Genomic DNA, 68,571 nt, shown 5'->3' with positions numbered 1-68,571 from the left:
ATTATTCGTCAACAAGAAATGGCTGCTCTTGTTAGTTAGTCGACTGTGGTTGATATGACTGTTGTTTTATTACCGCAGCAATGATCATCGCTACCAAACATGCCCATTTTCTAGAATCCTTCATGCGAAATCACATCCTTCTTACGTTGTGCGAACCGACCCGAGTGGCCTGCTCCCGGATCTATCCTGTGGACTTGAAGCGTTTCTCCTATGACCTACAGCGGTGTGCCTTTTCAATTCGCTTTTCAGCCCATAAAAGCGCCTCTAATTGTGACGTAACAGAGCGTGGTACTTTGGCACGCTGCGGAGTTCTGCAAATGACGGTAACAAAATTGTACTCCCCTGTGTATGACCCCGAAACCACTCGAAGGACCTTTGGCGAGGATTTCACGGCTTATGATCGTTTCGCAAGGATCGTTTTAATGGACCCACTGCGTTCGGGAGTACGTGAAAGTCATTAGCCAGGATCTCGCGAATCACGGCGGTTGAAGGCGAACTCGAGGCTAGCGAAACGAAAACCAACCTACGCACATTGCGTAACGTGAGTGTTTGCATGTGTGTGTGTGTGTGTGTGTTTAGCAACGTGTTGGAAAAGCAAATCAAATTTTCCCAGAACCACGTACGTGTGGATGTGAAAGCATCGAACCATTTTCTGAGCTTTACTAGTAGACTGTTGGAGAATAGGAAGCATCGTGGAAAACGTGGGAGGCTCTCGGTGCTTGAAAGATTCCAGGAAATGCTCGCAGAGCCTGGCGCACCCGCAGCCAGAGCGGAAAGATTAATCATCGTTAGTTGGCTCGTTGTTTTCGTCCTGGAACGTGAAATGGTGCGCGATGAGTTATAGTCCGGTGGAGGTACAACCATTCGGGCGGGCAGAAGAGGGAGGTATGATGTTCATTAGAGGATGCTTTGCACTTCAAGAATGTACCTTAAGAATGTCGCGGTGTAACCCTTGCTAACAAATGTCATCATTGATGTCAACGAGCGAAAAATTCTTTTAGTGAAACAGAAGAAAATACATTTACCAAGAAGTAAAAACCATTTCATTATTAGCCAAATGACACAAGGAAGTATTTCTTTATAAATTTCATGTTACAAGGTAAAGGCTTAATTTTATCTGGGTTTTTTTGTAACTGGCTTGTAACTAAAATATATTTCGAAAGACCCTACCGTAGCGCGATAACGGTGAACGGAGTACCCACTCAAGCGCTGAAACCAAAACAGTGTACTCAACAGTTTCTTTTTAGCATCCTTTCGACAACTTCCGATGACACTCGAGAAACAATGTAACAAGTGTGTGTTTGTACGCTGCTCGACTGTTCGGTCGTCCTTTTTAACATTCCCTCCCAAGTAGTAAGAAGCAGTAATTTTCCACGACTTTCCACTCTCGCCAGGTCCACTGTTTTTTTGTAGCAGCAACGATGAATAACATGAAGCATCAAGTGGGCTTAAGAAGGCAACGGTATCCTACAGCTCGGAGCCGTCTTGAAAGCTTCTGATGAACGATCCCTCCAAGAGCGAGGAAAGGACGGCACCCTTCCACGATGTCGTTCAAGAGCATCAGCGTGAAAAACCCCGCAAAGAAAAAGTGTGATACGGACGAACAATGAAAAGGACAATATGTTCGCTAAAATGGTGGCTTCTGTTTGAATGAAGCGGAGACGCTTCCGAATGGCCGCACTGGATGAAAGGATGCCTTGGTTAGGATGCTTGGCGGCTTTACATAATACTATGGATGGGTTTCGATATTTTTTTCGCTCCTGTTGCCTCTCTCTCTCGAGGATGTGAATAAAACATACGTAAGGTAGACAAGCGCCGGTGCCCGAATGTCGGATGGAGCGGCTTTAAAATGCCAAAGCATGATGTCAGCCACGGTGAAGTACATTATGCTTGTATAGTGTGTGTGGTTTGGGGGTATCTAAATAGCAAAGCGAAAAACACCGGAATCTACTTTCTTTCCGTCTGCCTGTCTGACTGATGGCCCCCAAATGGTAGGCCTTTCTCAGCTGTCAGTCAGACAGCTCTATCGACGCCGGGAGGCCGCCCTTAAGAGTCGTACCGTTCTCGGGATTGTATGAACATTTGAATTTATGCACAAACGCTCCCCGCATTCATTGGCTTTGGGATTGTCACCGAGAGACGTCTTTTGTGTAGAGCATTTGTGAAGAAACAATTGCTACCGTTTGATTCTTTGTTGCTACAGATCTGTCCAACGAAAGATGACCAAGCCTTTTTCTGACACATTCGTTAGAAGTTGTGGAAAAGCTGTTAATAAAAAGAAAACTTGAAAAAGAATGTTTCAAACCTTACAACAAAAGTGAAACAAGTCGCAAACGATGGTCCATTCGAGAATGAAATTGGGTTCCAGCGCCATGGAAATGAAGCGTCTGCATGTTCGCTCTGCAGCGAATAAGAGTTATCGTAACAGTTGGTGTATCGATAAATTTTTATATGTGCCACCTTCGGAAACTCTGGCAACGACCGTTTTAACGTGAGCATATACAGCAGGTTGACATTTTGTCCGGAGGCAGAATGGCGAAATGCCCACCAGCTTTCCCAATCCTTCGCTTCTTCTCCTGAGGTGGAAATGTACTGACAACAGTGGATGCAGCAGCGTTCGGAATGAATAAACTTTTATGGACCAGTTTTCTTCTTTTTGGTTGGTGCTCCTTTCCCCCACCACACGCACCCACACATTTTCCACCTTTTTCCACGAAACGGGTGGGACCGGCTCCGGACACGGGTTCGGTTGCCGAAAGAATGTTGGATGGTGTGAAAAATGTATTCATCACTTAGAGCCACGCCCGTGGCCACATTCTGCTCGGAACCGCACCGTAGTGAACCCTTTTTTTTTAATTTGGACCGGTTTGCGTTTCATTGGTTTTGCATGGAAGCGAGCGGAGCGTGGCGGTTTACCGACCACGATAATGAAGGCCCGGTTGATGGGGCGAAAAATAGGAACTTCAAATAAACTGCTTTCTCATGGGTGCCAAATAAGGAAAAATCCGTTCACGCGTCTATTGAACGGTTACTGCGTAATAATGCGTGTTCATAAAATCAGTCGGGTTACGAAGGACATGTTGAAAAAGATATGCAAAAAAATTAGGGAAAGCATGTATTGCTGATGCAGACGGGATGATTATTAGAGTCCTTATTATTTATGGAAGTACCACAAAACCATTCGATTTGATTATTTGATAGTTGAAAGTGATTCACTCTAGACAATATCTGCAAAATCTTCAAAATATTTTAAATCAACGAAGAATGAATCATTAATTTGTGTAATTTGTGTAAAATAATACTTTACAATTTTCACATCTTAAAAATTAATCTAAAAAAAAAATGTGATTTAAGTGTAAGATCAGTTTGATTTAAGTATATAAACGCAGTTTGTAGTCAAACAAAATACATAATTTCTTTAAGGATCTTTTGATGTTTCTCGAGTAAGGATGTTTTTGTAATCCTGTTTTCTCTTCATACGCCTTAAAAGTAATGAATTTTGAAAATCAATTTATTGAAATGCGATGTTGAGTCGGAGCTACTTTATATAGAAACCGCATGGTTAAACATCTCAATAACCGTATTTGGTAGCAAATCCCTTGGCTTTAAAACCTTATCACGAGACACAAGCTTAAAGCTGCTGAAACATGTTGATCGCTTTCGACGTGCAACAGGCATGCGAAACTAAGCGCCATTTTATAATTCACCGCAAGAAATGCGCACATGAACCGCAGATGTCGCCAGATGCAGCCGATTTCGTGTCGACTCAACTCATTCACAGATTCGCCGTAGTTGTGCCTTTTCGCGCGAACACATTTGTATCGTTTCACCACATCGTTGTCTCGAAGCCGGTGGCGTTAATTGAAAACAGGCGCGCCAAGCCCAGTGGGAGCTTATGGTGCCGGCATTTTCCGACCCTACTCCGTTGAATCCACGAAGCGGGATGTAAGAGTGAGCCTCCCACTTTTCGAATTGATCTAGATTTCCCGCCAAATTGAAAAGAAACAAATCTGTGGAAGGTGTTGGAAAAGGTGGACACAGCTGGCTCGTGGACGTCTCGGTTTCAGCATCCTTTGTTTAAAACGCGTGCGAACATTGCCATTGGAAAACAATTTCCATCCAGCCTTTGCCGCTACCGATGTCAACGGAACGTGCTGGCTTTGCTGCTACCAGCGTATGTGCTCAGCTTAGCTTATCTTGTTTATGCTGGCTGGCGGTGGGTTGGAAGCATTAGGCTTCTAGCGTTCCTCCCCCCCAACGTCCTTTTTCACGCCCTTATACGGGTAAACATAAATTTTGATGTAAACAAATAAAGTACGTAATCCATTTTGTACGCTTCACCCGTGTGCCCAACCTGTCGGAGTTTACGTGTTGTATGTGAGTGTATGTGTTCGAGAGTCTACCCAGAACCCCGATCGGAGCCCCATGCAAACACAATCACTCACGGCATCGTGGCCGACGATGCCATGCACATCCTGCGGATGCTCACACTCATCCGGTTAAGCTGCTCGCCATATTTCCATCCATTCCATCCCGTGGCCGACGCGCATTTCATCACCCTTTCCACGACGCGACGCCGTGGTTTGGGTGGTTGGATTTTTGGCGCATTGGAAGGCCACCCGAAAGCTAAGCCATCCCTCCCTCCCGCCCGCTCGCCCACCCGGGCCGAAGGTACTTGAGCCAATATTTACCACCGCATTTGGGGCACACCTTTTGCAAGTCCAGCAGCGCCCTCGACGGAACGGGCCTTTCAGCCGATAACGCCCGATGCTGAGTCTTCCGTGTTTATGGTCGCACTAACCTGCAGACGTTTACAGTTTCTCCGGTTGCGTGCGTGTGTGACTGTGAGTGGATGTTTGTATGTAGGCTCGTACGTGTGATGATGGGGCAACCGTCAGTCCGCTGTATCCTCAACTCGTACCCCAACTCCCCGACAGCAATAATAAGTCCCGCCTCGCTTGCGTGTCATTTCTCGTCTGTTTACGGCTTTACGCGGAAGTTTGGCAAACTTTTGCCCGATCAGTCACGCGTCACTGATCCGTTTCCGATTCTTTGCACGTGAATTTTATTTCCACCATCTCGTGCGAGGTGTAACATATTTTATCGTTCCCACTTACCCCACGTATCGTGCGAGGACGATTGTCTGTAAGGTCGACGACGGGAAATGTGAACCCAACGTGAAGGAAGGCCAAACGCCTCCGAATGCTCCGAAAGGAGCGCTTTTGTAATTCGTGTGTGTTTTTTTTGTCAAATAAAAACTCCACTTTCATTTTTTCGGTTCGAAAACTGTCTAACCAACCGTGACTAACTGCTCAGTGTATCGATTTCGGTTGGTATGTTTCTTTTCTTGTGTCACCAATTTCTTTGCCACATTCTAACCACAAACTGTTCCACGCCCGATTGAATGTTCGTATGGGCGGTATTTATGATCATTTCTTTTTTCTCTGCTAGATAAAAACCTATGGGTTGAGATTCATTTTCTGTTTGAGTTCAACTTTTCATACATCTGTGATAATGGTTTTCATTTGCCTCAAAATTTTCATTTAATTTTCATTCTCTTAGAAATATCATAATTTACTTAGCAATATCTCATCAACTAAGTTTAAGTGCAAATTTTAATAGCGCATGACTTATCATTTCTCTCTCTGCGATCCTGAGCCTTCATTGACTGATTGGGTTCATAATGAACGACGATATCCATCATCCACTCCCAATAAGAACCCAGCTCGCAAATTTTATCAATCATCAGAACAACCGTCGGCTCCTACTCATAGCCAAAGGCCATCGATCGTCGACGAGCTTTTCGAGTGGGCCTACAATCGACCCACTTCCGGCGAGTACCGGGTCATTTTTCGATACTTCAAACCACCCCCACCCCCTCCCAGTGAGCGCTACGATGGGGGAATCGTGGGGAAACATTTTCTTCGTATCGAACTGCGCGCCACCGGGAAAAGCCGCGCCGCCTCACGCCCAGTAACAGTTGGCATTTTCCCGGCCGTGACTCGGGCGGTAATAAAATGCCTCATAATGATGTCATAAATCTCCATAAAAGTTCAACTTCATAAAATTCAACTCATCCGCGCTCGTCTTGCCGAGGGCCAAAGGGCAGACCGGTTCGCGTGCCGGTCCGCCAGTTTGTTCTACAACAATCCACCCCGGCAGGGTTGTGGGGTGAAAGTGTGTGTGTGGAGGAAAAGCCGACGGAAAGAAAGAACTGTTACCGAGTTGTTCTTTGTTGTGCTCGAGCCCCCCCGTCGATCAAGGGATTTCGCTTTCCCTTGGTGTCATTTAATATTCAGTTGAGTGCAAATTTCGAAGCGAATTCAAAGTGGTCGACTAAAACAAAAAAAAGTTAAATTCTGTAAAGAAATTTTCAAGAAAGGACGTCCGATGAACGTCCGGCAGGAGATGAAAACGCTAGGCCAATAATGGAGGAAAAGGTTAAGCTGCACTGCAGGTTTGCAGTACGTTCATCGGACGCACATTCAACGGACAATGCACCGGAAGGCCAATTATTAGCCCCGGGTTGACACGTGCCACAAGCCTAGCGTTCGAAATCGGCGAACGGGCTGGTCGAAAACTCGCAGAAACATTAAATTGACACGTAAATGTGGTTCCGCAACGGTTGTCACGACCGGAACTGACACACTCCAGCCAGCTTCATCGGTTTGGATGAATGTGTCCCCTGGGACGGGGCGGAAGGGGCAAATGCGCATAAAATGATAGTGTTCATCATCCATGGGCTACGAGGCTGGTGGAGCTAATTTCACGCATGCCTTCTTGAAGCAACGTGACCAGACGTGAGCTATGCTAAACATACAATTTATGCCACTGTCTAGCGTTCGGATGGACGTTGTTCCTTTGTGTGACAAATGTTCACCGGTTTGGGATTGGGTTTATGCGCGCATCGGGCTCGAACGTGTTTGAATTAGGATTGGCCATGCCTAAGGTGACATTTGCCGGGAGGAGGAAATGTAGGCATATGTTTACCGGTGTACCGGCCCGAGGATAATGTGTTTTCCCACGAATTTTCCTTGCGCTACATTAGTCAAGGTTTTTTTGCTTGTCGTTCCCCGAACCCCCGAAGGTCGTAGCAGCAGACAACATAAATTGTTTTTTGGTGGCTTCACTCCCATCCGCCAGTCCGGATCGGATGTGGAGCAGCTTCCTCCTCAGCCGTGAGTCTCCTTAATTGTAAAGACAAAAAGCATCCCCGTGCGAAAGGCGTCTCCCAGGATCGTCGTTATTGTTTTACGGTTTACGACACAACCACCCTGCGTTGGGAGTGGAAAATAGAACCATTTAGAGGCTCGGTAACGACATTCGTACGATCCCGAAAAAGTCAAAGTAGGCCGGTTTTACCGCTTGCTGTTTCGGTCGTGTCTCTAGTCCGGAAGATGCCACACGCACACACACAGCCACGAGCCGATGTGCGATGTGTTTAAATTTTAACCACCAGGCTTAATAGCCTTGAATTACCTTTGGCCATGCGGGTTCGGTGCTTCGCTATGCCGGTGTTTTCCATGGGATAATGGTTCGAGGATTGTGCGACTCTAAAACATTGATGTCATAATTGAATTTTTTATTAGTCTCGCACGCTTACGGGAGAAGGTCGACACGGGCGATGGGAACAAATTGGATTACTTACGGAATAACGATAACGACAGCAATTAAAACCTTGTGCCCGACGTCTACGTGACCGTGATGGTGATGGAGATTTACAGAAGGTTCCGCAATCCGGCGGGTGAAGGTGATTTAATTAATTCGCCTCATTTTTGAGACAGGTTTCCCTTTCGTATAACAACCAAAAGAAACGATTTCTTACTCTGTGTACAAATAAAGGAAGCATTAAACATCCTTGATTTGTCATTGAAGGACCAACAAAATACTGGAGGAAATTTCTCCCCTGGACACCGATTTTCGCGAGCCAAAGGTCAAACATTACCGCATTCCTACCAGGGAACAATTTCGGCCGACCGGTCGAGATTCTTACTTTGACATAACAGCAAGCGGGAAAGCCATTCGCGGCCAAAAACCTTGGCAATGGCAATATTTACGACCGAACATTCCGTACCGGACCGAAACGCTTTCCACCTAACCAGATTAGCTAAGCTCCAAGGGTCGCTCAAGGCGAACCTTAAGGGGCGCAAAAAGGTTCTTCGCCTTAATCGGATTTGTTATCGACCGGTCGGGGAAGGGAAAATGGGCGTTGTCCCGAAGATACACTTTTCCCCGGGGACATGCAAGATCGAATCGAATGAACACAGTGTCACTGGGATGCGACCGGCGGAACGGGGGCTTTCGGGAAATTTGCATAGTTTTAGTAAACAAAATGTTTATCTGATCATTTTGGGGTCTCGAGATTTTGGCTACGAAGTCGAAAATTTAAATAGTGTTGATTTGGGTTCTATGTGTAAAGACATCGAAGGAAAGATTTTAAGGAGCAAGAAGATTAGACCAACCATTTGTATCGCTTATCGATTCCATTGACCTTGACCCCGACCGGTCTCGAACGGAGGATTTTCCGACCCATCCATAGCCCATAGGCTTCGACATGCCATCAGGGAACGCATACTCGTCGCATCCTGAAAAGGACTCCTTTCTGGAGGGCGTTTTCGTTTTTCTCCACCTTTTTCGAAAGCCACCTCTGAAGCAGCTTGTTTCCGGAGGCGAAATGGACAAGAAATTAAAATTTCACTCACACGCCTTTGCACTTTTCCCTGATGGTTACCCCCACTCCCCCCCGCCCGCCCGTTCCCTAAGTCAACAAGTCCCACGGCGGAAGCGCTTCGTGCCGTTCGCTTATCGAAACGTTCGATGGTCGTCCGTTTTCGGTTGGCCAATGTCCTCCGGCTTTTAATGGGCTTTCTGGTCCAATCCGTCCCGGTCGGGCTTTAGCTGTAAGTTCCGGGAGACAAAAAAAATAACCGTCGGTTTCCTTCCCATTAAGGGTGTGTTCGAAATCATATTCAACACACACACACACACAGACACCAGTACAGGAAATTAGATTAGCTGACTTTGCCCAGGATCAGGCAAAGAATTAGATGATGGGGAGAGGGAAAATGGCTACAAGAAATATTCGCAACGCTGCAAAGCCCGCCGAAGCTTGATTTCAATATAGATTAAATTCTAAGCTAAGCTTTTTTATTGCTTCGTCCGTGCTTGCTGAGGGGTAACCAAGACACACACACACACGAAACAAAAGGTGTGCAGGGATCTGGAAAAAGGTGGAAATTAACTTTTTGCAGCCAGGAGTGAGAGATTGAAAAATTGGAACACCACACCTACACACCCACACCTTAGTCGGTTCCGTTGACCGCACGATGATTGGAGGCAGAGGCAGAGAAAGTACAGAGGGAGAAAGGGGAGACGGGAGCAACGTGGTGAAGCTATAAAACTAACGAATATCCGTCGCCGGATTCTGTGGCTCTCGAGTGGACGGTAAGTGGATCAGAGAGAGGACACTCTCACATTTTGGGGCGAACGGCGGGGAACGAATGTGCTGGGTGAAAGGTGGACGAATCTCGGTTTGGGGAAAACGTAGACATAAAACCGAACCATATGACCTTTGTAATCTTCTGCTACGGTCAAGAGGGCGAATTGGGTAAAAAGTTGATGATTCTTGAAACCACGCGGACGTGTGCTGTCGAGGGGGGGAGGAGGAAGCGAGGGGGGAGGGAGGCTTAAATCGGGGAGAAAATATGGGCCTCTGACAGCAGGGGGTGCTATAAAATGTTCCTACAAGAGAACACGAATTTTTTTATGATATAATCTTTCGGAGTAGAAGAGCACGCCGTCGAACAATAAAGTACGAAGTGCATATTCGGAACAACGGGTGTCCTTGTGTGTAGCGCTGTGGTGAGTGGTACATGTAGCGGGTAAGAGACCATACAACATTTCTACACAGGAGGCCACTTTGACACCCATTGAATTAAACAACTTTCGTTTGATCAAGGAAAAAGGTTTTACAAATGAAAAAAAGCCTTTTTCTCTAAAGGTTTAAAATCAGGTTTAAAGGAATTTATTCCTGATTTATTCCTTTTGTGTCGCAGTACTTGTAAAACGAAATAAATTTAACGTCGAACACAGGTTTGGTGGAAGCACAAATCATCACCGATGTTTTTACAACCGGTGCCTTTCTTTGAAATAATTTATTTCCACATAAATCCCAACCAGACATCCATTGTCCGCGCTAAAGCCCCGGGACTGTGCTTCAAAGGGAACCCAATTCCCTCAAACAACTCACCACCATTTTGGGACCTTCAATTGGTTTGACATCATTCCACATTTTATTGCCCACCAAGCACCAGGCACATAAATACATACACGAAAGGGCAGGGTAAAAAAAAGGAAAACGCGTAAAGTACTCAAAATGAAAATCAATCAATTTTTTTTTCTTGTTCTCCACCATTTACGGCGTTGTTTTTCGGGTCTTGTTGATCCACGGTGCTGTTTATCATTTTTCTTCGCTCGCTTTTCTTCTCCGCGTTATTTTCTTTTTCACGGGTCGATTGTTATCTTCCTTTCGGGTGCTTCACGTTTTAATGGCCATTTTTCCATCTCATCGAATCGTTTGAGTCCTCGTTTGAAGTTCTGCTACACCGTTTTCGTTTTCCACAAAGGCGCGCCACGTTTCGCCACGTACACTCTCCGATGGCGGTTAGGACTCGCACGGTTCCTTTTTACGATTTTCATGTGTTTTTATTTCCGCTCGTGTTTTTAGTAATTTTTCCTTTCTCCTCTTCCCTTTCTCTTTCCCAGGTCCTCGTGCCGTCCCGGGCCCGGCGTAATAATTGCAACGAACGAATAATCATTCATCAACGCCGGGCGGCCCGGAGGGGATGTCTGTGTGAGACGGTGGAAAAAGCGAAAAACCCCGCGCGAACGTGAACGGTGACAGTCCGTGACGGGGGATTTTGGCTTTTTTTTTTTCGGCGGGCGGACACATAAAAAGTTGCTGATGCGAGCTGTCCCATTTGTATTCATGCATTCGTTCGCACCGTGGCGTGTTCGGTCGGTGCGCGAACGGAATCCACCCATCAAATCCAATTTTCACGATCACTGCACAACAAAAGGCGCCCGGGAAGCGGCTTAGCGCGACAGGATTCACGCGACCGGACGTCGTCAAGTATATGCCCTTCGTGTGTCTGTTGCGTGGGGTGTGTGTGTGTGTGTATGTGAGAGAGAGCGAGGGTGAGTTTGGAGATGACAAATGCTGGATGAAACGTCAACACGGTACCATCACAAAGTCCGAGTTGTCCGAAGGCGAGCTGTGGTTTTATGGCGACATCCGAATCTGAACCAGCGTGAAGTGAGTGAAGGAGTATTCTTGATCAAAGCAGAGACATCTTGGTGGGCGGTGAGAACGTAATCTTGACGACGAGCAAGGAAAACAAAGGCACCGGAAGAAAGCGTCCGATTACCGGAAGAATGTGCTAGTCGAGAATAACAAAGAACAAGAAAAAGGCCGATGAAACCATCGAGGACAAAAGGAAACTAATATCAAACAACTGTAACTGGGAAGCGGATTAATGTGGACATAGAACATCGGTGAATGAATTGAGCTGTAAGACAAGCCGAACATAAAAGAGTAGCAGAGCGAACACTCGGCCGGCCGGAAACCTTATCACATGTCACATGCCGCTTTTGGGCAAAGAAGACGCGGCGAGCTGTCAACCGGAGCTGCCCAGCGCTGATCATGCGAAAGCCTACGGTGGGCTTCTGTACGCCACTGGCCCTCGTCGTCCCGCCGCCCTCGGAAAAATACGGTCCAACCCAATGTAATGCTCGTCGACTCCGGCTCGAAGCGAATCCGTCCGCTTGAGTTTTCGTTGGCAAGTTTCGGTCCGAGTGCAGTGAGCTGAAAACTAGGTTCAATTCTGTGCCCACCTTGGGGTGAACTTTAAAGTTTTCCCTCCCCCACCCGTCGTTGGGTGGGCAGCTAAACGCAAGCCTTTTTATTCCCCCTACGTCAGAAAAGGGATATACGTTGAAGTGGAGGAAGAAAACAAAAAAAACTTTGTTGCAACAAACCGAGTGTTGGCCGGTTGTAGTGTTGGGCCGAAAAATACACTACACCGCAAACCCGCAAACAAAGGCGAAGAAGCAAAAGCGGAGCAATATTAAAAGGAATCCCCGGGAGGATCACTTTCGTTCCGGTAGGCAAGAGGGCAAGCGGGAAAAGTTTGGTTGCGGTGGGCGCAAATATGCAAACATACCTTAATTAGAAAATATCATAAACCGCTCCGCCGTCCGACGAACCGGCCTTCCCCCTGGGACGGTATTCCCCGCACCGGACGCCAACGACGCGAGAGAACTTCCATCGGAAGGGCTAAACAGTAGAAGACTAGAGCAAGGGTGGGGAGCTGAGGGCAGGAGTGCGAACTGGTGAAAAGTAAACACTTCCATAAAACATTAATTTTTTACGAGTATCCCCAGAGTGGTCCAGGGGTTGGGGAGGCTGCTTAGGGCGTGCCACCGTAGCGATCGTACAACCGTGAGTGTGTCGTGCGCGTGTGTTTGTGCGTATTGGGATTGGAGCTTGAGCAGAGAAAGAAGCGAGAAGCGGCCGAATTCAACGGAGCATATCCTACTCCGGACGGCCGGAAGGATTCATGCACAACGATCCGGGAAAGCAACGGAACCGGTTTGATTCGGCAACGATGAAACGGGTCGCCTGGGCACGTGGATGCGGCGTCAAAATGGCGGACGTATTAAAACATATCAACAGATACGCGTTGGCGCAGCTCGTTCTGGTCACGCTCGTCCTGATTGTGCCGTTCCGGATGGGTAAGTTCATATTTCAACTGATTTAACAATGTGCTGGGGTTCAAACAGAGAAATACTTTTTCTAAATTTTAAGACAACTGGCAAAGATTTATGAAGCATGTGAGATGAAAAAACGTCTTACATAGATACTAAAGCTTTAAATGGGCCAATTGATTTTCGTACTGATTTGTAGTTACTTACCACAGTAACAAGAGAATGTTGTAGTGGATCAACAACTTTTTGCAGCATGTTCAGAAGAAAGATGATTTTTCGTGAAATGAAAATATTCACAAATATTCTTGAACAAGTTTTTTTTTAATTGTGGCACGACATCCCCTAGCGGGACAAGGCCGCTCTCCGAAGAGAGTTACTGTGACCGTAAAACGGTATATTATAGATCGGTGATAATACCGGAGGGTGCCTACAATAAGTAACCTTCACAATATTTCAAAAAGTTTGTCGAAAGTCGATGGTTAACAACAACCGATGGTCACTCTCCAATTTTGTTTGCCAACCAACCGTTTCAAGTAAGGTCCCCAATTATAGGGTAAACATCCCTTTTTCGATAGATCGTATACAAACGGTATTTGGAGCATTCGAAAAAAGCATCTTGACATCTTAAAACCATCAGTTTCCATTACTGCTATTTTTTTAAATACAACATACATTTTCATGCTTGTTGCAATAGTATAGATATTCTTGAAATAAAACAAAAAATACTAAACCAGTCGCGGCAGTTGCTATTGACTGAAGTGTTGAATCAATGTATCTGTGACGTGACTAGACAATTCCACACTGACTAAGAATAAGGACAATATTGTTCGATTCCATTGCCACGAAAACGTGTGCATAAACATGGGTTTTAACGGGAGCCTAGCGAATGTTCAAGTTATCTTTTGGTAGGCATGGCCGAAGACTGTCATAACGCCAAGACAACAAAGACCGTTTAGACCAGGGATTGGCACACGATTTCCAAAAAGGGCCAGATGATTTAGGAGAAACCAAAGGCGCGGGCCGGATAATTTAAACGATGCTTTAATGTTTTCTAACCCTTTGTAATGGAGAGAGGAACTTTCTAAATAGCAAAGTTACATAAAAAGTGGGAAAAGATAAAGTATTTAAAATGTTATCGATAAACATATAACAGGAACACCTCGTTAAACAATTTTCATCTTCATTTTGATCTTACCACAACTGCAAGAGGAGACGAATTAAATGAAGATAAATTTTCCCGCTCCGTGCGATGAGCGCTTAAGCAATTGGCCAAATAGTGTCACACGTTAGTTCTAGTCTCAGAGCTTAGATTATGTGCTTGAAAAAGCTCTGTTGTTGTACCCAGTGTACTATGTTTCTACTCTTTCTTCCAGTTAAGCGGCAAATGAACGAAGGTTAAAAAAATGATTCGCAAACAGTTCTTACTCCAAGCCAAAAGCTGGTGCAGTTAAACTTAAAGCCTAACATTAAAATAATTCAAACCTTTAACAATGACGTGGAAATCGTAACTATCACTAGTTGTTTAGTCAATACGCAAACCTTTAACAATGACGTGGAAATCGTAACTATCACTAGTTGTTTAGTCCATACGCAAACATTGTACCCATACTCGTTTCAGAAACAGAAATATCAACTTGTTAGTTAAGTGTTATGCTTTGGGTTGTGGAAAAACTCATCTGAAAACGGTAGCAAACATCGTCAGTTAGTAACACAAACTACTTGATTGTGAAAGATGAATCTAGAATTCTTTAACTGCATCAATTGTTTCAGCAAGGTTCAGCTAAACAGCATTCTTTCGTTCACCAATAAAAGCACTACCAAAGAGGATGATTCAAAAAAAATGTCGTCGAAGGGATCAAATTGAAATAAAAGCAACTAATTAAACAGTTTACATCCCATCACTCTAGCAGTTGATTCATAGCTGTGGCAGCGTGTGATGCCACGAACCAAGCACATCTACATGAAAGGCGTGAGAAGCTCACACCAAAACACACATTCCCTTTTAATTAAAACGTTGACCATGATAAAATATGCGGATCCTTTCACCTTTTCACGGTGGCATACGGTGTTGCCTGTTGTGCTGCAAAGCTGTGATGCCGACGCTTTGATTAGAACGCTTTGCAACACCCCGGTTCTGGTCATCCCCCCCGATGGTTTACCCCACATGGGTGATGGACGAAAACATCGTTTGTTGCTGAGATGGTGACCTGCTTCGGGGTCAACTACATCGGCCGCCGGAAAGCTTTGTGTCGAAATGAAGCTGTTGACATGGTAGCACCCGACTGCGTACCGGTTGCATCCAAGGCAAGGATGCGAACAATCACCGCCACCAAGACGACATCAACGAGAATGGGTTGCATTTTGCAGTGCCCAGTTTAGATGGGGCGCAGTTGATTGCATCCGAAGCGGGTGCCAATCAATCCGATCAGTTTACTGATAGCACAAATGTTGGAATACGTTTTTCCAAGCACATGGAATCGACGTTGGAAGACGTTGATATGAAACCCCGTGTGAATAACTATCACAATATTTAATAGGTTTCAATTTCCAACCTTAACATTTTTTTAGTGTTAGTTTCCATTTGTTTCATAAAAGTGAGAAAAACTACTCAACAAATAATAAAATAGAGTCCATCAAGCGAGCGTTGGGACTCTTACATTGCGATGCGGGCTTCCATAAAATCAATGAAACCAAAAACTATTACTCATTTTACGGCCAAAACACGGCTTGCCCCCCTTCAAGAGCTTGTCGCCATGTTTTTCACTTTGCGTTTTTCCTGAATACCAACGCTGCACAACGCGGTCAGCAAAAGTGCTACATTTTTCTGTCCCTTTTTATCTCCTCCGCATCGTAAAAGTGCTTTTCCGAATATCATTGTTAGATTGGAAATAAATTCTGTCAGTTTTTACATGCCCTCCCGCTCACCGGAAGCGAACTGAATATTGTATGAGGGCAGCAGTTGGGCTTGAATGCAGTGACAGCTATGGTTGATGAACAATTTGCAATCGGATTTGTGTACCGTACTACCGAATATGTGGTCCACAAACGGGACCCTTGCATGTTATTTGCACTTTCCAAATTGTCCGTTTGTATGGAGATTGTCGTGACAATAGTTGCATTCATTCAGTTTAAACATGAATGAAGATTAGATAATAAAGGAAACAATATTTTTAATAACTTCGAATTGATTTAAATCAAATGACCTTAGCCAATTTTGGCTTGAAATTGCCGCGTTTAAAACATGAAATACATTTAAACACGGTATATTCCTTCCTCGCCAGAGCGTGATTAATACTCTCGACCCGGACTTAACGAGTGGAACAAAGTTTAACGAAACAGTGAGCAATTAAACGCGCCTCCCGGGCGGCGCTTTACTCTTTCTTTGAACAATTTACAAATGACTCACGCACGGGGCACCAGGCGCCTCCATTACCGGAATCGCTGTACCGTACGCGAGTCCATTATTTATGGCTTTTGGCTAACCGAACCGACGCTCCGTTGTGGACGCAGCGACGCATAACCACCACATGCATTATGCCAACCCAAGGGTCGGCTGTTGCGCGCAAACGAAAGTGTTACAATAATCCGCCTGCCGTGCGGATGAAAGCTTAATGCGCGCTTCCATCGGAAGCAAGCTGTTGTAACGTGGGGTGGAATCGAAATTTTCCGATGCGATCGATTGACTCGCCTCGCGGTTACTCGAATATGGCAGGTTGGATTCACTTCTCCCATCGGGTGGGCTTTCCCTTTCCATTGTGCAGTTGAACGCCAGGTCCGGCGGTCCACAAATACATAATTAATCAACACGCATCACCACACGACCACCACTTGGAACGCGTTGGGAGTTGGGCAGGCTGTGGGAACGGATCCAATCAGCCCTGTTATTCCTAGAGGGTCATCCTGTCTCGCGGGTTCTTTGGCGGGTGGGATTGGTTTTTTTTGCGGGGCTGGCGCAGGTGCGCTTGGCAAGGGGGTGAAAAATATTTTATTCATAAGCCAATTAACGTAAATCTTGAATTTGCATAGCTCTCACATTGTTGTGCGTCTCGGTTCCGGAATACGCAGCAGTACGGATGGATTTACTGAAATACTGGTTGTTTCTTTATTTGCTCGTCGTTTCCATTCCGCTTGGCCCACAAGGGAATAACAAGCAGCAAAATAAAACAATGCAATTTCCGCATGCAGCATGTGGAATCCACTCGATGGATAATTGCCAACGGGAGGAGGGAATTCGATTTTTCCTGCACGGTATTGACAACTTTTGGCTACAGTTCGCTCGAAACTAGGGACGGTCCGATTATTTGTGCATCGCACGAAACTACGATTTATGGGCTTTCTTTGCCATTTCTGCCGTGGGCCATTTTATTTGAAACTCTCTGTGGGGAATTCCGGTTTGGTTTGTAAATTGTTTGATATATTTTTAATAAATAAATTTCACCCTCCCTTCTACTGCCTCTCCCTTTCACAGTGCACGCTATCGATTGCTTCAAGTGCGTCTCGATGAACGGTGCCAACAAGGCGTGCGACGATCCGTTCCACAACAACTACTCGGCCGCCATCCTCGAGTCGCCGTGCATGGGCGGCCGAAAGGGACGGGATGGGCTGTTTCCGGCTACATCGTGCATTAAAATTGCCGGTTATTACGGTGAGTATTATGGCGGGTAAATTGCTCGACGTTTACCAACTGTGGCCCCACCCGTTCGTCGTTTGTGCGTTCGCCGATTGTCGGCGATACTTTGTTGCATGCGTTCGAGCTCCGTCCGGCTGGTTTGAAGGGAAAGCGTCAGGAAAAATTGGCATCAACCATCAACGACTAAAGGAAACGAATCGAAATTGCACAAATTTTGAAATCATTCGTTTTGAAAAAAAAAAAACTGTACATTTCGCTTTTAGGCGGCTTCTGTGTTTCGCACAATATCTGCAATTAGCTCCCACGCGACCGCCCATTCAACCACCGGTGGGAATTTAATTTGTTGGAAAACTGGCCAACGTCCGGCGTGCAATGATGTTTCCGGCTCGTTTGTCAGATGCACTGCCGCCAAAAGCGTGCTGCGAAGCGACCGATAGCAAATAGTTGATTAGCTTGCAAATTTCAATTATCCACACATCAGCACATAAGCCCGGCCCGGGGCTGAAGAGACGCAAACCGGGCCCGGCAGCCAGGTCCGGAATGCGTCAACAAGTTGGCTTGATGTCCCGGGGTGTACAGCGTACATTATTGCTCCGGCGCTGCACCAATCTCGACCGACCTGGCCGAGGGCCGCTAGGCAGTGATGTGTGAAATTTAGTGCGTCTGGTACGCATGTTACCGAGCAGGGAGCGTAGGGAGAGCGTTGAAAACCGAAACAGCAAAGCACCACCTACCTTTTTGCAAGCGATACAGCGAAAAGGACGCACCGGATCAGTGGGGAAATTAGCATGGAAATTGCGTTAATTGCAGCTATTGCGGTTGAAGGGTGTAGCTGATGAACACATGGCCCAGATGAGATGCGAAAAAATTACATTGGATGATGCTTGAATGTTGGCAGCACGGCATCATAGTATGATACAATAATGAACACAATAAATCAAAGAAGAGAAGTTAGAGAAATTATATATTACAGTCGTTGCCACCTATCTTTGTCCCTAATCCACGCATAATTAAAATAGCTCATCACATTCTGCCTCTAACATATCTGACTTTGTCTTTAACTCATCAGTTTTTGTCTCGTGTTCATCTGAGTTTATCTCTTTTGTGTCTATCTAAAAATGTTGTTATTTACAATGATTGTAAATATGAAGATTATTGTTTGTATTGAAAATGATTTTATAAAGCTATCTAAAAAAAGAAATAAGGCCAAATTATCAATAAATTGAATGTTTGTTACTGACCAAAATTAGAAAAGTATACGCCAACGGTTATGAACAAATAAAACAAGTGGCGTTTAGTAGCTATAAAAAATATTGTATCCCAGAATTTACTGTTTTTGTGTTACTTTATAAAAAATTATAGGCATAAGTTTTTACAAACACCACCTGGTTTCGAGCTAAAACTTGGTGGCAACGACTGTATTTAATATGAAGCCTAATTGATGTTAAGGAAGGTAGTTAACACAATTTAAAACTATCTAAAAAAGGTATCAAACCTTTGAAATTTACGGAATGAGCACGAAGGCCAGCAGATTCATCCACGATATGTCCCAGAAAATTGATTAGGCACTATAATCTGCCTTCTTTAAAAGTTCAGTAATTTTTTTGCAATGTTTTCATCGTTATTTTCTTGTTTGTGTTTATCACAAAGTTCCATGACAGCGTCTTTTAAATAATTATGTTCTTGAAATGGGTCCTACTAAAACAAACGTTTACCTTTCATCCATAGATGATACCGGCGAAACTATAACGGTCCGTGGCTGTGCTCTGGACAGTGGCACGTTAACTACGGACACCGAAATAATTCGCATGTCCCACTGCGGGCGGTTCTACTACGACGACAGGTAAGAAGTTGCAACAGTTCAGATTGACGGTTGGCAAAATTGCCAGAAAAAACATACAAGCACATTTAAGCACATTAAATACCACTTCGCTACAATCCATTGTGTACCACTTAAGCTAATATCAAACTCTTTTGGGTTTTTTATTTTTCCACGGTACGTTTGCTGCCGGATACACTTTGCACCGGTATGATCCACGTATCGGCCAGATACGTCCACGGGTGTCTACAAAGTTGCAACGATGCCGACGCCTGCAATGGAGCGCGAACGGTGGGTGCCCCGGGCGCGATGGGAATGGTTTGGTCCGTGCTGGCATTAATCCTGGCCGTCGCTGGCAGGACGCTGCTGGGAACATCATCATCATCATCATCCTCCACATCACTCCACCCGACCGTGGATCGTCTGGGCGCCGACGGAAGCTAACAACGTGACCGAAAACGGTAGAGCCAAACGGTTGGCTTGGTTCAGTGCCGGCCAGATTGGACGTTATGAAGGCATCGGAGCGTCGTAGCATCGTACGTAGTGGCAGCGGGTTGGCGGAGGGTGGCACGGGGGATGATTTGTTCATGACAGACAGTAACGTAGGAATGTAGGACGAATGTTCTCCAGTCGGCCATTGGATAGATTTTGCAGGCAAACGGAACAGGAGCTGCCTGAACACTATGACCAAGATACCAAATACCAAGCATGACATACAAAACCAATCGATAGGATGATGCTTTGAACAATGATTGCTTTTCCGATGAAATTCTATTTTAACATGGAAATTACCATTATTTCATTTGAATAACCTCATACCAATTCGATGCCCCACTAAAATAGATGAATTTAAAAGTTTTCGTTTCATCTGATTGTTTTACTTTGCAAGCTCAACCCAGCATAGTATTCAACTACATGGTATCACAATTATTAATCAACCATAATTGAGAAAGAATCAAAAGATCAGATTGATTAGCGTAAAACACAAAACAATTATTAGGTTTAGATAAATTGTTGAAGCACTAAGGTGTCAAGTAGCGTTAACGAAGGTGAATACGAAGCAAAACAAAACCATATTACCCAACAAACGGTGTTTCACATTGAACTGGAGGGCATCGGCTAGCTTATTATAAACATTCTCTACCAATTGCATAAGAAGCACAAACATATACCAAACAAAGGATATTGAAAGTATCGAGCGGGATCATTTGTACATTGTATCGCGAACGCAAAAGTGTAGAACAACGGGTGATTCAAACAGTACTATTTCCAAACGATCGCACGAACCGTGGGTGCTGTGCAATGCAGATTGAATTGAAAAGGGTAGAGACGGCGGGGCCGTGGGTCGCGCGAAGGGGAATGATGTATAGTTTGATAGTCGATAAAATTGTTCCAACAACTTAATGTTTCCGAAACGATTGTCGAACCGGTTCTCGATGCGATTCGTCTTCGCTAGGTCCAAAAGGTAAAGCGAATTTTTAATTAGAGATAATTATGAAGGTCTACCTTTGTTATGTAAAAGTGCTCTTTCGCCAAAGTGCTGTTTTATGTTGTGGTTAGTTCCATTCAAGGACATGGACCAAGTAGGGTGAATACTTAGCTAAATGTGTAACGCAATATGGTTGCTCGTGTTTTGGTAAATTACAAAACAATGTGTTTCCCTTATCTCTGTTAATGAAAGCCAGTAACCAAAGGATTAGCGACAGGAATAGACCACAAGCCCCATTCGAGTAGGACAACTTCAAAGTAGTAAACTACGGGATCGTGTCTCTTTTTCCTCTATAAACCCTCCATCGGACGGTTTTCATAGGAAACATATATGCGGGGGATGGATGTAATAATATGTCTATTACTCCAAACCATACGGACGCTAGCTTCTTCCATACTTCTCACTCGAGGACTATTGGTGTGTGGTTACTTAAAGTGCTACAGTGTGTAGTCCCATCATTGGTAATGCGCTTATTTATGAAGAAACTTTGGGCCAACGAACGGTACCAGCTCGGCACAATCCATTTTCCCGCCCCAAACGAGGGGTACTTTAGCAAATTGTTGGACTCTCTCCTTCTTCCAAGAGGCTACACTATCTTCCTTACGAATTCCTTTGAGGAAAGCGTAGTTTGCGTTCATGCTTTAACATGTAGCATTTAAGAAAAGGCAAGCACGTTAAGTTATGTATAAAATAGTCAGATTTTGAATGTTACACATATAAAAGATCTTCTGTCCTTGATGAACACAAATCAAAAATGAAAATTTATCAAATTTGTAAATATCGGCGGGCTAGGGAAACGAAATGATGTTCTACTCCCCTGCAGGACGGGTTCGAAAGTCAACTAGCGATGGTTTCAAGTAGGGAAAATCTATTCGTTTAACTCGATGTGCCGCCAGGCTCACGGTAGGAATGTTTTAACTGTGTTTGCAATTGCACAACGTGCTTCGCAGTGGGTTTGCTAGCAACAATGCCGATCGTATGTTATGCTGCCGAAGAAGCACAATAAATCCTGGACCACCCTCCTGGTGTACAAGAAGGGAATTTAAGAGTCGTAAAAAAAAAGAAAATTGTATTATAAGTGCCTAATAATATAACTACACTCCCCCCTCCCCCTTCCCACTCAGTGTAACAGAGCACGTGGACGGCCGAACGATAAGTAACACGATGTAAAGAAGCAGCTTCCGAAGGGTTCGCTTATCTCGCGTACATTGCACCTTATCACGCACAGCACAGAGCACCGCTTCCAAACATGAGCAGCACCAGCGAACCGACAAATTAGCGTAATGCCATTACATTAACCGATAAACACAATTTTGAAATTACGGTTTCTCCGAACCAGCAAATAAGCTAACGAAATAAAATAAAACAAAAGTATCGAACGTAATACCAAAATGATCAACTGTACATAATGATCAGCAACATACAAATATACTTAAATGTGATATCGAAAAAAGAAAAAATACTATGGAGCGGCAATGCATCAACGCACCGTTGCAGAGCTAAACAAGGCTTCAGGGATGATGCAGCATCCGGTGGGCAAGAGCACGGACGGACAAATAGCCATAGTGTAACCGCTATCCTGCTTGCAATGGGGAGACGAGATGGGCTTGCAAGAGAACAATGTATGCAACATAAACTGCACCTAGTGTACGATAACATAATGTTTCAAACAACTGACGTTCATAGAAAACAAGTTAGGCACAACATATGATGCACATTCGAATGGGGGATAAGCTGGATGGAAAGGTGAATAAATGCGTCCGTTAACTATAAATAAACAATACAATCGTTGCGCAAACGACACCCAAGGACTACGGTAGGCCAGTTAAGGGACGGTGTACGGTGAAATCTTTAATCATGGAATAAATGTAGCATAGATGGTATATTCAGGTGTAATGCAACTCGCATCTCCTCATTTGGCGCTGGGAATACACATGATTTTATGAAAATAGTGCGAGTTATTCCTACGTACGAGTGTGTGTGTATGTGTGCGTTCAGACAGCAAAGCATCATTATGGAAATTCGCATACAATTGACCAAATAAGAAGATATGTCCTTTACAAAGCAACTTGAATGCCGACGCGAAATGGTTAGATATTCTTTTCACACAGATCAAAATTAACACTTAACTCTATCAATGGTAGGTGGAAACGTATGGGAAAAAAAACATGAAGATTTGAAATAAAATATAACACGACTGTTTCCTACATCGCGTGTTGTTCTTTCTCTTGATCGGCGGGAATTTCATATCAAAGTTATAAAGGAATTGATGCCGTCTGTGTATATTTCTTCTTCGAATTAAAATGCCAAATGTCAACAGCTTTCGAATACCATGCCTTCGTTGACGCGTTCACTTATTTATTGTAAATTAAACACATTATCGGTACATAAGTAAAAGATGTGCATGCCCTATCGCTTGAACATGTTTTAAAATTAATAATGGTTTTGGTTTGTACGCCTGCGGAATACATCGAAAACCTAAATTTATCCTGCGACAAAAACTTTTGTACACCCTTGCGATCGTCACATGACGAAAATGTATTGTTTTTAAGTGTACGTTACTAAACATACAGTTGCTTTCAAAGGTTAAAGTACAGTACCGATTTGCACGTTTGACTCAACTTATCTTGGTCAATTCTTCCTGTTCCCAGCAAATATTCAAGGTAGCTACGTGCGAAGGCTTTTGGTGAGTTTCATAAATGGTGTTTTTTCAGATAATGGTATGCACCACGCCGTGCTGATATAACCTGGTCACCAATCGTTCACCAGGATACTCTGTCCATGGCTACAGCACTGCATCCGATGTGTCGCAAGGTGTGGTCTACCTGGTCTATCCACCGAGCTCGATGGACTTCTTGTCGTCTTGTGCCGGGCGGATCGTAGGAGAAACTTCTTGGTTCGGTGGCGGTGAGCACCTTCTTGGCTTGGCGAGCACCGCTGTGTTTTCATGACATGCTCCAACTAACGGATCCGGTTGGCTTTAGCCCGGCTGTTTAGGATATCCGGCTCGCCATACAGCTTAGCTAACTCGTGGTTTATTCTACTCCTCCATACACCTTACTCATGCACGCTATCAAAGATAGGCAGTAGCTCGGGCCGCCCGACATCTGGGAGCGCGTTGGCGTCCTCCGTGAGCAGAGTCCAGAATTAACGCCCTTACAGAACAACCGGTCTTATCAGCGTGCGGTATATGGCACACTTTGTGCCCATAGTAGGCACGATTCCCCTGAACAATGCACCTCCGGATTTCACAGCTAAAGTTGTTATTCAAAGTCGCGATAATGCCGAGGTAGCAAAACTCTTCAAGTTCTACAAGCTCGACGCCGGTCCCTGATACATTGCTTCCCATCGTGGCCCTGTCAATGTCAGAGTCACCGATGGAATTTTAGACTTCGACATGAATTAACTCCTCGTCATCTAGTGCCGGGCGGGTCGCTGGAGAAACTTCTTGGTTCGGTGTCGGTGAGCACCTTCTTGGCTTGGCGAGCACCGCGGCGTTTCATGACATGCTCTAACTACCGGATCCTGCTGGCTTTAGCCACCGTCAGGATATCTGTGGTCAAACGTGCAAATCGACACAGTATCTTCATTTTTGGGAGTAACTGTACATGGTTGCGATGTTGAATCATAATGTATTCTGCTGAAACGCAGGAAGTTCTGATCGTGATGTCGTTATTCTTTGTACAGAAGCGAACTTATGCTTCTGGTAGATTCTCTTTACGTTTACATTCCATAATTACTCCTTTGTTTATCAAATAGTAGGAAAAGATCGAATCATAGAGGTAATAATTAAAATAGCTACAATCTTTGTGAAAATACCGCATTTGATGCTTTCATAAAGTTACAACATTGGTATTACTTGCATCTCATGAGACAGGATCGTAAGTGTAGTTCAGTGTAAATTTTTTACCGTTTTAACACGATGACATTTTTAGCATCCATTTTTGGTTGACTGGAAAAATCAACGTTAAATCTAGAGAAAATGCACAGAACGCTAGAGACTTTCTGAAAGCTACCGACTCAACTCGATTGTTGATTTGCTGTGCATATGGTATACGTTCATTTTTGTAATATCTGATCTCGTTGATTTTTTTTTATTATATTTGCAGAATTCGCTTTACTTTAACAGAAACGCAAACTTTCATTCATTTCGCATTTTTTTAGGCTGTTTCGGCTTTGGTCGTCTTGCCCAAACTTCCAAAATTAGATGTTATTCAAATCTTATGTACAAGAGAAACGTTTCATACTTGAGTGCTGCAGTTTTTAAGGGATGTGAGTCCACTGTATCGAAGTTCGACTCTATTGACGATGATGATAAGTCACACCGCCTACCTTTACATAGGTTTGAGAAGGACGAATGTATCTAAAGATATTAGCTGTACATCATGGTGCATTACTCTTCATAACATTTGCATCGAACTCCATTCGTACAACGGTCACCATCAACTGCACCAATTGGTATATCTTAGATTTCCCAATTAGCAGAGGGTGGCCACTTCAGAGGGAGAAAGATACACCGCCAGTTATCAATGGTTGATAACATGATGAAACTTGAAAGACCACTTAATGGGCCTGATCTTGTTCCTTGCATACAACGGTCACGATCAATCACCTCGAAAGGTAAATCGTGAAATGATTGAAAAACAAAAAGCACAAATAATGTTAAGCAAAATAACTTGGTGTGGATCGGAAATGCGCAGGACATTACTTTTGATAATCCATGTCCATTATCCTATCAATCGATCTCATATTTTAACCCAAAACCTCATCAAGCATTTGATGAAAACAAGCAACTTTGATGCAAAATAATAAAAATAATTCAAAGATTGAAATTAAAAAAAAAAATGGGTCAAAAGGACGGGGCCTTCGAAATCGCGGGGCCGCAAGCAGCTGCTTAGTTTGCTTAACCCTATCATCCGCCTCTGCTCTCCGAAGCGATGAGGGGTAGTTGTGCTCTGTTTGTTGTTCACACCGCCAATTACCATTGGTTGATAAATCGGTTGTGTTAATGGTTCTAGTTCTTTTCGTACAGCCATGTCAACTGATAGTCCTCATTTATGCGAACGTGTCTCAAAACTTCTTCTTCTTCTTGGTCTAACGACAGTGTTGGTCATGCCTGTCCATCAAGGGCTTACTAGACTTTTTTCTTTTTATATACGTGGATGGTAAGTCCTCTCGACAAGGGGAGAGTCCGGCCATGTAAATGATTCGAACTAGGTTTCAAAACTGATTTGATTTATGTGGCGCTACAACCGCTGAGCGGTCTTGGCCTGACGAAGCTCCATCCGAAACCGCTCACGGTTGCTCGCCACACTGGTCCAATTCCGTATGCCGGCTTTACTAGCGGCTTCGTCTACGCCATCCTTCCACCTCAATTTAGGCCTACCACGCCTCCTCTGTCCTTGGGGACAGCCTAAAAGGACTTTACGGGCTGTTTCGTCCGGTGCCATTCGCATGACATGACCAGCCCACCGGAGCCTGGCGAATCTAATTCGCTGTACGACGGTGAGGTACAGTTCGTAGAGCTCGTCATTATATCGACTCCTCCATTGTCCCTCCTCCAAAACTTTCAAAACTATGTAGACTAAAAATTGCGGAAATATGGACCTACGGAAACGTAGCACAATAACGTTCAAACCGTAGTTTTCATAAAATCACAGTAGTGTGCTTAGCTGTAAACATTACAATGCTCCACTTTATGGCCCAGTAGCGGTTAGAAAACATCATTATGTGCGTTACTATGTCAACATGTTAAAACTTTCTCAATCAAACAGGAGAAGGACTGAGTTATGTAAAACTTAAAGCATAGTTTCATTACAAAATTGGCTTGATTGAGCGGATCATGGTAAAATTTACACTAAACTACTCTTAATCCTATTTTACTATTTGCAATTAGTTTACGACAGCAGCAAAGCCCTATAAACCAGGCTAATGCGCTGATCGTGACATTCACTGGTATTGTGGAACAGTTTCAAGTACGATGAAGATAGTGCGGTTGGTGATGGATGCGAGATGGCTGTTGATTAGAGGTCTACGTTTTTCAAGTTTGTCCCGGCACCGGTCGGCAGTTCCACATCCGACGGAGGCACAAACTTTCCAATTACACGCACATTACGCTGACGCTCCTCCAGCTTGGACATTTCTCGTTTCAGCTTCTCCAGGATCGCATAGTTGGGTTGGTTAATGGCGGCTTTGCTCTGCAGCACGGTAATTTCCTGTTCTTCCTGCTTTTTCTCCTTGTACGACTTGACCGACCGGTTACCGTAGAGACGCAACAGCGAGCCCCACGTTTTAATGTGCGGATGCAGTATCTGTAGGATGGCCTGTGAGGCGCGCTGCTTGCCGTCGCGTTTGTTCTTGCACACCACCGTCGCCACGTGCTTCCCGACCGTCATGGTGAACTCGTTTTTCCGGTGCTTCATCGTGTTCACCTCGTAGTTGATGTGTACCTCGCCGAGGCCAAAGTTGCGCTGGAGGCAGGTGAGCAGAATGGCGTGTGGCGACGGTTCGGTCGTTTTGGCACAAAACTCCGCCACCCGCGGATCCTCGATCTTGATCTCATCGAACACGGACAGCTCGCGCAGATCGGCCGACTGCTGCTGGGAGCTGCCACCGTTGGTGGCACTTTTCGCATCCTTGCTGGTGATCTTGTCCTTCATGTCGGGGATCAGTATTTCCAGCGTTTCGCGGGCGGCCTCACTCTTCGCCTGCTTCTTGCTCGTCCCGTAACCGGTGCCATACTTCAGATCGTTTATCGTGACCGTTGCCGAGTAGGGTGTTGCCGCATTTTCCAGCTCCTTAAACTCGTACGTCGGCTGCTTGCGTAGCGCGTGTTGGACATACTCGTGCAGAATGCAAACGTAGCTCTTGCCGTTCGGGTTCATGATCCACTCCTTTTTGGGACGCGCGTGTGGATTGCCCTGCTCGTCCTCGATGTTCAGCATGGGAAAGGTGATCAGTTTGGTGCCATCGGGAAGCGTTGGACGCTGCAGGTTCTTGATGTGCTTGCGGTGTTTAGTGAACTTGCGCCGTGCCGACCAGGACTTGAAGCGCAACACTCGTATCGTTTTGAAGCGGAACAGCTTCTTACAGTACTCCATCACGGCGTCGGAGGAGAGCGATTGTGCTTTGAGGTTTTCCGTCACCGTTTCAATTTTGGCGCTTACCTTTAGTGGGAGCAGTTTCGCGTTCGCCTGTGCCTCAGCGGTCGTTGTGGCGCCCGCAATCATCTTGCTCAGTTGAGCGTTGTGAAGCTGGCGTTGTTCTTGGACCGGTTCCGCAGGTTCCCGGTTTTCATCACCCGTCTCGCCATTCTCGTTACCATTTTCGACGGCCGTCGCCGTTTGGGCAGCTGCAGCAGCAGCGAGTTCCTTTTTCAACTCGTCCTCTTTCTCCAGTGCCTTGCGGTAGTTAAGGCAAGGTATTGCACTAAGTGGTATTTCGTGTTTCTGGAAAGGAAAATGTACTCCTCAAATGATCTGATTCTCGAATCGAATATTCCTTCCCAACTCACCCTCACACTTCCCGGGCCAAGAAAGTAAGGTCTCGATGCGGTACAAACGCGTGACGCCTTGTGTAGGTAAAGTGGCATGCCGCTCATGTGTGTTGCCTGAACCCAACCCTCCGGAAGTACCTCGAAATGATTGCGACCCTTCTCTTCCAGCACCTGCTTGAAGCGTTCCTCGTACGGTTGCTTCTTGTTCGTGTTTTTCAGTTCCTCCGGAAGACCTTCATCGAGCATGGATTCAATGTCGTCATAATTGACGTCCGATCCTTCCGAACTTCCATCATCGGCCTCACCACCTGGAACGGGGAGAGTATGTAAGTGTACCCGGTGTATGCTGTTTTAGAATGCTAAATCTTACCGCCCGTTTCCGAATCCTCGTCCGAATTGTCTCCCTGCACCTCGTCGAGGACATCAAACTCACGAAGATTGTCACCCGGGTCTATAGCGCCCGAAGTAGCATCCATCGGAGTTTCTTCTTCGTCCGATTCGCTATCTTTCATGTTCACCGCTTCTGGAACCGTTGCTTCATCGACTTTACGTCTCTTGGCCATCGGGCACTCGGGCGGAGGGTTCATCACGCCCTCGACAAGTTCACAATCAGGAGCGGCCATTTTTTACACAACAGATAATCCCCGGACCCGTTTACGGAAACCGAATTACCCCAAACGAAAGACCCGTTGCACGTTGCACTTACGGTTTACAGGATTCGATGCAAATCGACGGTAACAATCTTCTACCAAACCACCCAATGATGAACAAAATCAATTCCTATTTGGTATGCGTCGGGTGGTATATCAAAAATGCATGGTTCAAATTGAATTGTTCACATCGGTCGGTGGTAGAAAATCTGCAAAAGTGAAGCTGGATAAGACGGCGAACACACATCAACGCACAGAACCACACGACCGCCTTCCGGTCGGTATTGATTTTAGGTGGTGTTTAGGTTTATTTTTTCTTCACACATGGCGTTTGATGACTTTTTCCAGATGCAGAAACTTGTAACCTGGCGTTCTTGAAGCAACAAATTCTATCGCAAGAACGTCAAGCCGTTTAGCTTCCTGCAATCGAGATAAACACTACCGGAAAACCACGATGTTTTAGTAAGGTTTCGGTCAGAAAATAACCACAAATATCACAGCTCGATGGATCAGCATCAAACATGCTAATGGCCGTTGTCAAGATCAATCAAAAGGCAGGTCGGGCCAAAGCTATATTTTGCTCCACCATTGTTGTGACAGTTGGTTGAAAAAGTGTTTACACAAATTTCTAGCATACTTGTGGGAGATCTCCGCCAAAATCACCGCGAAATGGGTAATTGGTAATTCTAGATAACAGTTTCAATGATCTCACGGATAGAAACTGCTCTTCTGTGTGAAGTTATGGGATATGGATCCTTTTTCTCGCCGTGACTGCCGAAATTAAGTGTGTTGGTCTGCCTTATGCGCAACCTTCCCCCAGAATATATTTCGAACACCTCAATTGTTTGTTCTGTTGATGAAACATACCAAATTTGCAGTTTGACTTCACTTTCCTGGCTGCTCGTGAGAGGTAAACAAAATTTCAACCAACTGTCAAAAATTTTCCCACGCCTGCTAGGCGATTTCGAGAAAATCGTCAGTTCCAGTTCGGCGTCGCATCAGAGCGGATGGTTAGCAGTGCACGAGGTTCCTGAAAGGGTTAGCTGAAAAGTAAGGTTATCTTAGGCACGGCCGCGTGGTGCCGCCGAGCTGGAGCTCAAGTCTTCTTCTTCTTCACTTCGTCGAGGATTTACTCCAGTACGGCTATTGAATCCAGCTTCCTGGGCCTTCGCAAGCTAACCTGGAGACATAGACCTCTTTAGGACTGGCAACTAAAGGCCATATGTCCTGATTTTCTGTGGTTTTCGATTTTCTGTAGGCGTCGCCTTTTGACTGCCACCATGCGGCCAGGAGCACTGCTAGCCAACCACGCTAGTGAGCAGTCAAAATGCGGCTGTTCACCCGCCGTAACGAAAGGAATATTTCCTTCCGTTTGTCAGATCGCACGAAACTCGTGATCCGCTTGATTACTCAAACAGCACGAGATGTGCGTCGGCTAGGATTTCTCTGACTTGAGCTCCAGCTCGGCGACACCACGCGGCCGTGCCTAAGATAACCTTACTTTTCAGCTAACCCTTTCAGGAACCTCGTGCACTGCTAACCATCCGCTCTGATGCGACGCCGAACTGGAGCTCAAGTCAGAGAAATCCTAGCCGACGCACATCTCGTGCTGTTTGAGTAATCAAGCGGATCACGAGTTTCGTGCGATCTGACAAACGGAAGGAAATATTCCTTTCGTTACGGCGGGTGAACAGCCGCATTTTGACTGCGCACTAGCGTGGTTGGCTAGCAGTGCTCCTGGCCGCATGGTGGCAGTCAAAAGGCGACGCCTACAGAAAATCGAAAACCACAGAAAATCAGGACATATGGCCTTTAGTTGCCAGTCCTTAACCTAAAGAGGTCTATGTCTCCAGGTTAGCTTGCGAAGGCCCAGGAAGCTGGATTCAATAGCCGTACTGGAGTAAATCCTCGACGAAGTGAAGAAGAAGAAGAAGAGAAAATCGTCATAAAAAATGTCCTACGTGAAACAAATATCGAGCGGTTTTGTATGGTGAGTAGACCGAAGTAGGGCGATTGCTCAAAAAACATCCTATATTTGTTTCATCCCCAAACAAAAAAGTAGGACGTTAGTTCGCGCGTAGGACGTTTTTATTGCGATATTTCAAGCTGCCTAGCGGGTATATACTTCCTGTGATAGAAAATCTATTTGATTTGAATCTTAAGGCAAACTCCTATTTGTGTATCTACAGCACATGCAGTTCTAACCTCAAAATTGGATCAAAATGTAGTCATCAGTACCAACAAGGTAAAGAGACATGAAAATCTGTGACGACCCAACCTCTAATTTTAGTAATCTTGGTTGGTACATAGAAGAACAGTTTCCCTTACTGATGTTGGCAGCTGTCATGTAATTCTGTAGTTCTTCAAGAATCGTAAACAATCAGTTAAATGCAAGTGTTTGTTTACAATCAGTGAAATATCATTGTATTTTACTATTTCGTGAACAATTTTTTCCCCACAAGCGATCAGTAAACCATGAGCAACGAATACCAACATGTAAGCAAGAGCAAGCTCAAGCTGAAAAATGAGTCAGATATCAAAATCTCGAAGAAGCGCAGCAAAAAACAGAAGAAAAAAGATATGGAAAAGCAGATCCGAGCGGTCATGCAAGAGCCACCTCGCACCAACAATGAACCACCAACACCAGCTACTACAAGCAAAGGACGTGTGCTAACGAAAGCGGAAGAGTCCTTCAAGAAAATGCAGGAGAAAATGGTATGTACCCTGTTCTCGATGGATTATTTCGCTACGTTTGGATGTTCACCTATATTTTTTATTTTCTTTCAGCAAAACAAGCGGATCGTGGAAAAAGCACAGATGACCCACAAACAACGAGTAGAACAGTTCAACCAACATCTAGACAGCCTCACGGAACATTTCGATATACCGAAAGTTTCATGGACAAAATAAGCAAAGCGACACGCCACCGTCTTGCAAATATGTATCACAAAAAGCTGGTTTATATAGCGATAGGAATTCAAGGTTGAACACTTTGATAGCTCTTGATTCAGTTGAGGGGTTTCAATGGAATCAAACGTTTGTTTGACTGTTCTTATTTTTGAAACATTAATTCATTTCAAAACGGTTTAGCTATGCATTTGCGTATCTTATCGAACTAGTACCATTTATAAGTAAGTATAATGATTATTTGTGTTTTAAAGATGCACCACAATACACCTTAATTTTATCCCTAATAAAAGAATGTTTTTTAGAATCTTCTACTGCTCATTTATTTGCATGTATGGTATACATATGCAAACCATATATTTGCAAAACAGGCTTAGAACTTATGCGGTCGAACAGCCTTTTCCGGATCGAATAACTTCGGATCGTTCAGAAAATCAACAGCTTTATGGTAAGTCGGCATAAATCCAGCATTCTGTGCCTTAATGATTTCCCGTTCCACCTGCTCGTGACGATTTTTGCATAACCCAGTAATATGCCTGCCGTACACACGACCAGTGTACGGGCTCTGGAACTGGGACAGTAGCTGGACATTTTTGTAATCCGGATTGATGTCGTGCTTACACAAAATGCATTCAACTTTCTGCTTTGCAAATGGGTTTTCCTTAAGTTCTATCGGCGTGTCACTATCCGTACGGTAGAGTCTGTAAGCTGTTGCGGCCAACGCCGGCTGAATGCGTTGAACCGTGTTTATGTAACCTAAAACAACCGAGAAATTTGTTTGTATGGTTTTGAAATATAAGAATTGTTTTGGTTAGTCACCTATTAAGGCGGTTCTACCGCTTCTCAGTATCGTAGTTATCATTTTGTACGAGAAGATATTGATGCAGAGGGTAAAATATTTATAAAACTGTGATCGCTTCCGAAATTTCACAAACAGCAAAACACATTGTTTTTATCGCTGTCAGAGCTGTCAGTGCCGCAGCACGTTTGTTTTGATTTGGGTTCAAAGTTACAGCCTTCTTACAGCATACTTTTGAATTTTCGGTTACTGTTATGAAAAGAACTTTCATACACATTTCATGATATTTCAACCCAATGCGTGATACTTTCAATGAATATTATCTGTTGGAAAAAGGTGCGGTCATTGTTATCATTGCAACGATATTACTTGCCGCAGTAAATAGGATACCATAGGAAAATATGGGTTTGCGAAAGCAATATTGATTTATTGATTCATAAGAGATTAAATTAAAGTTTATAGAACAAATGAATTTGAACATGATTATCCATGATTAAAATAACCTGCGCAATATGGTCACCTAGTTTTATTTTTATTTTGTTTTAAGTTGTTTCTTGGCTTGATTTGATTATAAAGCATGCAATTTCTTTGCCATCGGACCCATAATGTCGCTTGCCAATCCACAGATATTAGGGAAAGACATTAATTCATAAGTACCAGGTGAAAACATACGACAAACAAGAGGTCTATTCGGTCTATTAGACCCCAGACAATGGGAGGGAGAATGCAAGTCGCAAAAATAATTGCATAAATTATGCTCGCGTACGCATGTTGACTTCGCTAGGCATTACTTGTGGCCGCACGCAAGCGCTCACCACCATAATTTTCCGTTTTATTGTACACGCACCGATGGTCGGGCGAAAAATGCCACCCTGCACCAAGTGCAGGTTTTGGTGGCGGTTTGTGCGGTTGGCCAAAGGCAAACAGACACTAACCAGAAAGGGGGAAACCACGTGCTGCGGAAAACCGTTTACCATAGCGCACCAGCTAGCCCTGCTTGTGCAAACCCGGAGCCGGGTTGGCAGTTGCACTTTCGTTGGCGTTCGATTCGGTTCGTACGGAACCATGCTTCCCGGACTGTTGTTTCTCGCGGTGATCTTGTGCGGAGTGACGATCTCATGGTACTGGGCGCAGGTCCTTCGCTGGGCCGATGGAATCCCCCGTGCGGTCCCCAGCAATCGGTGGCTAGGAAATATTGCGGACTTTTTCGGCAAATCCCCCAGTGAAGTGTTTATCGTGCTTGATCGACACTTTCGACAGCACGATCGGTTGTTCACCTTCCGCTTCGGGCCACAGGTGGCCATCGGGATCACCCATCCGGAGCTGGTGCATAAAGTGCTCACCCACCCCGACTGTCAAGCCAAACCTAACGTGTACAAAGTGGTCCGGCTACCGAACGGTTTACTGGCCGCTAAATGTGAGACACGCGCTTCCAAGCTCCTGGTGAAAACCTCACCGGATTCATTTTGGAAAGTAACGAATGTTTTTACCTTCCCCTCCTCCTCCAGACGACATCTGGAAAATGCATCGCAAAACGCTCAACTCAGCGTTTAACGCACGCATCCTGGAGAGCTTTGTACCGATCTTTAACGATTGCTCCCGGCGACTGATTGGACGGCTGGATCGATACGCTCAATCCGGCGACCGGTGCAACATTCTGCAATACATATCGGCCTGCACGCTGGAGATGATTAGCCGCACTTCGTTGGGTGGAAAAGTGCTCGAGCGCGACGGTGCCCAACAGTTCATCCACAATCTGGAAATGTAAGTTGTTTTTGTCGTGCTTCAAAATCCCAAGCCTTTTCCGGGAACGCTCTGGTTGAAAAGCAGAAAGTTTTCCCATTTCATTGTACGTTCGTGCGTGAAGCTGCACTGGAAAGGATGCTTCGGCCAATTACGCGGGCTTTCGTTTTCAAAGTTGTTCAATGTTGAGTGCAGCCGTTGTGGATTATTATGTGCCAATTTGATTGGAGGCGGTTCTGCATCAGTGGCCCTGCCTAACTGCCCTGGACTATGTGGAAGGGACACTGTGAGGAAGTGGAATAAATCTATCTTTATCTTGTTGGATTCATGCAGAAAATAATAATTACAAGGTCCGTTCTGTTTTTTGCATAACATTAGAGTTAACTAATCACTCGCATACCAATCGAAACAAACTCATGATAGTATTCAATTCGTAAAAGTGATCGAGCGCTAGAAATAACTAATTATATTACATCAGCTTGAAAGTTAACATCTATATTAATTGCGCAAGTATGGAAGTTTTCATATTTTCAACAGTAAGCTCGGGTAACATCTCCCGAATAGAGCTTTGTTTGCTATCATAGTTGCTATCCTATTAATGGTCATAGAACCTTTAAATAAAAGATGGTAAAGCAGTTAAACTTTTATTAGTTTCGTTGTCTACTGTAGCATTGTCTGCTTACATGCATTATATTATATGCACGATATGTTCAATTGTATTCCGAAGCAGTCTAAATGAGGGTTTAAAAGAAAAGGACAAACGGTACCACAAGCAGTAACGTATTTAATTTTAGGTAGTAGACATGAATTTTAAAGTTTTCATGATGCTGATTAGATTAAAACATTATTCATAGCAGATGCTACACGTGCACACGTACGTTATAAACAATATGTTTATATAGGAAAATTTAATAAAACCGCTAGCACGATAAACTAATGTATGGCATGCAAAATTGAAATTGCTAGGGTGATCAAACAAATCTAGTGATGGTGAAATTCATGGAAAAACCATATTGTCTATTGGAATAGAGCAAGAAATTCGAATGAAGAAATAGGGTATTCTGATAACTGTGGGCATACTAGGAATAATAATATTAGCGTGTCGAATAACTAAGAACGGTTTCAATTACATCTTAAACTTTACATCCCACCGAAGCGCGCTGAAAACCGTTGGCGTACGAATTTTCAACATTTTGCTCCACGTTGATTTCATCTACCAGTTCACCGAACTGTACCGTAACGAGATGAAAGCAATCGCGACTTGCCAGCAGTTTACTAGAAAGGTAAGTCGGACACGCTCTAAGCCGCCGGGTAACCACTACATTGTTAGCCCTGATTTCGCTCCACTTCCGTCCCGCCAGATAATCCAGGATAAAAGGGAAGAAATTGCCCGCCTGTTTGACGAACGCACCGGCAACAATCCCGCATCAACGTCGGAACTGGCCGCTCCCGAGGAAACGCCCCACTACCGGAAGCCCCAGATTTTCATCGATCAACTGATGAAAATTCCGCTCACCGATCCCGGTGCGCGCCAGTTTTCCGACGACGAAATTTCGGACCACATCTACACGATGATGGTGGCGGTAAGTAGGGTGTAGGCCACGGTTTCCGCTGTCGCATCGCGGTGCTAATCAGCTGCTATCGTGGCAGGGCAACGAAACATCGGCAACTCAATTAGCGCACACCTGTCTGCTGCTGGCCATGCATCCCGCGGTACAGGCCAAGGCGCACGCCGAAGTGTCCGAGCTTCTGTGCACGCCCGACCAGGAGATAACGACCGACCTGATGAAGGAGCTCCGGTACGTCGAGTGTGTGCTGAAGGAGGCGATGCGTCTGATGCCGGTGGCACCGATCGTCGGGCGTCAGAACCTGGCCGAGCTGGCACTCGATGGGCATCGCATTCCCCGTGGCAGCATCATGCTGTTCAACTTTTACGCCCTCCACCGGCGGAAGGATGTCTGGGGCCCGACGGCGGACGAGTTCGATCCGGGTCGGTTTCTGGACGAAGACGCCGGCCGGATGCGGCATCCTTACGCGCACCTTCCGTTCAGTGGGGGCCCGAGAGGGTGCATCGGGTACCGGTACGCCATGATGAGCCTTAAGACGCTGCTGGCGCTGATCCTGAAGAGCTACGAGCTGACGACGAGCGTTCGCTACGAGGACATTCGCTACGAGTACCAGATTTCATTAAATCTCGCATTTCCTCACGCGGTCCAACTTCGACGACGAAGCTGAAAAGTTGTTTTTCATACAAATAAAATTTAATCTTTCTTCCGTCACGCGACAAATTCCCTAACACCATCACAAGAAAGTTTACGCCTTCTTTCATGCATCTACAGATTCAGTGCGTTTCGGTGTTGCACGATCCGCTCCGTTGGGTTTATTTACAGATAGATACTTTCATTAGACACCAGGGTCAGCGTGGGCCGGTTGGGCGGGAAAAAACTCCTTCCCCCATCTGGGCTGCGACGGAAATGAAGCGTTTTCAAACCGGAGTAGGCGCTACTTCCGCTTGTTGTCCTTGCTCTTGCCGTCCACCAGGGCCCTGGTCATCACACAGCGGGTCAAATAGTACGCCTTATCGCACGGGGAGCCAGCTAAAAATGGACCCGAAAAACAAAACCAGTAGTGAAACACCATACGTAGTGTTTGCTTTCCTGGTTTTCCCATCCTCGTTCAGAATGGGTGGGTGAAAATTGTACTCACTCATCTCCTCCAAACATTCATCGATGGTTTCCCCGGAACTGGCCCATTTCAGCTTCATTGCCGTCTCCTTGTTGACCTTCTCGTCCTCGGTCAGAATGCCGAGCGTCTGAAGATAGCACCGCATGAAGCACTGAAGAATCGAGGAAGAGGAGGTGTGGGTAAGTTTTAGGAAAAAATCAGATTTTGGCAAACTTTCTAGTGTAAAGGTTCAAGCAACTTGAAAGTGGATGATGAATTTGTTTTAAGAAACCCATACCGTAAACAAGTTCATTCAGAACACTAATTAGTTTAAGGAATGGCATTCTGAATTTATTTTTCAGAATACTTTTTAAAAGGGATTATTATACAGGTATAATTCATTTTTAAAAGGGGTCCAATGGTATAATAAAGCATGATTCACGGTTTTAATAAAGCATCAACGGAATAATAAGAAAGCTACATTGTTTCTTTGGAATGAGAAGATCTGTCAAAACAAAAAAAAAATTTAAATAGTCTATTGCACAACTTTTGAACTAATATATCCTTCTTGGAATTGGGCGTTTGGAATTTGCATCATCGTAAAAGTAATCTCTATTGTCAATAAATCAATACGGCCAATAATCTTTTGTCATTACTGACTGGAGTAAGTTTTTAAAAATATTTGCTAGACTTGTTATTAAATACAAAGTTGATGTAATTTGTGGAACACTTCTGAACTTGTTTGTTTGTCTAAACAAAGTGAATCTAAAGCAAAACTACTCATGGGAAAATATAGGCATTAATCAATTTCCAAGATGTTAGAATCGTGTTTTGCCGCCCACTGGAATTGAATTTTCCAGAATGAAAAATCGATCATCCATCGTAATTTAAATGTGTCGATGCTGAAATAGAACTCAGCGGGAAGCGGATTTCGTGTGCAGATTTTCTCGGAGGACGCCTTCAAACCATGAAAATTCCCGTCCTCGTCCGACTCACCAGCGGTATGCGGTCGGTTTCGTCCGGGAAGCTTCCGGTTTCGTTGAGCTCGCTCAGGTAGTCCGGCTGTATGACGAAGCTTCGGTTACACTCGGCCACCGCGTCCTGCATGGAAATGTCGGGCATCTTTTTGGCGGTGGCCGGATCCGCCAGCAGGGCGCCCCGCTGCTCGGCGCTGTCGTTGTTCATCATGCTGCAGGCCACCGTACCGGCCGGGAGAGCGATTGCCAGCAGCAGGAGGGCACATATGGGCGCACCGGCACGACGTTGGTTCATTGTTGCTGTTGTTTCTTTCGGTCGGGGAGCTTCCTTTCGGTCGCTTGGCAAAGCAGGAAGGCTGTTCTCCGAACGCTACCGTGAAACATGGGCACGACGGACAGACATAATGTTTTTGAACATATTTATACGCAGCATGGTTTTGCGAGCGGACCCGCCCGGACGTTGCATCGAAGGAAACCGAACACTGGGAACATGTGTTTCACTACATGCAGGCATGCGGCACTCGTCCGTTATGTAGTAGATGTTTCTTATTTGCAATGAGTTGAAAAAAAGAAACCCAACAGAAACTGCCCCGGGTTGTGTAAATTGTTCTCACCCAAGTGAGAACGGTTCGTCGACGAATTTCCCTACGGCGGAAGCCAAAGGGGCATTCGACACGCTGGTGTGAGGTTGCTTAATCTTTCGCATCCCACGTGAGGGTTTTGCAATTAGCAAAGCAAACAAAGTCCCACTCAGATGTGGTTTACATAATGCGATTAGTCCCCATTGCGGGCGGCGAAATTTTGGCCACTCGGGAGATCTTTCAAATCGGTGGGTGGTGGAGTTTTCACTCGCAACCTTTTTGACCTCTTTAGTTATTTCCCGCTGTGTGCACACATTCAAAAACGTGATGATGGAACCAACGGCTTGGAAATGTCGTCACAAATAATAACATGGGAGTATCCTTACAGGATGGATCGTTTTTATGTGGTATTCCTTTCCTGTTGGTTTTCCCTAGTAATGAGCTTTCCGCTGATTATGCTAATTCAATCCGATGTGCTGCTTAAATTCATTTTAAGTAAAAAGCACGTAATATACCAAACAACAAACCCTTCAATACACCCACGAACTCGAAATGTTTTCAACAGCTCGTGAAGTGTATCGTGATGTATATCGTGATGTAAAAAAACGGAATCGAACACTCGATCGATCTCTTGAATGGCGCACACGTGGCGCCATGAACCGTTAGCGTGCACCTGAAGTTTTCAATTTCACCCACTCCAATTTCGATGCAATTTGCACCTTACACCAACATCCGCCACAGTTCCATGAGTCAGTTTTCCGTTTACCACCAGGATCCCGGTTTCCCGGCACAATTGGAACTCAGCTGGGCGGGAAAAGCAAACATCGATCGTTGTGCGCTCGTGGCTTTAACTACGGAGCGAGATCAAAGGTGTCGGAAAATTAAAATTTTCCTATCGATTTGTGCCATCGCTTGAGTGAGCCGGGTTTACGTTCGATGGAATTGCTTTCATTCGAAGCATTTTCAATTGAATATCTGTCGCCTAGCTGTTGTTGGTATTGGCATTCTAAAGGAGAGCAATTTGATGCATGTTAAATTTAAGAGCATGCCAAACATTTTCAAATGGGAAGGAACAGTGAAGAATAAAGCAAATATTGACTCTTGATGTTTGTTATTTTAAAATCAAGCAAGAAAAAAAATTTATATTGACTGTAAGAATCAAGCATAATCTTGCTCTAATAATTGCTTCCATTCAAGCACAACAAGGCTCCGCTTAAAAAGTTCATAATAATAATTTCGCCAACTTAATCCACCTCCCACTGCTGGTCCACTAGCCGAACTGGAAGGAGAATATTTCCGCCCTTGTTATTTTGTTAAAAATATGATAAAAGGAAACGATATCAATTTCACGGGATACGGTCCCGGAGCGTTGCTCAACTTGGCCGTCTCGGGTTTCGGGTCCCTGAATAAATGTGGCGTACATGATTCATGCGGTAATTCCGGCATGCTGTGGGTTGCCATTTTCGCGGGCCACGAAATATCCGACATTCTACGCCGGCGGAAGCCGGGCGGGCAAATCTTGCATTCTGGAGTGGGTGGAGATGGTTACCAACGCCCGCGGCATCTCATAAGCGTTCCGTTCGGCGCTTACGGTCTGTTTGTCGGCAGCAGTGAAGCAAACACAGGCGAAAGTTTGCTATTTGCTTTGCCTACACAAGGGAGAACTTTCCAATAACGATCCCTTTCTGGGAGCGGTCGGGAAGATATTTGTCTTGAGATGGTTTGAAGTAACAAACGGTCTTGTGTGATTCTGGTGGATATCCTCGTTGAGACGGTTTCGGTTGAGCTGGTGCTGTGCTTCTTGCTTCGCTGAGGAGGTTTGTTATAATGAATCAATTTTAGAGCAACACAGATATTACTGCAGACAAAGCAAATACTGTTAAATATTCTTTGGAAAGCACATTTCTACTGTACTTTCATCATGCTGTTGGCAAAGAGTATAGAAAGAAAAACAAGTTTACGACTGAATACTGAGAAATGGCAACGTAAACATGCTCAAATGGTTCACATTTCTCATGAGCATGGAAAAATTACATGCCAAATCACTTTCGACATGCAACCAAACAACCCAGCACCTCCATCCAACCGATAGGCTTCCATGTAATTCCGGAGTCCCGTTGTAGCTGGGCGAAAATTTACATGAAAACGTTTCCCATTCGTAGAAATTCGATCCTTTCCGATTTGCGCGGCTAATCCGGTAATGTGTTCTAAGGATTATTTATGCCTTTGCCGAATCGATAACACTTCCGAAAACAAGCAGCACCGAGCAAATGGAGGCGAACGAGTCGTCCTGTGTGTGTGTCTGTATGTGTGTTGTTTTTATTCCAAGGAAAATCGGGCACGGGAAGGGCAGCACAATTTTCCAAGCAGGCGCGCCAAAGAAGTCACTACATGAGTAAGCACATGTAAATCACACTGAATCAGCAATCAATTATGGAGGCTTTCCGAGTGAATACCATCGGCAACGGGTTTTCCCAACGATTGAAGAGGCGGATGGAAAAGGCGTTCCGTTTACGTCTGTATAGGAAAGCCCGAACGTATCTAAGGCAAGGGTTTCACAGGAGATGCTCACGATGGAACTCGATGTGAAAGTGCTACACCGCCCTGGCGTGCCCTGACGGGCTTCGGCACATTGAAAGCCAATCTTCTTTAGAAACGGACCGACAAAAAAAATATTACCAGACTGTGGAAACACGAAGGATAAATTGGAAAGGATGGTGACAGCGGATGGGAGGCCGTCGTTTGTTGCCATAAGTTTCACTCAATGTTCATATAGCGGAGCTGCAATTTCCTAACCTAAACGATGACATATGAGCCAAAGTCGGAGAAGATTGGAGCAGTTTTTTGACGGTACGCTGGAAAATGGTAGGTCTTTTACATTTAGCTGTACGGTTTCATTCGAAAAGTAGATATGCTGCGTTGCTCCATATATTCTCTAAATACCACGTTTCTTAGTTTCCTGTTTTAGTGCTCCAATACAAATTAAAGGAGATTGTTATTGGCGAGTGACAAGGATGGCGAGAAAGCTCTTAAAAAAAACAGCACTTCAAAAAGTCTCCGTAGAAACATATGTTGAACGACAAAAAGAGGAACAAATAACGTACTTTGGAGCTTACAAATACCGCAGTTAACACGAAGAAATTGTTCCAGCATAAATCAATTAGTATTCCAATATATTACCTATGCACAATTCAACAGTAAGGAAAACTGAGAACAAAACTAACGATTCTGCAAATAAAGACCACACTGCTAGAACACTGAAACTATCAACTGTAACTCTCAACTCGGCCGGATGGTGGATTTTATACTCACCGTAGACAACGACAACGTTGGTATGTGACATGTAGGTTGACATGCCGTGATGGACAATTTTAGCGAATTATCAATTGACTCTTCCTCGTACTAAGTGCATATTGCTGCCCTATACAGTATAGTGCACTGTGGCTATGGTTGTTACAATTTTAGTCCCATTGTTGGAGCAATTTGAATGATTTAGTAATCTGAAAATTTACTGAAAACTGCTCCAAAATCGATTTCCCGACTGAGGAGTGCTGATGCCACGTGGGAGTAGACACGATAACGCTCAACTACACAGATTATACCGAATGTAACGATAAGCTGTCGTTGACTATATCATCGCAACGATTTAATGGAAATACATTTGATAGCCTGGTTTGGCTGTTACGACGTAAGTACCAGGAATTTAAGCAATGCTTTACAGAGATGTGGTGGATTGAAAGAAATTAATGATTTAATAGAGGAGTATCTCTATTTTTTGCCATTTTCGCTACTGGATATGGGTGAAATTGGAAAACTGTTAGAGATGAAGGGTGGTGTGGCATATAGCTGTATGATTGAGTAATTCGTAGGAACTACGCTAAACTATTTTATTAATCGGTAGTCATCGGCAGTGGCATATCAATTAAGGATAGGCCGCAGGATACGCATTTTCTTTGAAATAATGTTCTACGTTATGAAAATTTATTCCAATACACGTACATAAATTCTTTGTTACATAAAAGCTGTTACCCAGTGCTACTAATGCAGAAGAGTGTTTTTCAAAACAATGACGATTCGTTCGACAAACTAACCAACGCCGCCGTATCCTACAAAAGAAACACAGTTCAAATTCGCTCAAGGGATTACGGAACATAGTTAGTTTCTCTTAGCATGCCGAGTATATGTACCGTATCACATACTACAAGAGGAAACAGAGTCGTAGAATCGCACATACTTTAAGTAAGAAACACTCTCTTTAATGATTTCATATTCCTGGAAGACATGCTTTGAACAGATACTAGAATAAAAAGTACTTGAAAAAATACATCTAGGGAAATCACTTCCAAGAATATGTGCGTTGGAAAAATATACAAGTAGCAAACATGCCAGCTAAAGGTATGTTCGTGAAAGAACGATGACTAAAAGGGTTAGTGGGAAATGTGGCCGTGAAAAACACAATCCCGATCCATTAGAAACCGAAATATAGAATATTTGTATTGCGTGTTTCAAAAGAATTTAAAAATTGAAAATTTAGCTGGAAAGTATTTGAAAGTATGTAAAATTATATACAATACAATAATACAATGCAATTTAGCTCCAAAGCTTCTGTAAATACATTTGAATATTTTCTGAACGGTTTAAAAATTACTGTCCTCAAAGCTTCACAAAACACAGGTCACAGACGTACTGAAAAATGTTCTATTACTTTTGGTCAGTTCAACATTTTCTTCTCATAGTAAGAGAGTGTCATTTTAGTTTGATGAAGATTTGTGACACCAGGGTGGATCTAGCAACAATGGAAATGGAATCCATCGAGAAATTTGGTGATGGGAATGCAGATACTACTGGGTGGTCCGCGACAGCCGAGCGGTAGCGCCGGTTAGAAAATCGGCCCATGAGCGCCGGGGTTCACCACCTCGACGGCGTGGGTTCGAATCCCAACCGAGACCGGACCCTCCCCTGTACGAGAAGACTGACTATAAACGTACAACAGGGAAACAAGTCTCGTAAGCCCTTAACGGGCAGGCATGACCGAGAGGTCATTACGCCAAGAAGAAGAAGAAGAAGAAATGCAGATACTTTGAACAGAATCGTTTTATTTAGTAATCAGCATACGTGGGTAACTAGATTGGAATCGTATTCACATTCGAACGACTTCTAATTCCTGTTGTTCAGTCGGTTGATGCGATTGGTCAACCGATTCGGCACTCCGCCAATGTTCGAGGGTACGGTAGCGTTCTCGGCACCTCCAACTCCACCGGCCGGGTTCGAGGGGACGGTCGTGTTCAGGTTGTTCGTCAGATCACCGGGATTGGTCTGATTACCGCCCACCGGGACCTCTCCCATGCCCGGAGTCGTCATACCGCCTGGCAGCTGGTCCAGCTGAGGGGCAGCATTGATGGCTACGGGGAAAACACAAATCAGTTAATATGGCATTCAGGTGTAAACAACATTCTTCCTGTTCAAAACACTTACCAACGATGGTCAGGAAGACAGCGAGGGCAACAACTTTAAACGCCATTGTTAAAATTCGGTTGACTTTCTCCGTGCGATTCGTGCTGGAACTCTGTATGATTAATGCTTGCCTCGATCGGGGTTGCTTCACGTTTTTATAGTGCTCAAGTGTAACACCCGATGGGTGTAGGACAATTAGCAAACGATATCTTTTACAAGTTGGTGTACTTTTCCATGATGATGATAAGACGCTGAAGTAGTTCGGAAGGTGGATGGTAAATTACATTTTTATCGTTAGTTGCATACATAAGAATGATGGTTGGGTATGTTTAAGAAATGTTTGAGTTTTAGGTTATTTTGTATCTTTTTTTTTTTAAACATAGTTTAATGTCAAGTTTATTACGAAAATCAACACATTGTAAATTTGAAAGCTATATGCAAAACTCATGGGTGATTTTTTTTGCAAAAAATGAGTAAAATAAATTAATCCTCTGTTCATAGATGATATAAACTACAGTTTTTGTTCTTTCTTTTCTTACATTCTTTTTAAACACAGTTGCTATATACTTTCACACTGTTAACTTCCAGTCAGTTCGACGATGTTTTAGATTAATCAATTTTCAACCATTTTAATAAAGGTACATAAAATTTAATGGATTGTAATCGAGGCTAATGTGCATACGAACACGTTTAATCAAGAGCATTTAATAACGCATTCCCATACAGTGTTCGTCTGCCAGGTGCTTGTAAGACGCTTGGTTCATAATTAATATTCTTACGTGCGATAGCAGTATGAGGTTTCTTATCCGATTGGTTCCCCGGTGAAAAAAGCTCCCAACAAGTGGCAAGTTGAAACAGAGTATAAATGGCTTCCCCCAGCCGGTACGACGGCATCAGACGCAACTTGTGTGTGCTTCAGACCGACAAACAAACCAAACCACGTAATCCCCTTCCAATAGAAATGGCTTTCAAAGTAGCTGCCTTTGCGATCCTGCTGGTCGTTGTCGGTAAGTGCCAACACCGTCAGTGTCCGGAGCACTTTTAGTGCCGTGCGCGGTGCGTTCGGCAGTCAGGAATATCGGGCCAATTGGACGGTGATGGCAGGAAGGTTAAGTTAATGCTAATTGCTAACGATTTTCTCCCTCCTTAGCCATCAATGCTGCCCCTCAGCTGGACCAGCTGCCAGGCGGTATGACGACTCCGGGCATGGGAGAGGTCCCGGTGGGTGGTAATCAGACCAATCCCGGTGATCTGACGAACAACCTGAACACGACCGTCCCCTCGAACCCGGCCGGTGGAGTTGGAGGTGCCGAGAACGCTACCGTACCCTCGAACATTGGCGGAGTCCCGAATCGGTTGACCAATCGCATCAACCGACTGAACAACAGGCACCAGTAGGAGCAACCGACGCGAGACCTCACGAGCTTACCGAACCTAACGATGGATTACGTAATTCTGGGTGATAGGAGATGAATAAATGTTTGGCAAACCATGTGTTCCCGATGTATGTGTGTGATTTATCCGAATTCCAGCCCACGTTCCTGTTGTTCAGTTGTACCATAGTTATCGTTTATTGATATTCATAATTTAACTTTACATTAACACAATTTGAGCGGGACGGGTGCGGGTTTGAAAGTGGGTCGCAGAAATAGCGAGCCGCTACGTATGCCGATGTCTTATCGCACTTCCGAAATAAGTACCTTTCTCTGTTTTCGAACGGTCCCTGAAGTAAATAGATCGATCCGTTATGCGTTAGCTAGACGTAGGTCGTTAGGTCATGGGTAGGGAAAGAATCCAAAGTGAGTGTAGAGAGTGGAAAAGTGCCTGATGGTCTGAGAACGTTTTTGATGTAGCTTCCTAGAGTCCACCCATGTCGTTAAACAAGCGACCAGGGACAGGGTCAGGCCACGGGCCTAAACAAACAGCTTACACTAGTAATGAATCCTTCTTTCGTCTTGTAAATGCTAGGAGATGCCTGTTGCGTCACTCCGGGCAGTTACTAGCGGGCACCCCACGCCCGACGGATCAGGTGGGCGCCCTTCTCGGCGATCATGATGACCGGCGCGTTCGTGTTGCCGGACGTGACCTTCGGCATGACGGACGCATCGACGACTCGGAGATTTCGCACTCCGTGCACGCGCAGCTCGTGGTCCACCACGGCCATCGGGTCGCTGGTGGGGCCCATTTTGCAAGAGCCTGCCTGGTGGTTTTCGGCGCCAGTGTTCTGTCGCACGGCGCACTCCCAGTATTCCTAGAATATAAGCAAACAAACGGCTGTTAGGTAGTAGTCCTCGAGGATCCCAAATTTTGTGAAGGTACCTGTGTGCCGAACTCCATGTTCTGGCAAGCTTTCACGTGCGTTCGGTCGAGCTCCATACCGTACGCCTGCAGTGCATCGGTTTCCGACAGCTGCACCGCAAACTTGATGCCCTCCACCAGCACCTTAATGTCGTGGTCCTCCTTCAGGTAGTTCACCACAATCTTCGGATGCTCAAGAGGGTCGTTCGATTTCAGCTCGATGTAGCCGCGGCTCTTCGGGTGGAGCACTGCCGGGAAGACCTGCACCGAGCGAGAGTCATTGCTGAGCAGCTCGCCAACCTGGCCCGTCTTGGCGCAGTCCGCCAGGAAGCCGCCGAAGTAGAACTGCAGATCCGGATCGTTGGCCCGCTCGGCGTACTTGGAGCTGATTTTGGCCGTCACGGCGGACACGCCGGTGCCGGACATGAGCCCGTCGCGGAACAGCAGGTACTCCATCGCCGTCGCCCAGTTCAGCGGTGCCGTGTTGGTGTCGTTGAGGAAGAAGTTGATGAAGTACGCCACGTGGTTGTGCAGGTTCTTGCCGACGCCGGGCAGATCGTGGATCGGTCGCACGCTCACCGACTCCAAGTGGGCCTTCGGACCGATGCCGCTGAGCAGCAGAATCTGGGGCGAGTTGACCGCACCGCCGCTCACGATGACCTCCTTCTTGACCAGGATCTTCCGCATGTGCCCGTCCTCGTCGACGATCTCGACGCCGTGCGCCGTCTTGGACGTCGGGTGCACCAGCACCTTCGTGACGGTCGTGTTGAGCAGAATGTGCAGGTTCGCCCGGTTCACGGCCGGCCGAAGGAAGGCACGGGCAGCACTGAACCGAATGCCGTTCTTGTTCGTCATCTGCGCAATCATGAAGCCGGTCGTGTTGGCACCGTTCAGGTCCTGCACCTGGAAGCCGAGCTGCTCGCCCGCCTTCAGCACCGAGTAGGAGAACGGAGGGTTGTACGGGAACCGGCCGACCGGGAGCATACCGCCGGTGGAGTGGTACTTCGAGTCGACCTCGTTGATCTGCAGATTATCTTCCGACTTCATGAAGTACGGTAGCACATCCTTCCACTTCCAGCCCGGGTTGCCGGCCGCCTCCCAGTCGTCGTAATCCTGCGGATTACCGCGGATGTACATCATTCCGTTGAGGACCGACGTGCCACCGAGCACTTTGCCTCGGGGCCAGTAGCAGCGCTGCTCCGGCGACCCGAGACATCCGTACTGCTCCGGCTCCGTGTTGTACCGCCAGTCGATATCGCTGCCGAGATAGTTCAGGAACATGGACGGAATCTGTGCTCCGGTCGGTTCATCGGGACCTGAGCCAAATAACAAAACGAAAAGAAGAAGATAAAATATGTCAAACAATTAAATCGATTCTTCATTCAAGTGTTTCGTTGAACCAATGAATCAAATGAATGTGTTTGCAAAATGATTTTTTGTTTTCTTTATAAAATCACAGTTGTACATCGAGAAAAACATAAATAGAGCCTCAGTCAGCCTTAACAAGGTCTTCAACCGAATCAATCCGAACGAATCGAGCTGTCAATTGGTACACCTATTGCGCCAAAGGTTCGGTTTATTTGACGTGATATGTATGAACATTGAAAGCTAGAATCGATCGGATTAATTAGTGTTGAATATCTTTTCAAATTTAAAGGCTATACAACTGCATTTGAATTATTGGTCAATATAACAACAAATGTTTACCATACAATATTCGTACAGTTCATGAAAATGATTAAACTATTGCTGGAAGTCGGACAGAGTAGTTGAAAACAATTCAAGATTGAAAATTCTGATGGAGAAGTGTATCAAAAATTTAAATAAATCAAATAATTTAAATCGATGAAGCATCAACCAAACAAAAATGTCACAAAATTGTGAGCAATTAACATAAGGTAAATGAGGGGTCTCGTTAGTATTCATTTGATCATGAGTGCCGAAATTGGAACACACATACGCCATTTAGACGCTGCACCTAAATTCTTCTTACACACTCGAACGATTAAACTGATAGGGAAACAATTGATTCCGCGGCAACATTTGTCACGAACGCACACGGTCTGCAATCGGCAACGACGACGACGACGCGCACAAGATGAAATCCGAGCTAAAGATGAAACAATATTTGATATGTGGAAAGACTCATCCAGCACGAAAGCATTACCCCACCAGCTCCACCGTGGCCAACGCCCCACGATTCGAATCGAATGAAATAGTAAGTAGTGAAGTAATCGGTACAAAAAGCTTCTTCTGCTCCGATCTACCAACTCCGGGGTTGCCCTTTGCCACGGTTGGTTGTGGCGTTTTTCTCTCGTGTACGAGTGCGTTTGCTTTCGTCTTCTCGCCCGGATGGGTGGGATTTTTGCATCGAACGAAGAATTTTCCACAACATTTACTTTTCAATTGTGCGATGAGGTTGGCTTCGGCCGGGCAACCGTTTGGGTTGAATGGTGTGTGGCAAATCGGCTTGTCGGCGACCGAAACGATCCATTTGCTGCGGGTACGTTGAAATGCTGACTATGCCGTTAAGCTTGGCATGTGCAGCATAGCTCCATGTTTGCTCGTGGGCAAGATGTTAGATTTTTCTTATCGTGATGTTTCGCGATTTCATTCTGAGCTTGCAAGTTTGCAAGAAAATGCTGTCTTTTGGACATAAACGCCATCATTCGCTCGAGTTTTGTTTATGTACGCATGAACTCATTGGAATTTGATGCCTATTATATTTTTCTAAAATTTGCATAGACTATACCACAAAAACGAATGAAAATTTTCAAAACTAGTTAGTGGTCTAAAACAAACCCTCTTCCTACGAACCACTGTTTCATGCAACAAAACTACTGGCACAGATTTCCACAAACATACTCAGTCTTTTCCCCATGCAGTGCCATTGCCCGTCGGTCAATGTCAATCAAAATCACCAACCATGGTCCAGTTTTTCATGTGCCTCGCATCGTCAGCTTCAACTAGTGGCAATTTCAAGAATCACCCAGAACAACGGAATGTCACTAGCTAACCATAAAAAAATGAAACAGCTTTCAGCATTCATGTATCAGATTTGTGCGGTCATGTAACAGGTTTTGTTTTTTTAAATGTGTTGTTGGATGCATGCCGGTCCGAGGATCGACGGTACCCGGAAGGGTAAGTGATGCAATTTCGGAAGTAATTGATTTTCCCGACGCTTTTCCCCGCAGCGTGGAACATGACAGACACACACGAGAAGGGGACGGTTGCGGCAGGATTTCCTATTCGACTCGCATCAGTGCATACGCGTGGGTTGACCCGATGGACTTTCTGCCATGTTGAGTGATTGGTGTTTTGCGGTGAATTGGGTGCATCACTCGGTGGTAGAGTTCCGAGTAGATTGATGTATTTTGATTTTACAGCTCATTGAATCGATTTACGGGTGAGTAACGAGCGTATTTGATTTTGTTTTAAATTGATAATAGAATTTAAACTGAATGAACGATTGAAATTAGTCAAATGTTCCTTCTATCAAATGTAAGTACATTTTTGGGTAGGTTGAGGTCCTCTCTCTGTGAAGCAACTGAATATTCCATTTATGAACGACTAAACTAACTTTTTTTAAATCGCTAAAACCAAACTGTTGTGATAAGTAATTTAACACGTTGACTGTACAGTGTGTTTTAGTACAGTCATTTTTTATGCAATTTTTATATAAAAGGGGCAAACACTTTTCAAAAATGACTATTGGCTATACAAATTGATAGCCATGACAGTCAACGTGTTAAGCATAATGTTATCTTATGCCATAATTCTCATATTCCTAGTAGAACATAACTAAACGTATTTCGTAAACATCATATTTCCAAAGTTGAAGCTAAAAATTGGATATTAAAAACCTCAACGCTGGTAGGAGCATTTGAAACGTATCCTAAATAGAATAGTGATTTTTTTGATAACTCAGTGATTTGTGAACTATGTGAAGTGAACTATGGAAGAATAACTGTTTAATGTTGGCTATTTGTTGTTTCAGCTATAAGCAGCTTTCGAGCTACATGCATTTCGACCATTCGATTGGAAAAAGAATGAACGTTTTTTTACTTCACTTTTGAATATACTCGTTTCGAGTGGAAAAGCCTAATCAATTGCTCACGCTCTATGCTAATTAGCTAAAATTAATTTTCTAATCGAATGCACTTCGGTCATGGTGCGCGAAATAGGCGAAACGGAAAACCATCGTGATTTTACTTTTACTATTTCAAATGTGTCAAACCGTGCAAAACGGCACTCGGGCCCAAATCATGTGCAATACCACCCAAGCTTGCAGTTTTTCTTGCAGCGCCGCGCCAGATCGATGGACGCAGATGCAGATGCGAGTTGCAGCAAACAACCGGCGCCGATAAACGAGCCTCCCGAACGGCCAATTGCGACCTAGTTCTCAGACTTTGGCTGGCCGGCAACGTCGGCTGTAACGCCGCTCTCGTCTATTTTCTTTTGTCGGGCGATGCACATCTCCCAATCGGTGCCCCGGTTTCCGATGGATGCATATTGCGTCCCGGCCCGCGGTGTCTAATCGGTTCGATCCGTCCACCCGGTGCCCGGCGGTGTCGGCCTGCTCCGGCCTGGTCACGCCTAACGAGATGGCCGCCGATTAGTCAACCGGTCGCGCGTTAAAACGGCTGGTCCGGCCCTTCGCCCGCAATTGCATGCCAGGCTCGAAATTGGCCGGCTGGATTTCTACAACGGGGCCAAAAGGCAACATGGTGCACACTTTGTGCCACATTCGGGGATCTCGCGGCTTTCGGTTTGGCGTTCGTTAGAAGTGGCCCATTTGTAAGCACACACACACGCGCCAGTTCCTTTTGCATTCCTCTGAATGTACCTCACGGGTTCCAGCGAGGCGAAGGTTTCGGGATCTTGGGGGCAGACGAACCGGAGGCGGTGTGCGATGCCGCAAGAGATGATTGTTTCCTCGTGAGTCGAAGGCGAGCGGTCTCACTGCGGAATGGAATGTTTCGCGAATCTTGGCCCACCATCGGGGTATCGATCGGTGCTGTTTTCTGACGTCGCCGTACCGTTCCCGCCGTGGAGTCGTGTAAGCTTACGTCGAAGCTATTGTAACAGCACGTGCACGGTTGGATGTTCTTGCTGTGTTTTAGGATGTGCCGCCGGAGACGGTTCGTTGTATTCCAACCGATTCTTCCATTTGCCGGATCCATGGAGGATATGAAATAGTTATGCTTGCAGTACCGTTGGACAATTAAAGCGCGCTGACGATGCTTAAAGGTTTATGCTACAGTTTTGGGTCAAGGCCAGATGCGAGAATTGATAATTGCATCGGGCCAATTGCAAGCTTCAAATTAAATCGTTTGTAATTGTGTGAAATCATCCGTGACGCGAGAGAAGCGAACGAGATCGGACCGTTCAATTTGGTTTCCGATGCGCTTGACGTTGAATTGTGACCATTGAACGCGTCATTCTAATGGTCGTTTGCCCAAGTCGTTGGTTGATCTCCATCGTTTCCTTCTTATATAACCCCTGAAGCTTAATTTTTAATTATTGCAAATAAGGTTCAGTAATTTCTACATTTTTTAAAAGTTCTCTTCAACAACTGAATCATCTGAATTCCTTATCATGTTGACTGCCAATTTCAAAAGCCACGTGTCATTATTCCTAAAATGTTTTGAACATGAACAAACAACAAAAAACTACAGTATTATTAAAAACTAATTCTTTGGGAAGCTAAGTCTTTGCTTGGCCTTCGAAAAGCGTCGGTTTAATAAATGTTATAAACAAATAAAAAATTTTACTAAAAAGTAATAGTGTGCTAAAGACGTTTGGCAGACAACGTGTTCTACTTACTAAATGAGCCAATGTAAAAGTAAAGAACCATTCATGAATGGAATATATCAATGCGAGGTTACCTTGAACCACACTTCTAGACGTTACGTAACTCTAAAGAAAACTTTTTGTTAAACGAAACTCACACACTTATGCGTCGAGGATATTTAATAACAGCTTCTTGAAACAGGTTCTTGAGATAAGCCAAAATACCATCCAGTTTTCATAGGAAGCAAATACAAAGTCAGACAATTTGAGACGCTTTTCTTTGTTTTCAATGATGTTTTTCTTTTTCCAACAGAAACGACAAATAAAGTCGCATAATCCTTCTGCGTTAAGGAAAAAAAATACCCTTTCTCAGCGAAAAAAAATAAACCCTGCGAAACACGTTTCCATCGCCGAAGCAGTAATATGCTGGAATGTCAAACGAACCCTTGACCACCGTCCCGGAGCTCGATATCTGGTGCAAGGATTTCCACTACTCGGCTCCCGAAGAGATGCGCACACTGGCGTAGCGTATGTACTGTGCATGTACAAAATGCCACAATAAACACGGTACGAAAAGAGGGGGAAGAAAATAATCTGCCAAAACCCAAAACATAAAGGCAATAAACAAGAACGGAATGAAATGCTAGCGACCCCGAAAAAAGGCCCTTTCTCGGGAGCGGGTGGTGCCGGGGGTCCCAGCTGGTGGCCGATTTTCGTTTCGTTTCATGCTTCGCGGCTTAACAACCCGACGTGATGCTGCAGTAAATGTCATCGGGGCCGGATTGCCGGGTGAAAGACAAGTGAACGAAAAAAAACGAGAGGACGGCTATTTACACCCGAAAAAGGTAGGAGTTACGGAAGGGAGGGAAAGGCCAAAGTCAGCTCAGCAATAAGCGTCCAGCTCCCGGACGTAAGGTTACAATCACTGACATATGTATGGGTCGTCGCACTGTCACCGGGAGTCCCCACCGGGAGCTTCGCCAGCCTCCCCAGGGGAAGGAGTGGGAGCAGAAAAAAGGGATGGAACGGTATTTTATAAAAGTAAATGTCAACCCCGAGCGAGCAGAAGGGTCAGATGGCTTAACGTTGGCCTCCGGCTCCGGTTCAGGCGGGCTGTTCGGGCGGGTAGAGTGAAGGCCGGAGGAGCAGCACTATAAATGCCAATCTCGGGGCCCCAGAGAGGAATCTCCATTTTGGTGTCGGTGCTGCTGGGCATACAACTTGGCGGCACACGATGGCACGAGACTCGTGCGAGGCCATGGTCATTGCGATTTAAATCTCGCCAACCGGCAACCACTTGGTCGGGGAACTTTCGAGCCCGAAACCGGTAGCCGAAGATGGCGCTGTCAGGGGCCGTGTACTGAATCAAAATGGAGTACGAAATGGTTTGAAGATGAACGTAGTCGGTCTCGAACGCACTTAGAACTTGTTGAGTTTGGCTACCGGGCGATGTTCTTCGTCCCTCCGATGACGTTTAAGGTAAGCACCGATATGGAAGGATGTTCTTGGAAAGGAGATTTGCCCGTGTGTGCTTTTTAGAAATGGAAATGGTATGGCTTAAACACGTGTGGCGAAAGGTGCCATCACACTTCTAAAGGAGATTCTACGAACAAAAAACAAAAACCTTGTGCCAATCGCACGCAATCATATCGATCGGGTCTCGCAATTCCAATTTCGATTGCTAATGAGCGACGGTACGAGCGGGCCACGGAATAGAAAATTTGCCCATTTGCTTCAACATAACCTCAAAACGTGACTGAAGCGTCACAGCAACATGGTCGGGTGAACGTGTGGAAATTCGATGCCATTTGATTTAATTTTCTATCCTATGTAAGGTTCCTCACTAGAGCAAGGGACAACTTCAGGCCCTCGACGGTTATCCAAAACGTCTGCCGCACGCGAAAGGTCTGCACGTTTCGATTGTAATCAAGGAATCGCATCGAAAGCCTATGGTTGGGCAAAGAGAATCTTGTTCTTCGGTTACCCGACATTCGATTATGTAGCGTCCTTTCTCCACGTGCTTTGGGTAAGGAAAGCCAATCCCAACTCACCTGCTTCGATCAGCAGCACCTTCCAGCTCTTGATTTCGGACAACCGTGACGCAATCACCGACCCACCGGAGCCTCCACCGACAACAATGAAGTCGTACTCGTAGTCCACGTTCCGGGAGGTTTTGGCCTGCGGAAGGGAAGGAAAAGTAGGATAAGGTCGTTCGCTGGCCATTAAATAAACACCATTCGGTTTTGGAGTGGGCATTCGACCCCCGGGTTGCATCCTTTCACCGGCGCTGGTTGCTTACCTTCGTGCGCCCGCAAGGATCTTCCAGATCGCACTGCGACCGTATGAACACCTCCAGCAGGCCCATGAACAGCATGTACTGCGTACCGCCGCACAGCGCGGCCAGGGTGGCCCCGACGGGGCTCGTCATAGGGCACGCACAGGACGACATCCTGTCGATGCGTGTTCCTCAGGGTCTCGAAGGGGTTTCTGGTCTCGTTCTGCAAAATAATAGAGAAGCACATTCCGGTTAAGTACACTTCGCTGGCTGGCCCTGAAGGAAGCGGTCGAGCTGCTTTCGAACGAGCCCGACATATTCCGATGGCTGGTGGTCGCATGCATCTTTCTTGCTTATTTCACGCCGCGTGTGTGAGAGGTAATAATCGGAGCAAGGACACACCGGTTCACCGAGATGACGCGCACCTCGAATGAAGAGCGGTTCGATGCTGCGTTGTGTGCGATCTGAAGACTTGCCATCTCCATTGCATCACGGAAACGGACGGGTTCGGACCTTGTAGCGGCAGAAAAGGCTGTTGCGCTTTTGCAGAATAAGTGAGTGGTTACCACTCGGAGTGTGTCGGTGTATGTAGGGATTCGCGCCTGCATGCGCGCATGCGAAGAACATGAGAAGAAGTGTTTCGCGATCTCGCGGTATGAATCCCGCATTGAAAGGTTGGAAAGGTTATTGGTGCTTTGCAAAATAAAGAAAACCAGTCCGTTGTGATCTTTGGAATGAAATATCGTGTTATAGTTGAAAAAAGCAAAAATAACAGCAAAAATAAAGATCATTGCCCTTTGCAAATATTTTAAAATGGGGTTTTAAAAGGTTGCCGAATTTATTACATTGAAATAGTTTCGTCAACATTCTGAAAGGTATGTTTCAACTCTGTTCTAATACTGTCATTTACTTAACCGAACGTTGAATTTTAAGAGATAATCTGTGAAATTCATATATTATCTTCTAGTTTGTTCCTTTTAAATAACATTCATCGAGATTTCTAAAAATTAAACAACTAGCAGACTGACTTTTTACGAATGCTTTTTGTTATAAAAATAAGACCTTTAAGTGAATCGGTACGTTGATCTACCCTATCTACGACCCACATTAGCCTAGATTGAAAGGTTTCTGAAGATTCTTATTCCTCCCCAGCAGCGTGGGTGAAATTGTTTTCCAATTAACCAACATCTCTCCTACGTGCGTCGTGAAGAACGCCTGTTGAGTCAAGCGACGGCAGCTTCACCGCTATGGGAAGCTGCCCCGGAGCATAAGAAACATAAGAAGCAAGGCCGAGCAACCCCATCCAGACGGCTCCATCGTTTGGCTTTGGCGATCGATCAATCTCGTCATACTTTGCACGACACCGTACTTGCCACTGATTGCGTCCTATCGTGCCATCGGAAACCCGTCCGTCCGGTCGGAGTGCGAGCTGCCGGAGCCCGCTCGGACGGACGAGTGGGATGTGGAAATCGATTCAATTTGCAATGCGAGCCACCCGCCGAACAAAAGGTGGGGAAAGAACAACGAAACGACGGTCGGCAATGATGATGCTGCTGATGATGCATTTGGGGCTGATTGTGTCCGAAAATAGGAGGGAAAAAGTGAAACACGAACAAGGGAGGAAAACATGCCGCACGGAAAAATCGAGATGTCCGGGAAGTTGCTGTTGTTGTGCCGACGACTAATCTTCATCAAAGGTATGGAAGCAAAACAAAAACAAAAGCGATAAACTGCACCGAAACATAATAGATGCAAACGGGAAAAAACACAAATGCACTTCGAACTAGTAACAATCATGCCGGAGCTAGCGGGCTGCCGGAAGATATAAATTGGATCTTCATCTGAAAAATAACAGCGATAATACCGAAACATGACTGCTAACGAGATGCAGCTGAGCTGAGGAAGGGAAAAACTGCAACGATGCAGGCAGCAGCACGACCGAACAGATCCGATGCAATCGTGGCGTCTTCACCGTCACGCCGAAGCTCCTCAGCAATCTTTCCCCCATGATCGGATGAGGTGAAGAATAATTCTCCCATGCACACGGAGCACGTTTACCCGCACGGTGAGCATTTCGGTGGATAATTGAAAGATTTGATAAAATTGCCGGTTTCGGCGCCGAAGTGGCCCAACCACTGCTCCCGGTTCTCCATCTCGACGGCTCGTCTAGCCGAGGTCGTCTGCCCCTCCGAAGTGGCAGCAGAGTTGGCGGATGGAGTTTGTGTAATCAAAGGTTACAAAATTATGATTATGCCCCACCGTTCGGCCGGGGCTAGGGGAGGTTTGAGAATTTCGTGCGACTTTAAACATGCGTGGGCGAGTCGGCGGTCGAAGCCACAACGAGCGTCAATACTCTTCTCAAGGGTCCCAAAGGGCAAACCTTCGATCTACCGTTGATCAAATGCAAATGCAATTCGTTTGGGAAGAAGCAGTCGAACAATTTGGAAGATGGCTTGTGGAGATACAAGCGATGCGAAAGTATTGGAAGCTGTCTTCCGGAAGAGCTTGTGTTGAATAACAATAAGGAAGAGAATTCCGCTGCTTTCGGTATTCAATTAAAATAAGCTGCATAATGTTGTCGCTGATAGCATCAAAAGCTTTTCCAGATTGTCTGGAGTCGCTGTGATTTGGTTACATGTTCATCCAATTAATGCACCGCGTCGAAGGCGGTTTTATAATTGATTAAATTTCGGGGCAGATCAAAGCCATGAGCTTTTATGCTGGCCAGGAAAAATGGAAATTTTTGTTTTTCATACGAAAGTTTTAGAATGCAAACGAAATAATCCTCCCAAATCCCTCAAATTTCCTAGTATTCCAGCAATTACTATCGCTTGCAATTACGTACGATAATTTCGTGTAAAATTGCCGATTGGTATCGCCCCACGCTTGTACCATCCAACGACTTAAGCCCCCTCCCTAAAATCTTCATTTATTAATTACGCTCAGAGTAATTTCATTTTACTTTACGGCCCCTATCCTGGAGCGTATCTTTCTATCTTCCGGTCTGAACGTAATTCGGCTTCTTCTATCGCTCGGGAATAACCAACAACCCACACCCACCAGGAACCTGGTAATTGAGCTGCAACCGGGCCGATGCCGGGCGCAGTTTATCCGGCAATACGTTCATTAAAACGATTGATGGTGTAAATTACATTACCAACGCCAATCGCTAGTCGTTGTGGCGTTCAGCTACCGTCGAAAGCCTGCGACGATTTCCGGCAGTAACGGTCTGCGCACCGTGTGGTCGGATGCTTCAGCCTTCCTTAATCGTGCTTTATGGGATGGGAAGAGAAAATAGAATTTCATGCTACTACCATCGCAATGTGGCTGGGCCGATGGTTGGTCGATGAAGATCACCAACGTTCTACAAACAACCGGTAGGATTTGATCCGTCTGGAAAACTCTCAAACCTACGCCAATTTCGTGAGTTTGGCTCCAAACGACTTTAAGACATCCATGGATTCGAGAAAATACAGTTACACCACGAGAAACATCTAATTAAAAAGACAGAAGACCGGTAGGCAAAGGTCAAATGGGAACCAAAGTTCATTTCAAGCCTAACGAAAGCAATTACAAGAGACGCCATTTGAGACGCCATCCGTTCGGCCAAAAACGGTCTAATCAGTTGCAAATTACGGTTGTGGCTGCGAGCTTGGAGGTTTGGAATTTGAATGCAAGAGGCGTTTTGAAGACCTCTAACGAGCCATTTAAGGCAAAACAAAAAGAACAGACGAAATTGTTCTCCAAAATCTTCAAACGCGAGTAAATTGAAGATTTTTGGGCTTTCTGGTCTCACGGTGCTCCCCGTGGCAACCGAAAGCCTACCGTGCCAGTGGTTGGGAATAGCTTTCTGCGAAACGTTTTTCACAAAGTTCACCACAAGCGGTAAGGAAGATTGGTGTGGCGCAAAAGTGAACAGCGTGGCATTAGCTTGGCGCCGTTTACCGGCATCGGTTTTCGAGTGACATCGGATGTTGAAGTCCGATTGAAGCATCTTTTCAACAGCATCTTCATAGCCTTACATGAAGTGCTTTCCAATAGGAACGTAATAAAATCCAACTCGAAAAATAATTTTTACTGGAAAAATGGTTAAGAGCTTTTCCTAGAACTTTTTACAGCGTGAACTTGTCCCCTGCAGATATTTCTGGTCGTGTCGAAGAAGTCGTGTTTTGATGCCTGATAAAATGGCATACCAAAAACGCCAACGGAAGGTGTTAAATGTTTGTTGTTTAGGTTGTCTGTTTTCAGAATCTGAAAATTTTGACACTGTCATCGATTCGTCTAGATAATCAGTTTCCGATATAACACTCTCTTTTTTCCTCACAAATCAGTATTTGTTATTTAACTGAATTTTATATCAGTAATGCGACTAAACACAGCTTCTCAAAATAAAAATAATTAGTGAAAATATTGAAGGAAAGTAATAGATCGCTTAAAAATATGTTCAAATGATATTGAAAATATTCTTGCATATCTATATGATCTTTACCGGTAAATTATTTTGTAAAAAACCCGTTTTCATCCTTCTGAAAACTTTTGCCTGATTTCTTCAGCGCTCATCACAGCTTCTTTTCTCGTTAATGGATCAGACAGCATACACAAACAGTATGTTTATCGTTCGTGTTAAATTTTCAATTAGCGCCACGGTAATTTATTCAATTACTAACCAAAAGTGGAATGCCAAAGGCGGGGAAATTAATAACAAAACTAACTTTTTCCATATGTACTTTTTGCTGTCTTGTTTTTACCAAGGTATGCGAAAGTGTTTCATGGAACGAAAACTTGTGTGGGCAATATTACGTCCGCGAGCTTGAAGAGAGCTTTGAATAAGATCAACGTTGCCGTAGTTGAACTTGTTTTTTGTAAAGACAGAAAAAGGAACAGCGTTGAAGGCAGAAACCTTCAAAGGTAGCGAAAATGATTAAAAACTGTGTTTATATTAAACCAACAGAACGTTAATTAACATTCATTTTCAACGAGGTGCTTCACCTAATCGTTTTCTGTTTCATACTTTTTAATTTACCAGTTTCTGCTGTGCTTGAAAATGTCAAGTAGTTTTTCTCCAGGAGAAAACGAACCAAAACGCACTGGGAGAAAATCTCAGAAGACCAGCACACCACGAAAAGAAAATGCTCTACGTGATGTTGCTTGCGGGTTTTCTTGCTTCGGTCGGGTTTTCTTGCTTCGGTCGGGTTTTGCGGTTGAAATCAGTACACAAGGAATGAACAGGATGAACATCTAGGATCGTACAAGGGCTCTATTGTGACCACCGGTTGTAGCATTTCTTGAAAAACTTTATTTACGCTTCCTCTATGTCGTCTCGTCTCGCCGAAGTGGTCTTATTATGCATTAGTGGTTGATACAGCTCGTGAAGGGAGAGGAAAACGATGTCGTTTATTGCAACGCTTTTCCAACGAGTATCGTAAAGAATGCACTTTGCGTTCGAGATTGAACAACGTGTGTCTCTGGTGCTTGGCCAATTTGTATCAAGAAAATCGGATTGTTCCACAGCACGAACGTTTGAGCCAATAAATATAAAACACTTTTGCAGATACCTTTTCGAATACTAATGAATGGGCTGTCTAGGACTAAAGAAAATTCAAGGTGGCCCCCTAGCTGCTAGAAGAAACGGGAAAAAGATTTATGTACGGGTTTCTTTTCATCCCCTCGGAAGTAACGGCTTTCCTTCACCTTCGCCCAAATGGCTGACTTCCAAAGTTCAGGCTCGATAAAACGAAACATCCAGCAATGATTCAGTCTTATCTGTGGCTTGAAGCTGTGGAAGGATACCATTCCAGAGATACGCACGTCATCGCACTCTCCGGGCACGGAAAGAAAGTATCCGCTGAGCCGTATCCCCCGAGACTGCGAAAGGTCTGGCCTGGTGGTGGATCGTAAAACGAAAAATCATGTTCCTTCGGTTGAAAGACAGCGGGTCGTTCCAGAACGGTGGGCAATTGTGGTCGAAAACGGATGATGGCGGTCAAGGGCACTATCATCTCCCGGCAATTCGGTGGACATTGTACCCCTTTGAACTAGATCCCACTGTCGGGCATGTCGTTTTTTCTTTAACTTTTATTCTCTTCATTCTGCTCCACAATGGTGACGTTCTTTAATGTTTTCTTGAACCCCAAGAAGAAAAGTAGTTATAAAATAAATCTGCGTCTTCTATAGCATCAAATGGCAGTGAAAAGCAAAAGAGCCAAAATATGCACGCTAAATAAAGGAGTTAGTCTTCTAGAAAAATACCCCGAAGAACAACACTCCAGAGTTTGTTTTTATGGCGTATTTCCGTTTTATTTGGGACACCAAAGTAGGAAACCATGGTAATATTCTATGAGCATGATGACTTACAACTTCTAGCACGCAGATGGCGAAGTGCATCATAAAATAAATCAAATAGTTTTCTCTCAGACATGCAATAAAAAAAGGATTTCGTCGGCGATGGCATAATCAGATTATTTCATTACACTTTTGCTTCTTTAGATTATGCGCCGCCTTGGCTGACCAACAGAATTTATTCATATCGTTTCTAGCAGTTCATTTCTATTCAGTTTGTTGTAGGGATTTTATGAATCCATCTTCGAGTATGATTTTTTCGCACTTGGCTGTAAAAATGCGACCAAATATTAGATTTTTCTTGCCACTTCAGCTGTGCGTCTATCACCATCAACGCAAAGAACAATAGAAAGAGCGACGCCCATGGGGAGCACGTGAGAAACTTACGCAATCAGACGCCTTCAAAGCGCGGCCAAACGCAAGAGAATGAGGCCAACACGACTAAAACCAAGGCGTCTCGAAGTAGAGGCACCTTCAAAAGCCTGCGAGCGTCGGAGGTTTCTCGATGGTAGCGTTTACGCGTTTGCATCGCCGGCCATACCACCCTGCGATGTACAATCGGCCATGACGGGTAAATGTGTCGGCAAATGTGCCAACCTTCTGCTGCCCGTGTGCGTTATTTGGCAGTGCGCACACCGAAACATTGTTCGGCGCAAGTTTCGTAGCGAATGCACTTTCCCGGGATGCACGAATGCTTCCCTTTTAACCGGTTTTTCCAGTCGTTTTATGGCCTTGATACTTGACATTTAACCGAACTGGCCATCCAGAGGAGAAAGGGTGAACAAACCATCCCGCAGCTTCTACAGCTGGGGATGCAAAGTAATTTTGGGTGTTTTGAATGTTTCTGCCATTTTAATCCATGTTAAGCAAGTTTGCATCGCGCTGGCTCGGCAGAACTGGTTTGGTGATCGTTTTGTGGATCGATCCGGTCAAAAAATAAAGAAGAGCTATACAAAGACGAAAATGTGTATAATTTTCATTTTCAAATGGTTTCAGTGTGAAAAGTAGTAGCAGATGATGAAGCAAATTATTTAGAAGAGATTTGTTATTTTGAAAAGATATTTGGACGGGTTTTCGCATGTAAAGCAAGAACTTCATTTAGTCATTTTCCTTCATTGAATATTTCAAATTGCTCGTTAAATTTGAAAAACATTATAAAAATTTTAATAATAATGGGGAAAACGCATTATAAACGCATTATGAAAGGCAACAAAATATCGTACGCTCTGGGATGCTGCTTGAATGTGATGAGTTATCGTATTTTGTAAAAAGTAAAGTATTTCATTATGGAATTTGTTTGTTTAAATTTTGAAAATTTTCAACACCGTTCCTAAGAAAGTAAATATTCGGGAAAACTACCAGACTCGTTTGAGTGAAGCTACTGCTTCCCGTGTAATTGCAGAGTTAAAACCCAACACTGATGCAATTTGTATAATTCGATTTCATTTTCAGCAATACCTAATACCGGCCCATTTCCAACGATGGTACGCGAAATGGAAAGCGGATGCAATTATGGAATGCAATCGATATCGCTATATTGAATCATAATCCCAATGCCTGGCGGCAGAGCGAAACCACAAAATCCCAATCGAATCCCGAGCACCCGAGATAAATTCGAACCGTCCGTTATTGGTCCCACTTCGCGGGGAATGGATGACCGGAACGATGCTACCCGGCCATGGAACCAACGTCAGCTCATTGCCTTCGGAGCGATGGGAAAAACAAAGCAATCCTCAAACCCACAATCATCAACCGACGGGGGGAACTTTATAATTCTGCCAGCACCAAGCCGACGAGCGACGATAACGAGCGCGAGATTGGTTCCGATTTCCGGTCCTCATTTCCGCGCAAAACAGGGCAGCTCGTCGGGGTCCTTGATTTTCCATCGCTGGTCATCGAGCATGCATCTCGTTTGTGTCGCTCGAAAAGGACGAGGTGGTGCGCATCGGTGACCTCCGAGCCGTGACCGACAACGGCGACATCGGATTCGACGGACGGGAAGGCCGGGGCCGAGCACAAAGATGACACTGAAGCGCCACGCTGTGCCGCGCTACGGCTCGCTGCCCAGCAGCAGCAGCCTCGACCGAGATTGGATCGCCGTCGATGGTTATCCGACCGATGGCGGTTACGCCTCGGAGGAGCATCGGCGCGAAATCGCTTCCTTACCGGGCCTTCCTTCCCCGGTACGGCACTTCCCTTATCCGGGTGGGGCACACAACCGGTTTGGCGAAGCGCTGGCCGGTCATCGGCAGTAGTTCCGAGGTGTTCGACGTGTCGCTCGAACCGGTTAGCGGGCGGCAGTTCACCTGTGCAAACCACCCTCCCCGCGTGTGGATTTCTCCGCGAACGAGTGGGGCTTTCCAAGTTCAAGGTTGGACTAATGCGAGCGAGGGTTAGCTACCCTTAGCTGCGCTCGGGGTGGACTCGTCTTTCGCGGATGGTCTGACCAGGTTTTAGCAGACGCTGACGCATTTCGCATTCGCATCGGAGTCCGGGTAGATGAGGTAGCTATTTTTGGCCCAGCACAGGGGTCTAGAACATTTCTCAATATCGACCTAACGACATCTGGGATAAACCGCACACCACGAAACACCCTCGGGGCTGAAGCGGACTGGGAACGGTTTGTTGCGTGACCGATTGGATTGAAAACAGTCCGTCGACGAAGGTGGAACGGACCCGAAGGCTTCAAGTCTCAGTTCCATTACTCCAGTCCCTGCCCCCATCCACCCGAAAGCCCTCCGATATCCCCTTTTATCTCGCTGCCTGTTCTGGGCTTGGAAGAGAAACCGGCCATCGTCTTTCCAGCGCTCGGTTATGTTGGCACGATTATTTGCCTTTTCAAGAGCGAAGCACACGCAACCCAAGTCCCTCGCTGCTGACCGCCATCTCAAGAGGTCATCGCTCGGCCCATGCTGTCAGACGCAGGCCCGCACACGCTGGACGATGTACGCAGGGATTCGGATACGTTTATTTTTTTCTCTCCTCCCGCATTTAACTTCTTTCTCCATTTCTCTTCCCCTGTTTTAGCTTTCCGCGCACGAACGGGCACCCCACGGTCCCCCAGAACGGGCCGCACTTTCTCGCATCAGCCCGGCCCCCCCGCGCCTGTTAATGGCCTCACCGGGCTGGCAAAACGACCCATTTGGCCTTGATTGTTGTGCCACGCGAGCCAGCGGCATGAAATGCCAAACATTTACAAAACCGCGCACCGCCGGCGAATAACTGTACATTTACTGCGGACGCTGACGTCGGTGCCGTGACAAATGGCCGGTGCACGGCGCCCTGACCGTACCCTACCGACCCACCGTGGGCACCTTTCGGATGACGATGCACGGCACACCGGTCCGTTCTACTTCGTGCCGGCGATCCGTCCGATGATGATCGGCCCGAAAAATAGCCTGACCTAGAAGCTTCAAAATAAACACCGGAGAGAAGGGAGATTTGGCTACGGGTTGAAATTTGACGACGTTTAGATGTCGTTAGCGATTTCCCCCCACCACGGGGAGGGGGTTTTTGATCCGCCAGGTGTGGGTTGCGCATGTTTTCTAACGGCATAAATCACACGTTAACGGGCGCGTCGGAAATTTCTCGAGATTGTCGAACCTGTCGATTTATGTATGCCTGGGATGGGAAAAGGAAAACCCCACGAAGCGGCAGTATTCGCGAGCCGCATTTGCATTCGGACTCCATCAACCCGACGCGAATCATCCTACTCCACAGCCAGTCTAATTTGGGTCGATTCACTTTCGAACGAAACAAACGTTCGTTTTTATTTCCCCGTTTTCGTTCCATCGGATTCTTATCTGCCCGGTTTTGCGATCGACGCTTTGGGAAGGATGGAATGGAAATTTATGATAATGCTTGGGGAGGAAAGTTTAGGAAAGCGAGCTAGAAGATTTATGAAATTTTCGATGGAAAGTTGGCTGGCTGATCTTTTACGGGATGAATACATTAGGCAAGTTTAGTGTGCGGAAACGGTGATGCTTGTTTGGCATTAAATCGCTCTTCTACTTGGACAACCCATTGACTTTCACATCAAATCCTTTGCGAAAACAAGCAAAATCTGCTTAAAACTGGCTGCCAGAATTGAGAGCTGATCGGGAAATAAACGTCATCAGTAAGGATGTTTTTAAAACACATCAAATTTCGAATATACTTTTTAAAACGATAAATCATTTCGTGGCATAAAGTTCAGACTTCTTATTTTTGAAACAGCATTGTTACGAATATTAAAGTTAATTAGTTATGTTTTGCAGATTGAAATAGGTGGAAGTAAACATATTTTTATCTGATAGCGCATCTTCATGCAGTTGAATATGAAAATAAATTGTTTCAGAATATGACAAGAGACTTCAATTGTGTTTATTCTGCAATCAGCTCTACAACCATAAATTGAATCATTCTAACTGCTCGGAACTTAGCCTAGACATCATAAATATAAGACTCGACCACCTTTATTGTTAATCTTTCGTTTTTCACGGAGCAACCATGAGTATAATTTTATTTTATATGTAATATTAAACTTTAAAACAGAAGTCAGAACAACTTCAAATGGTGGTTTTAAGCAATTAATAAGCAAGTATTTTAAGTGGCAATATTTAAAGCGAGTGCATGTCCTACATTAATCCGTAACAAAGACAGGATGACTGCAACAAGGCTCAAGTGAATCGTTGTAGTGCTGAGAGACATAACAAGTTGTTTGCAGATTTAAATCGATTTAATAACTCCAGCTAAAAACAACCGCTTTATGTGCAATTTGTTTTTACCATCATTATTCTGCACTCCATCCTATCCTGCTGTCCGCCACCGCACGAATGTTATCCCGCGAAATAAATAAATAAATGGACACGTCAACTCAACGGCTCAATCTCCTCCATCGCACATCGTTTCGCCACCCCCCTCTCCCCCTGGGAATTGTCTTCACTTCCCAGAACATCGCTCGTTACGCTGTCGATTATGATCGCGATGATTTATCCCCGCGCGGTCGAGCAGGCGGAACAAGACATTCAATTTGGCAGCGTCATCGATATGGTTGAGCAATTTATCAAATGCGCACACCATGTTCGCACCGTTCGCGTTGCACAAATTTATCTTGTGGTCGTGCCGGGTTTTTTTTTCTCCCCATCCGACCTTTTTGCACCGGATGTCGGAGGTGCAAAACAACAAAACCCATCAACGGGACGCTTGGCGATGTATCGGGTTGCATAACGCGAGGGAAGGGTGATCGGAATCATTTTTGTCACAATCATCTTTTCCCCTCTGGCAACGCAGACTTCACAGCTCGGAGCCAGTTATTCACTGTCGGCATATAAATCTATCAAGACCCTGGGGAATGTCTGGGGGTTCGTCCAAAAATCGTTCACTGGAAGCTCATAATTAGGTTAGGTGGAACGGTCGGAAAGCCTTCCGGCCTCTGCGTTGGGCGTTGCTCGGTCCCGAAAGTGACATCATTAGGCGGCGGCCGAACCGGAACCATTTGGGAACACGCCGATGCAGACGCCGCGGCCCACTAATGAGTAAATCATGGGAAGAAAAGTGTTATTCGGGGAGGTAACATGACGCAAAATAGAAGAAACCTCCACGGCAGTCGCAACTCGGAAGCCATTAATTGGTCATCTGACGGTAGTGTCGGTTAAAGCGTCCGCTATAATTAAGCCCCACGTCAGGACTTCTCACACGCGTGCGTTCTAGGAAACCGTACCGTGACGTTTGTGACCGTCCCGGTGCTGGGAGTGGCAGCAACTTTTGGCAGCAACTTTTGCGCTTTCACACTTCCAAGGAGATGTGCACGAGTGACAGTGCGGGCGAGACCCGATTCACCATCGTACGGGCGGGCTATGGTTCTGACATGGCGTCCATTGTCATGGCGGGGATCCTTTCAGACGCTTTCCGAAACGAAGAAAAGTTTTATCGGCAAAGTTGATACGTTAAGCAAATGTCCTCCGCCCTCGTACCACCCCCGTCGCCCACGGTAGAGGCGGTAAAAGAACAGAGACGAACACAAGTGCTCGGAGATGAGTGTCCCTGTTCGCTTCCTTGCCGTAACGTGGACAACCATTTACGGGGCGATCATGGTGATGATGTGCCACCAGTTCACCATGAAAATGGGCAGTAAATACTTTTTACGATAAAATAATAACTTCACGCTAGCCCGACGGTCTGGGCCACGAACTCCAAAGGCGCTTTGTTCGGCTAGGAAAGTGGCCGAAGTTTGAGTTCCAATTATATACGAAATGGTTTCCAACTTGGAATGAGTTTATGATAAACATATTGGAGAGCTTTTCCTGGTTGGAAGCATTTTCCATCACTTCCACCGGAGATCGAAAAAGAAAGTATTTAAATTGCATCCTTCTTAGGTTACGCCAGGATGTTCTGCATGTCATTTTCTTCGTACAATCAACTTGTAAAAATCATGAACGAACATACATTTTTTAATTGAAATAGTTTTCCCTATATTTAATTAAAGTTTGAAGATTTAATTTAAATCCAACAGTAGAGTAGAGATTTAATTTAAAAGAAACACAAATCTACTAAGTAAGATTCCGAGTGTGATTTATTGTTGCTTTCAGCAAATTATAATCTATTCCATCCAACCACAACGCCCTTTCGCGTACGGTTCGTTGATAACAACCGTTTCCAAGGTTTCCACCCATCGACTGGCGGTGGTGGAGGTGCTTTGGGAAACAACCCGTGGACGCCGTTGTTTGCAAATAAACGGATTCCCCAACTTACGAAACGTCGGCGGTTGAAGAAGCTAGGCCAAAGGGCAGCTTAGAAATTCCTGCCTCCTGCTAGCTGTTACGATTCGCTAGTCGCCCGCTATTGACATGCCCCGGATGGGTGGCTGGAGTTGGTTGGATTTCGTTCGTTTTTCACGCTACAGACGTCATCTTCAGGGCACCGCTGCTTTCCTAAACAATCATCATCGCCCAAAGCAAGGAGGGGAGGGGGAGGGGGGGGGGGGGGGGGCTCGGTGGCTCAAGGAGGCCGCCCAAAAGGTGGTCGAAAATTAGCATTGCCAGTGCGATTACCTAAGCCCGCTGGCCTCGCACTTATTATTTGCCATTTGGAGAGCGGGAGGTCAACTCATCCGAACGGGGTGGGATGGGCACTCGGTGGTTGGAAAGGGGAGGGAGGAAAAATCGTTCCCCGTGCCACCGATCCAGCTGTGATCGGCGATGATGGCTCCCGATTAAGTGGAGTGGAACGACGGCACGGGAGACGACAAGGGGGAAGTGTTTGGAGCACGATTTCGTAAAACAAAACATAACGACGCCAACGATGGAGGATGGTCGATGGTCGTAGAAGATTCATAAACAAAGACTCCATAATCAGCATGATGGTTAGTTTGTTTTTTTTGTTTTGCTTCTAGTTTTGATTTTACTTTACTTCACTTCTCATCCTCTCCTTGAAGCCGTCGTTGCAAATCGTTGTCTCGGTTCGAATGCTAAATCATTCCAAATGTTTTGTGCCGATCCGTGAGCATCCATCTTCGTGCGTCTCGTGATCCAGTGATTAAAAAATGCAAATTGCCATCTGTGGCACTTCGACACAACGTTCCCACTGGCTCCATGCCCCCCTCCTGAACTAAGCCGGATGCGTTCCCGCCTGGCTTAGGGGTTTATGCTCGAAATTGAAACGGTAAGGTACGATGGCCGGGTTGTCTTTCTTTGCGGTTCCTTTCGGCTCATCCCCCGACGAATTCAAGCTCCCACGCTCGCCCCAAAAGGGCGTCACGGCGGGACGCCACCCGCAAAAGTCGGCAAGCCCCATTACCCCTATCGCTTTCGGTGACCTCCCGGGGGGAAAACCTTCACCACGGCAATGTTTTCTCCCTCCCTTTTCTTCGGCGGTCTTCCTCACACCGGGTGGTTTTCCACGGCACAATCCGAA

At 45.3% G+C, this 68,571-nt stretch overlaps 9 protein-coding genes across 9 annotated transcripts; 4 read left to right on the top strand and 5 right to left on the bottom strand.

Moving 5' to 3' along the window:
• The first annotated feature begins 12,665 nt into the window (after window positions 1-12,665).
• LOC131262268 (uncharacterized) lies at window positions 12,666-19,658 on the top strand. Its single transcript, XM_058264238.1, has 4 exons — window positions 12,666-12,792; window positions 17,234-17,410; window positions 19,124-19,238; window positions 19,445-19,658. The coding sequence occupies exons 1-4, from the start codon at window positions 12,666-12,668 to the stop codon at window positions 19,656-19,658; spliced, it is 633 nt and encodes a 210-aa protein (XP_058120221.1).
• Window positions 19,659-26,184: 6,526 nt separating this feature from the next.
• On the bottom strand, window positions 26,185-29,287 carry LOC131271391 (microprocessor complex subunit DGCR8). Its single transcript, XM_058272805.1, has 3 exons — window positions 28,569-29,287; window positions 28,217-28,506; window positions 26,185-28,151 (listed from the first exon to the last, which is right to left on the bottom strand). Exons 1-3 carry the CDS (start codon window positions 28,819-28,821, stop codon window positions 26,727-26,729), a joined length of 1,968 nt encoding a protein of 655 aa, XP_058128788.1. The 5' UTR covers window positions 28,822-29,287; the 3' UTR covers window positions 26,185-26,726.
• Window positions 29,288-31,265: 1,978 nt separating this feature from the next.
• LOC131261288 (protein FAM32A) lies at window positions 31,266-32,021 on the top strand. Its single transcript, XM_058263287.1, has 2 exons — window positions 31,266-31,563; window positions 31,636-32,021. Exons 1-2 carry the CDS (start codon window positions 31,324-31,326, stop codon window positions 31,756-31,758), a joined length of 363 nt encoding a protein of 120 aa, XP_058119270.1. The 5' UTR covers window positions 31,266-31,323; the 3' UTR covers window positions 31,759-32,021.
• Window positions 32,022-32,049: 28 nt separating this feature from the next.
• On the bottom strand, window positions 32,050-32,702 carry LOC131261287 (small ribosomal subunit protein bS18m). The gene is made up of 2 exons (XM_058263286.1): window positions 32,575-32,702; window positions 32,050-32,511 (listed from the first exon to the last, which is right to left on the bottom strand). The coding sequence occupies exons 1-2, from the start codon at window positions 32,615-32,617 to the stop codon at window positions 32,129-32,131; spliced, it is 426 nt and encodes a 141-aa protein (XP_058119269.1). The 5' UTR covers window positions 32,618-32,702; the 3' UTR covers window positions 32,050-32,128.
• Window positions 32,703-33,619: 917 nt separating this feature from the next.
• On the top strand, window positions 33,620-36,532 carry LOC131261286 (cytochrome P450 4C1-like). Its single transcript, XM_058263285.1, has 5 exons — window positions 33,620-33,971; window positions 34,063-34,318; window positions 35,454-35,580; window positions 35,659-35,880; window positions 35,948-36,532. The coding sequence occupies exons 1-5, from the start codon at window positions 33,620-33,622 to the stop codon at window positions 36,530-36,532; spliced, it is 1,542 nt and encodes a 513-aa protein (XP_058119268.1).
• Window positions 36,533-36,799: 267 nt separating this feature from the next.
• LOC131262258 (general odorant-binding protein 84a) lies at window positions 36,800-38,233 on the bottom strand. The gene is made up of 3 exons (XM_058264226.1): window positions 37,958-38,233; window positions 37,004-37,133; window positions 36,800-36,894 (listed from the first exon to the last, which is right to left on the bottom strand). Exons 1-3 carry the CDS (start codon window positions 38,231-38,233, stop codon window positions 36,800-36,802), a joined length of 501 nt encoding a protein of 166 aa, XP_058120209.1.
• A 5,443-nt stretch (window positions 38,234-43,676) lies between these two features.
• Window positions 43,677-44,040, bottom strand: LOC131259635 (uncharacterized). The gene is made up of 2 exons (XM_058261175.1): window positions 43,995-44,040; window positions 43,677-43,921 (listed from the first exon to the last, which is right to left on the bottom strand). Exons 1-2 carry the CDS (start codon window positions 44,038-44,040, stop codon window positions 43,677-43,679), a joined length of 291 nt encoding a protein of 96 aa, XP_058117158.1.
• An 894-nt stretch (window positions 44,041-44,934) lies between these two features.
• Window positions 44,935-45,371, top strand: LOC131259634 (uncharacterized). The gene is made up of 2 exons (XM_058261174.1): window positions 44,935-44,980; window positions 45,124-45,371. The coding sequence occupies exons 1-2, from the start codon at window positions 44,935-44,937 to the stop codon at window positions 45,369-45,371; spliced, it is 294 nt and encodes a 97-aa protein (XP_058117157.1).
• Window positions 45,372-45,972: 601 nt separating this feature from the next.
• LOC131272733 (glucose dehydrogenase [FAD, quinone]) lies at window positions 45,973-54,513 on the bottom strand. Its single transcript, XM_058274567.1, has 4 exons — window positions 54,364-54,513; window positions 54,116-54,242; window positions 46,293-47,587; window positions 45,973-46,224 (listed from the first exon to the last, which is right to left on the bottom strand). Exons 1-4 carry the CDS (start codon window positions 54,511-54,513, stop codon window positions 45,973-45,975), a joined length of 1,824 nt encoding a protein of 607 aa, XP_058130550.1.
• Window positions 54,514-68,571: the final 14,058 nt, after the last annotated feature.

Source organism: Anopheles coustani, chromosome 3, assembly GCF_943734705.1.
Source record: "Anopheles coustani chromosome 3, idAnoCousDA_361_x.2, whole genome shotgun sequence".
NCBI lineage: Eukaryota > Metazoa > Arthropoda > Insecta > Diptera > Culicidae > Anopheles > Anopheles coustani.
The sequence above is the reverse complement of the archived record's forward strand: the minus strand, read 5'-3'. Positions and strand labels throughout refer to the sequence as shown.

What these genes read in the sequence shown, in the direction of transcription:
- LOC131262268 (XM_058264238.1), top strand. Translation starts at nt 12,666, where the DNA reads ATGAAACGGGTCGCCTGGGCACGTGGATGCGGCGTCAAAATGGCGGAC. An exon ending in GATTGTGCCGTTCCGGATGG is followed by an intron (nt 12,793 to 17,233) that starts GTAAGTTCATAT and finishes TCCCTTTCACAG; the next exon opens with TGCACGCTATCGATTGCTTC. An exon ending in TAAAATTGCCGGTTATTACG is followed by an intron (nt 17,411 to 19,123) that starts GTGAGTATTATG and finishes TTTCATCCATAG; the next exon opens with ATGATACCGGCGAAACTATA.
- LOC131261286 (XM_058263285.1), top strand. Translation starts at nt 33,620, where the DNA reads ATGCTTCCCGGACTGTTGTTTCTCGCGGTGATCTTGTGCGGAGTGACG. An exon ending in CGGTTTACTGGCCGCTAAAT is followed by an intron (nt 33,972 to 34,062) that starts GTGAGACACGCG and finishes CTCCTCCTCCAG; the next exon opens with ACGACATCTGGAAAATGCAT. An exon ending in TCTACACGATGATGGTGGCG is followed by an intron (nt 35,881 to 35,947) that starts GTAAGTAGGGTG and finishes CTATCGTGGCAG; the next exon opens with GGCAACGAAACATCGGCAAC.
- LOC131259635 (XM_058261175.1), bottom strand. Translation starts at nt 44,040, where the DNA reads ATGGCGTTTAAAGTTGTTGCCCTCGCTGTCTTCCTGACCATCGTTG. An exon ending in TGTCTTCCTGACCATCGTTG is followed by an intron (nt 43,922 to 43,994) that starts GTAAGTGTTTTG and finishes TTTTCCCCGTAG; the next exon opens with CCATCAATGCTGCCCCTCAG.
- LOC131272733 (XM_058274567.1), bottom strand. Translation starts at nt 54,513, where the DNA reads ATGTCGTCCTGTGCGTGCCCTATGACGAGCCCCGTCGGGGCCACCCTG. An exon ending in ATCCTTGCGGGCGCACGAAG is followed by an intron (nt 54,243 to 54,363) that starts GTAAGCAACCAG and finishes TCCCTTCCGCAG; the next exon opens with GCCAAAACCTCCCGGAACGT. An exon ending in GGTGCTGCTGATCGAAGCAG is followed by an intron (nt 47,588 to 54,115) that starts GTGAGTTGGGAT and finishes TATTTGGCTCAG; the next exon opens with GTCCCGATGAACCGACCGGA.
- LOC131259634 (XM_058261174.1), top strand. Translation starts at nt 44,935, where the DNA reads ATGGCTTTCAAAGTAGCTGCCTTTGCGATCCTGCTGGTCGTTGTCG. An exon ending in GATCCTGCTGGTCGTTGTCG is followed by an intron (nt 44,981 to 45,123) that starts GTAAGTGCCAAC and finishes CTCCCTCCTTAG; the next exon opens with CCATCAATGCTGCCCCTCAG.
- LOC131271391 (XM_058272805.1), bottom strand. Translation starts at nt 28,821, where the DNA reads ATGGCCGCTCCTGATTGTGAACTTGTCGAGGGCGTGATGAACCCTCCG. An exon ending in CGAGGATTCGGAAACGGGCG is followed by an intron (nt 28,507 to 28,568) that starts GTAAGATTTAGC and finishes TCCCCGTTCCAG; the next exon opens with GTGGTGAGGCCGATGATGGA. An exon ending in TTGGCCCGGGAAGTGTGAGG is followed by an intron (nt 28,152 to 28,216) that starts GTGAGTTGGGAA and finishes TTTCCTTTCCAG; the next exon opens with AAACACGAAATACCACTTAG.
- LOC131261287 (XM_058263286.1), bottom strand. Translation starts at nt 32,617, where the DNA reads ATGATAACTACGATACTGAGAAGCGGTAGAACCGCCTTAATAG. An exon ending in CGGTAGAACCGCCTTAATAG is followed by an intron (nt 32,512 to 32,574) that starts GTGACTAACCAA and finishes CGGTTGTTTTAG; the next exon opens with GTTACATAAACACGGTTCAA.
- LOC131261288 (XM_058263287.1), top strand. Translation starts at nt 31,324, where the DNA reads ATGAGCAACGAATACCAACATGTAAGCAAGAGCAAGCTCAAGCTGAAA. An exon ending in AGAAAATGCAGGAGAAAATG is followed by an intron (nt 31,564 to 31,635) that starts GTATGTACCCTG and finishes ATTTTCTTTCAG; the next exon opens with CAAAACAAGCGGATCGTGGA.
- LOC131262258 (XM_058264226.1), bottom strand. Translation starts at nt 38,233, where the DNA reads ATGAACCAACGTCGTGCCGGTGCGCCCATATGTGCCCTCCTGCTGCTG. An exon ending in AAACCGACCGCATACCGCTG is followed by an intron (nt 37,134 to 37,957) that starts GTGAGTCGGACG and finishes TCGATTCTTCAG; the next exon opens with TGCTTCATGCGGTGCTATCT. An exon ending in TGAATGTTTGGAGGAGATGA is followed by an intron (nt 36,895 to 37,003) that starts GTGAGTACAATT and finishes GTCCATTTTTAG; the next exon opens with CTGGCTCCCCGTGCGATAAG.